The sequence below is a fragment of the Homo sapiens genome, chromosome 7 (assembly GCF_000001405.40).
Source record: "Homo sapiens chromosome 7, GRCh38.p14 Primary Assembly".
Classification (NCBI taxonomy): Eukaryota; Metazoa; Chordata; class Mammalia; order Primates; family Hominidae; genus Homo; species Homo sapiens.
This window is the reverse complement of record NC_000007.14, coordinates 109,190,926-109,263,014: the sequence shown is the minus strand read 5'-3', so window position 1 is coordinate 109,263,014 and position 72,089 is coordinate 109,190,926. Positions and strand designations below refer to the sequence as shown.

The 72,089-nt window shown below is 35.5% G+C and overlaps 3 annotated features.

Annotated features, from left to right (window-relative positions):
* Positions 30,966-31,524: an enhancer, noted in NCBI's record as "OCT4-NANOG hESC enhancer chr7:108871548-108872106 (GRCh37/hg19 assembly coordinates)". NCBI's record gives its function as "activates a minimal SCP1, AML or CMV promoter by ChIP-STARR-seq in naive H9 embryonic stem cells {active_cell/tissue: H9 hESC(naive)}" and the evidence as "EXISTENCE:reporter gene assay evidence [ECO:0000049][PMID:30033119]".
* Positions 49,124-49,623: an enhancer, noted in NCBI's record as "H3K4me1 hESC enhancer chr7:108853449-108853948 (GRCh37/hg19 assembly coordinates)". NCBI's record gives its function as "activates a minimal SCP1, AML or CMV promoter by ChIP-STARR-seq in primed H9 embryonic stem cells {active_cell/tissue: H9 hESC(primed)}" and the evidence as "EXISTENCE:reporter gene assay evidence [ECO:0000049][PMID:30033119]".
* Positions 49,624-50,125: an enhancer, noted in NCBI's record as "H3K4me1 hESC enhancer chr7:108852947-108853448 (GRCh37/hg19 assembly coordinates)". NCBI's record gives its function as "activates a minimal SCP1, AML or CMV promoter by ChIP-STARR-seq in naive and primed H9 embryonic stem cells {active_cell/tissue: H9 hESC(naive and primed)}" and the evidence as "EXISTENCE:reporter gene assay evidence [ECO:0000049][PMID:30033119]".

The window sequence follows — 72,089 nt, the reverse complement described above, 5'->3', positions numbered from 1 at the left end:
ATTGGTATAATGATAAAATAATCATGAGAATCTAGGTTTGCCATTAAACCATGGGAGAAAGGAGAAGTATTTCTTAAACCCAGGTGATCCCTGGGTTGCTTCCAATGTATCCATACCAAGTAATCATGATGAAAACAAGTAGAGAAAATATGGTTCCAAATCAAGGAGACTAAAATCTTAGGTACCTTGGGGAAGAAAATCTGAGTTATGCTATCAGGAGAATAACTCAAGCCAGCCAAATGGTGGTGAGGAAAATCTAGAATGGGTGGCTTAAGAGAGAGATTGTGAATATCAATTATAGTTTTCTACTACAGCACCACAAATGACCTCCAAAACTCTGTGACTTAAAAACACATGTTCTCACTTATAAGTGAGCTAAATGATGAGAACACATGGGCACAAAAAGCAGAACGACAGACACTGGTTTCTACTTGAGGGTGGGAAGAGGGAGAGAATCAGAAAAAAATAACTAATGGACACTAGGGGCAGGGCGCGGTGGCTCATGCCTGTAATCCCAGCACTTTGGGAGGCTGAGACAGGTAGATCATGAGGTCAGGAGATCGAGACCATCCTGGCTAACACAGTGAAACACCGTCTCTACTAAAAATACAGAAAAATTAGCCGGGCATGGTGGCGGGCGCCTGTAGTCCCAGCTACTCAGGAGGCTGAGGCAGGAGAACTGCGTGAACCCAGGAGGCAGAGCTTGCAGTGAGCCGAGATCACACCACTGCACTCCAGCCTGGGCAACAGAGCGAGACTCCGACTCAAAAAAAAAAAAAAAAAAAAAAACAATTAACTATTGGACACTAGGCTTAGTACCTGGGTGACAAAATAATCTGTTCAACAAATTCCCATGACACGAATCTACCCTAAATAACAAACCTGCACATGTACACTTGAACCTAAAATAGAAGTTTAAAAAAATAAATAAAAATAAAATTTATGTTATTATGTCTCATCATTTTGTGCGCCAGGAATTCAGGAAGGGCTTGCCTGGGCAGGTTGCATCTCTTCCTCACAGCATCATCATCTGGAGAAGCTCGATACAGGATAGCTCACTCACAGTGCTTGCAAGTTATTGCTAGTTGTTGGCTGGAAGAAAGTTGGTGCTGGCTGTCTGCTGGAAGCTCAGAACCTTTCACCCATGCACTTCAGTTCTTCTCTATTGGACATCTGGAGCTTCCTTGCCAAAACCAGTGTCTGTTGTTCTCCTTTTGGTGTCCATGTGTTCTTATCATTTTGGGAGGGAGTGTTCTAAGATTAGGATGGAAGCTGCAAGTCTTTATTGCTCCTAGAACCAAGTACCAGAAAGTCAGTTCTTTTTCATTATGCTAGTCAAGAAAATCACTAAGACCAGCCCATATTCAACAGGAGGGTAATTGGATTCCACCTCTTAATGGAAGGAGGAGCAGAGGAGCAAAGGATCTGTGACAATCTTTAATCTCAGAGCTCAAGATCTGATGCAGCGATGGAAACTGCAGTTTGATTTCTTAATTTTTTCTAAGCCTTTTTTAGGTGATTACAATAAACCATTTTGAAAGTAAAGGCATCTTATTCTCATATTAGAGGGTGCAACTGATCAGAATAAATTACAACGAAGCTATATTGGATCTGGTTTATGCATCTTCCCAGATATTTTTAGTTTTAACTATTTTTCTGGGCTTTGTCCAATAACTTTGTTTCCTAATCTGAGTGGAGGATCAAATCATTTCTTAAGTAACAGTGCTATAACCACAGTAATCTTCACTCCATCTTCTCACACTGATAACTGTCTCAGTTGTTCATAAAGGTGGGAACAGGACTTGAGCTTATCTGAGTTGCTATGTTTCATACAGAACCTACAGAAGCTGTAATTCCTAAGTCCAATTTAATTGGGCCCCAAAAACGTTCTAGCTTGTGATGGATTGATTTTTTTATAATTAATTAAGATATGAGCCACATGCTATAAAATTCACCATTTTGATGTGTACAATTCAGTGGTTTTTCATATATTCAGAGTTGTGCAAAAATCACCACTATCTAATTTTAGGACACTATCATCACTTATGGGTTGAATTTTGATCTATGGGAGATAGAAAATGGGAAGCAGACAGGAGAAAAATTGTTCACCTTCTACCCTGTGACAGACTGCATTGAGATGCAGTTGTTCCATATGGCCTCTTTGGAGATGTCCTGCTTGACCAAACATCCAGCTGTGATTTCTTGTAAAACAGGTGACAACTCAGTAATGCAATATCTTACATTTTATTTCCATCTTGCCTGCCTCACTTGCACTTTCCCATGCTCTAAATTTCCTAGGAGTGAAATATCCAATAACACTAGAGCATGTAAGCTTTGCCCCAGGTTCTGTTTTCTAGGGTATGGGTAAGACACATGGCATTCAAGAATTTCCACATTCCAACTTGCTCTACATCTTTCTCCATGCGTACAGCCACAACATCCAATTCATTATACCCCAATTCTTGGAGATTATTTTTTTCCTAAGCAGTATATTCATTTTCCTATGCTATTCCTTCAGTCTACAATAGACAATATATTTTGCTAATTATTCACCCATAAGAATTTGCTTTTCCTTTACGTCCCAGAGAAACACACCCATTAGATGTTTTAATTATTCTTTCCTTTGGATTCTCCCTGTCTTCCGTGTATACTTCTGGTGAAGCATTTACTATATTCTGCCTTGAATCATAGTGAAATTTTATCACCCATCCTACTACCTGCCAAATATTAAGCTTGCTTTCAGAGCATGTTCGTTGTTTATTCTCCTTTTACTTTGTGTCTCCCAAGTTTCTTGACGCAGTGTCTTCAACATAGCGGAAGATCAATAAATGCTGAAATGAATGTTAAATATAACAGAAAAAAATAGCATTTCAGATGCATATATTAGTATTAATTTCAAATGTCGTTACTAAAGCTACTAATCATCTTACTTGCCCTATGGGTTTCAAGCTATAAAGTATTTTGAATCTTCAAAGCATATTTTTCAGCAGATCCAAATTATTTTACTTTATTTTTCTTAGCAGGAGGAAATATTGCACTGAAATGGCTCAAACAAAAAGCCACCTATACATTCAATCCTGTCCCAGGTAGAGTTACTTTAAAATTCTGTTTTTTATAAAACAGTTTTGTACGTACCTCTACAAAAAACTAAGAACATGTAAATTTAATAAACCACACAGAAATTCATGCTGCCTGAATAATATCACAGTTTACCCAGAATATAGTATTTTTTTCAGAAAATTCAGAATTATTTTCCTAAGAAAAATCTATTACTTCATATTGTTATGAGGTATTAGGTAATACTGAATTCTAATCAACTCCTAAAAACATTTGGAGTAGTTTTTGCCTTGTATGTTTCCTGCTTTGTTATATTAGATAGTCACTTAATAGCAGTGGGCTACTATTATTACATACTGCATTATTTTAAAACTGCATTATTAAACAGTGTTGTGCTAATTGCATTTTGTCTGGAAAAAATACATAGTGCTTAGTGTGGAATTTAGTAATAGGCTTCATTTTTATTTCCAGGGCACTAAAGAAAGCTTGTCATTACAGTATACTAATAATTAAACAGTGGATAATTTAAATATAGCAAACAACTGTTGATGACTCATCAACACTGCTTCTTCCACACCACAAAATTCTAACAACCTGCCACTTAGAAAGTTCCTGTTGATATGTAAATGAGTGGTTTTGCTTCTTAGCAGTAAGAATCAAGCCACTCAAGCAGTTGATGTAGGAGCTCAAACAACGGAAAGATCAGAGCACAACTGCAGGTCTTTCAGCTATTTCAGATATTATTCAGGACTCTGCCTAAGAAGGTTTTACCTCTCACTCCTCATTTAAAATCACTAGAAGCTATCCATGACAGGACCAAATATGTTTCAATAAAAGGCAAATCAGAAAATCACATAAATTAACAACTGGCAAAGAAACATTCATCTATCTCAACATAGGTGGAAATATGAGGTCTTTTAATGTTATAAATGGTCAGTCCTTTGGTGAGCCTTGCAAACTGTAGATGAGTTTCTGAATCTGAGCCATTTTATCTGGACTCAGCTTTCAGAATTTCAGTCTAAATTCAGTTTTGATCATAAACAACAATGGTAAAACACTGTGATGTTGATGCAAAGGTCAGCAGCCTCACTGATAAAAACTGCTAATCACATAATATTTATGTCCACTATTCATTATGGGCACACTTCTGTTTCGAAGCCTACGTATTATTCCATTTTCATTCTGCTCTGATACCCATAACACATCTAGCTAGGGAAATTTTGTTCTGAGAATGATGTCAATGCAATTTCCAGGAGAGCAGGAACCCTTGTCAATGTTATTTAATTATAAATACCAAGTAAATAATGCAATACCTGGAAAATAATTGGTGCTCAAAAATCTTTGTTGAAAGATGTTTGGACAAATAGAAGGATGAAGGGAAGAAATGCCTAATGGAGAAAGAAAGAAAGAAAGAAAGAAAGAAAGAAAGAAAGAGAGAGAGAGAGAGAGAGAGAGAGGGAGGGAGGGAGGGAGGGAGGGAGGGAGGGAAGGAAGGAAGGAAGAAAGAAAGGGAAAAGAAAGAAAGGAAAGAAAGAAACAAGGGAGGGAGGAAAAAGAAAGAGAAAAGAAAAGAAGAAAAGAAAGGAAGAAAGAGAGAGGGGGATGGAGGGAGGGAAGAAGAGAGAGAGAGAGAACCAAGGTTTATTGATCTATTAATTATTCTTCTTCCTGAGCCTGTAGTCTCTTTAACAGCATTATATCTGTTAGTCCATTTCCATACTGCTATAAAGAACTGCCCAAGACTAGGTAATTTATAAAGGAAAGAGGTTTAATTGACTAGCAGTTTACCATGGCTGGGGAGGCCTCAGGAAACTTACAATCATGGTGGAAGGTGAAGAGGAATCATGGCACCTTCTTCACAAGGTGGCAGCAAGGAGAAGTGCAAGCGGGGGAAATGCCAGCCCTTTATAAAACCATCAGATCTCATGAGACTCACTCATTATCGCAAGAAAAGCATGGGGGAAACTGCCCCCATGATCCAATTACCTCCACCTGGTCCTGCCCTTGACACATGGGGATTATGAGGATTACACTACCAAATGAGATTTGGGTGGGAACACAGAGCCAAACTATATCAGAAAAAGTTCACATTATTGAACATTTAGATATTATAGGATAACTTTGACAACCTGATGGACGAACAGGGTTTGGGGTGTGTTTAATATTTCTCAGGGTCATTTTAGTGTCATTCTGTCTGCTATCTGTGAAGATATAAAATTAAAACTATGTCTGACCAATATTAGTAAGAATTCAAAGACTTTTAGCTTCAGTCTCCCTGTGGAAAGGTACATGGACTCAGGTTGGTACCCAGGTTAAATTTTAAAAATTACAATGTATCAGGCTTCTATGATAAACCATCACATGGTGAAGAATTACTTAGTGGATGACTCATATGTATGAGAGTTTTATTGCATTTTTTGCATTAATCCAACAGATGAATGAAATATCACTTTAAGATAAAAAAAAAAAACAAAGCCAGACTTAAGCTATATGCAAATTCATTTCTCTTCGGCTCTGTTTAGCAGAACATTTTTCAAAATAATGTCACACCTGCTGTGTGAACATGTTATTCTCCAGGTACACAAAATTAATTACTTATTAACATCATATTCACAAAACCTCAAGGCATGTCTTTGGGGGAGAAAGCAGAAATGAATGTATAGCTGAGCTCAGTCAAAGGAGAGAAAAGTAAAAACATGGTAAGCTTTAAATAAAGTTTTAAAATAAAATTGACAGGAAATTCATTTAAATTTTATCATTTAAGTATAAAACATGAAAATAATTTTGTTGACCAAAAAGATAGCAATGAACAAATATTGAAATAGATGGCTCTAAACCACTTGCTTTACGTAAGTGTGTGCTGTTTTCAGAGGTTAATAACCCACAGTTTGAGGGTCAAAGCAGTTCACAGTATAAAAGCAGTACAAGGCTATAGTATCTACCCTATAGTGGACAAGGGCATTGCACCTCCATTAAGAGTGTCTGGCTTAGAATCAACTCCCTCATTTTTTGGTTGTGTGACCTTCAGCAACCTTTCTATCTCAGTTTCTATATGCTGCACAAGACAGAGAGGAATATACTTATCTCTTGGGTTTATGAGGCCTAAATACATATAAAGCTCTTAGAACAGTGCCTGGCAAAGAATAGTAGTTCACAAACACCGGAGTATGGCTCATGGATCAGAAGGAAGTCAAATTAGAAGTAACAAGACCACTTAGAAGTCCAAGATGTATTGCTTCTTTCTCCTACGTTCTGTTAGCTCACTCCAATTCCTGGAGTTAAAACCCAGTTTAAAACAATCACTAGATCATTACTGGATTTTTTGTATGTCAATTTTTATGTAGAGTTAATGAATACCAGATAAAAATTAAATAACATAGAACATCAAAAATAATTTAGGCTAATTTTTATTATGTTCTTTAAAAGAATAAATTAAAATTCATCATCACTGTGATTCCAGTAACATGAGTACAATTGCAAATCTATCAATATACACAATTTAAATAATTCTTTTCATAGCTTCATTCATGAAGAACTACATAGATATATTTCCTATAAAATCCACAATGGGATTTATGCATGTTAGTTGAAGAGACAACAATATATCCGTGGTTAATTAGACTGATTTGTGCAATGTATGTATCATTTGTTTGCAGCCAAAGGATATAAAATCTTAAAGGTTTACCCAGGAGGATATTAGAAGCTGAATTGCATGAGCATAAAACTTACGTCAAAGTATTGCCACAAGTATCACTAGCAAGTCATTTCAATAATTCTTCATTAATTCATTTATCCATTTCTTAGACATATGTTAAGCAAATACATTCTGTCAGTTCCTGTATTTAAAGTTGGTAATATAAATACAAATAAGATTCATAAAGATAGTCACATGATAAAATAATCATTAAGTTTATATGTGAAGTAACTCAAGAAAGAACAGAAAAAAAAGAATATTTATCTTGATCCTAGGTGGTAGGAAAGACTGAGCAAAGTGTAAACATTCCTAAAGTTTTAAAGGATGACTAGGAATTTTCCATAAATAATGAATGCCAAGAGCTCATCTAGCTCTAAAATTCTGTGATATAAATGCTTTCTGAGTGAAATAATTTGTTCCTTAGATCACTAGTTCTTGTTCTCTAAGAAAAGCAAGGTGAGGCAACTTGCAAAATTGCATTAGATTCCTTGTAAGTTTTAGCTAATCTTCCTTCTACCAATGTTATTTTTAAAGTTAGTATGATACACAAAGTGTATGTTGACTATTGACTGATACTGTTTAAAACCATGTTCCACTGATTGCTGCTATTTCATTCAGGTAATTGATAATATCTGAAAAAAATTAATGTTTCCCTCTCCCAATGTATGACTATTACAATCTACTATAATTTATTTCAAATTTATCATAAAGCATTAAAAATATTGCAGGTGTGTTTTATAATATCCATTAATATGCTATTAGTGTAATAAAAAATTCATATGGGAAATAAAGACATAAAAGCCCCCAAACATAAAAAATAACAACTACACAAATATTTCATAATGCTCTATCACCATTAATAGGAAACTTTACTGTCTGCTTTTAAATTCTACTTTTAAAAAAAAAACTGAATTAATCAAAGAGTGGTGAGTCCACAGATGTGCATCTGTATCTACAGAAAAATGATGATTTTATTGTTGGTCTTTTTCAATAAGTTCAAAATAATCACGGTGATTGAGTGTCAATTCCATCTTTTTTAACAAAAACACAGAGTCATGAAATAGGATTAGAGCTGGAACAGTTCAAATGCAAAGAAGATATTTTCTGCTATTCAGATTTGATATTATTGAGAAACACTTCACTATGTGTATCACACTCACTTTAAAATCAAAATGAGTTATACAAATTAGGCTAACATATTTATCATTGTTGACACAGTTAAGATCTCAATCCATACGGTATAATAATTAAAATTTGACATATGGGAAATTATAGAAATATGACTTCTAAAATTAATTATTTCCCTAATCCAGTAAGTACAACATAAGTGGAAGAAGGGCAAATGAATATTCTGTGGAGTCAGCTGAGAGAGTGAGTGTCACAATGACTGAGAAGAGGCACGACACCTTAATCTGTTATTGCTTTATGCTTTTGTGATTTGGCTCTTAAGAAATTATCATTATGGCTGACTGATGACAGAAGGAAACAATAGGGCAGAAGAAGGTTGGAAGAATGCTTTATGATATGATAAGAGCCCAAGTTTTAGCTAAATTATTGGCAAGGGCTCTTCTAAAACAAAGACCAATTCCATACCTAATAAGACAATAATAAACTTTAAAATTTTGAACATTAGCAAACTGTGTAATTTATATGCATCCTCTTAACGATTTTGCCATTATCCCTCATATCTCCCTTAAATATGAAAACAACATAAATTGGCTACAAACAGATGATCCTGTTGTTCATATTTATTGTTAGATGATTTGGGAAAACAAAAGACATATAACAATATTTTCTCTTCTATTTGTTTTCTTGTGCAAAGGCTAAACCTATGGCGTGAGATCAGTATTCTTAGAGATAAATCTCTTTCAATCATGCAGGTTTTTTTCTCATGTAGGTTATATATAGATATATATAGATATATACATATTAGTTTAAAAGATTAAAAGATATAACTATATATCTCTTCTCATATATATGTATATATATAGGCCACATGTCATTATGGAAAATGAGGCTATGCTCACTGTCATACGTAAACAACTCCAAAAATCCTGACTTATACTTGGGATAATAACAATAATAATGGTAAGGAAAATTCATTCCTTGCTAATTCAATGTACTAGTAATTCTTAATGTATTAAGTATCCTATCCTCTAAGAGGCATTTTGGTATAAGTATCAGATAAAGTAAAATAGTTTCTTTTTAAACTTTTTAGGAATAAGATTGTCACACAGCTGTAATGGTTAATACTGACTGTCAACTTGATTGGATTGAGGGATACAAAGTATTAATCCTGGGTATGTCTGTGTGGGTGTTGCCAAAAGAGATTAACATTTGAGTCAGTGGGCTGGGGAAGGCAGACTCATCCTTAATCTGGTGGGCACAATCTAATCAGGTTCCAGTGAATATAAAGCAGGCAGAAACACGTGAAAAGGAGAGATAAGCCTAGTCTCCCAGCCTACAGCTTTCTCCAGTGCTGGATGCTTCCTGCCCTCGAACATTGGACTCCAAGTTCTTCAGTTTTGAGACTCAGACTGGCTCTTCTTGCTCCTCAGCTTACAGACAGCCTACTATGGGACCTTGTGATTGTTAATACTTAATAAAGCCCCATATATATATAAATATCCTATATCCTATAATCCTATCCTATTAGTTCTGGCCCTCTAAGAGAACCCTAATACAACAGCTAACCCTGTGTAAATACTGTGAAGACTTAAGATAATTTTTAAAGTATAATTAATGTGCTTAAAATTCTCTGGTAGTAAAAATGTACATTTTCATAATTGATATTTATTTTTATATTTGAATTAATGGCTTTATTATGCCAAATGGTAACATTACATTGAAATTACAAGAATTGCCAATATTCCATGCCTAATTGGCTCTTAGACAAAATTTAATTATTTTACACACTCAATTTATTTTATTTTATATTCTCTACCTCCTGAGTTTAATTATATCTTTGTTTTGGAAAGATATCCAATTCATAAATGGTATTTACTTTGGGCTGAGAAAGAACAAGAGATCACTGGCTTGATTATGAGATTCCAACCTGTATTACAAAACTTCATTGCAGTGCTTCTTTGAAATCAAACAGTATCCTAATCATTGTATCATCAAACAACTTATTACTTAAATCTGTCTATTTTAAAACTGGATTATGATTCTGATTTGATTGAGTTCTATTTGCTGTGGAGGTAATTTTTATCCTATACTGACAAAAGTCTACATTTCAATCCATTTTAGCCTCTATGAATTGCTTATATTGACTAGGTTTAAGTATCTTCATACCTACAATGAATTCAGTTACATTCTGGTTTTTGGAATCAACTGGATAATTTTTTTAACTTTTATTTTAGGTTAGGAGGTACATGTAAAGTTTTGTTGTACAGGTAAACACATGTCACAAGAGTTTGTTGTATATATTATTTCATCACCCAGGTAATAAGCCAATAGTTGTCTTTTCTGCTCCTCTCCTTCCTCCCACCCTCCCCACTGAAGTAGACCCCGGGAGGTCTGTTGTTTCCTTCTTTGTGTTTTACGTTCTTATTATTTAGCTCCCACTCCTCAGTGAGAACATGCAGTATTTGGTTTTCTGTTCCTGCATTAGCTTGCTAAGGATAATAGCCTCCAGCTCCACCCATGTTCCCGCAAAAGACATGATCTAGTGCTTTTTTATGGCTGCATAGTCAACTGGATAATTCTAAAACTGAATTAGGTCCATTCAGACCTATAGCTAAGAGATGATTGTTTATATAGTTTATATAGTCATTCTCGGTATATGTAAGAGATTGGATCCATGACTCCTGCTTATACCAAAATCCCCACATATTCAAGTCCCAGTCAGCCCTATGGAAACTGCATATGAGAAAAGGCTCCTTGTAAATGCTGGTTTCTCATTGTATGAATACCGTATTTAAAATATGTGTTTGGTTGAAAAAAGTCTGTGTATATGTACACCTGAGCAGTTCAAACCTGTGGCCTTCAAGGGCCAACTATATTTGTAAAATGTGGCTAGTATATCATAAGAGAAGGTAAACATTTTGAGACAAGAATTCTTAATCTAAAAAAATAGGGTTTATTGCAATACAATATTATTTTTAATGAAAGGGCTTTTTGTTTTGTCAATAGAAGACTCACATATTACACTTCTAGAATTTAACTAAAACCAAAGAGAGTGTACATTGTCCACTAGGATAAGATTTTAATAGCTCACAATAATTCTGTAAATAATTTTAAAATTCTCAAACATCAGAAGCTCAATCGAATCTCATAATTGTATCTTCCTTAAATTCAGTATGCAAATTAAAAGTTTAGTCAAAACTAGGGCAGAACAGATCCAAAAATCACATGTAATAATGGCCACTTACAGAGGTCAATTTGCCTAGATTCCTTTGGGAAATATGGAATATTGTGGGCTATTGCTAGAACTCAATTTGCATTCTGCTTTTGAGCTCTCTGGAAGAATATGTGAAGAGGAATTTGTTGTTGTTAAGTTCCAGAATATACTGAAGTAAGGATATTTCCAAGACAAAAGACAGACTTCACGTTACAACCCAGTATGGAAGATAAGGGTAGGATGAGAAGAGAGGAGTCTTGGAGTAGCAGGTGGGGTGAGGAGATAGTCTGGAAAAGGATATCAGTTAACCATGAGCTAATAGAGACTCATGTTGGTAACATACTAGGAACATCAAGATGTTAAGGAGAGTTTAATGAGAGCAACTCAGTGATGTGCCATGTCTTAGAAGGGCTTTGAATAAAAGAGTTCACAAGAGCTATCTTTGTAAAAAGCCACGTAGCCTTGGTACAACCACGTATCCTGATTTGTTCTACATCATTGCCATTTATACCACTTATGACAGTATAATTGATAATAGCATCCCATTTGCTCTCCAATATTGTACCTAGTTTGGATGATTAAATTATATGGTTAGTTTTAGGTAAAGAGCGAACCCTGAGAGAATGTTTTGTATGCTAAGTGATTTATTAATGAAATGCTCCCAGAGTAAACGGGTAAAGGAAGAAGAGTAGAGCAGGAAAGGAAAGGAGAAGTCAAGGAGAGTACAAGTCCATGCAGTTTTACTGAAGATGGCTTTTACTTAGTCGCTCAAGGGATGCCGGAATAGAAAATACACAACAGAGATTATCCCAAAGTGAGGCAGCGGAGCTGGATTTCACAGGGACTGCGTACCCTAGTCACCAGCTAAGTGTACCCCCAGGTACTTTAGGAGAAAGTAAAATGGCTCCAGCAGCTGAGGATAGTCCTCTAAGAAAGAACCGTATTGGATATGAAAAGCACCACAGGGCTGAAGGAGGAAAGCACAGAGTGTTAAATAGAAACAGGAGATCTGGATAAAGCATCAACAGTGTTCACTGCTGTCACTTTATGTGGCAGCCTCCGGAGGATTCACCAAGGAATCATATTCTGACCCATCCACTATAAGACTATTTAATTAAACCAGATTCCAAGGATAAGATTTGGGGGAGCCCATGAACCTGGGGAAATTGTATAATTGATTTTTAATGTCTGCTTATATATGCATATTTCTAGAGAGAGAATACAATCTTTCTTCCGATTATCACCATAGTCCATAATCTACATGAAACTCTGTGGACATTGCAGGAGAAACTGCAAGAAAAGTCAGTGTCTTGCAGAACCCACTTGAATAAATATGACTCTTTAGGGAAAGAAAGAATGGGTCCAATTCACCAATAACCTCATGTGGAAATAACAGATTTTTACATTGTTTGTATATACCCCTCAGAAGTAAAGAATCCATCAGCCAGGGAACCTAACGGTGTTGGAACCTCAGAATCACGTGGTGGCCTTACATCTGTTATCATGATGTTGCATTTTTATCTGACTCGTATATTTCTGAGGAAGGATTTATCTGGGCAAACGAGCATTATAAAGAAATTGTTACTTTTCTCTTGCCAACCTATCAGTAGACTCCAGATATAACCAACAATTGATAAACCAAATTGTCTAAAGAACCTTTGAGAGGCGTAGAAATATGAAATAAGATACTTTCAAAAATGAGCTGGCAAACTTTTTACATTTTTGCTACTAAAAGCCTATATACATTTTGGATATCTCCTTTAAATGAAGTAGTTCAACACAAATGCTAACTACTCCAATAATAAGTAATTCATTATTTTCTCTTCGCATACTTTCAGCCCAAGAATCACTGATACCTCTTGATTCTTACTTGTCTGGCCACACCTTAGTAGTGTGACCTTAATCTTTGTTTATTTACTTCTGAGACATTTAGCAACTTCTCAGTATAAGAGATGCAAAAATAAAGTTGTTCTTTCTGACTAGAATCTCTAGCTTTCCTCTCTCAAATGGTTTTCATTCCACCTTGAACGGTAAAATATATTATTCTTAATTAACATTTTATAGTGTAACTTAAAATCATTTTCTATCTAGTTTTCTGGCCTCTAAGAAGTTTTCATTGTATTGCTACATTCCATACCACTTAATGAGAAAAAAGGTCATATTCGAATACAAAAACTAATGATTAAATTAAAAAGAAACACTAAAAAATAATTATATGTCTACCAAAATAAATTTTAAGGATTGAATAATGAGTTGAAATAAATGATCAAGATGAAGAGAGTCTATGACATTTGCCTAACATTTTCTTTATGATACTTTATGTTTATAATCATATTTCTCCCTCATCAAATTCAAAGTTTGTGTTATTACCAATATCTGTCATAATTTATACTATATTTCTGCCATCATTTCCTGGCCTTTCCCACCCATAAAGCTTCTTCACATGGATTGATTTGATAAATAATCTATGTCTTATTTTCTTTCATATCATCTGTCAGTCCTATGCTCTAATTCTTTCATCCCATCCTTTCTCTTTAAAGCAATTTCTAGGAAACACTACTTATGCTTCAAAGATTCTGGTCTAAAATCAGCAGTATTCATAACACCCAAGAAGTTAGACCAGAAAGGGTGAATGCAACATGAGGATGTGCTCTACTTTTTAACTTTTATACTGAGAGTCTTGTGTATCCCAAACATCTCTTCCATTCACCAGCCCTTGCTCCTCCTCCAGTGCAAACCTGGTAAACATTAAAATCATGAAAATGTTGTCACTTACAGGGAATATTCCAGAGACAAGCCCAAAAATTGCTGTGGAAACCAAAGGTGGGAGCCTAAGAGATATCCTATGTTCTTGCAGAGTGTTTGAATTTTAAAAAATGATATGCACTTCTTCATGCTGGCTCTTAATGCGGAACTACTCTCTCCCTCTAAACTTTGTTTATTAAAATAAAACGTTAGAAAGTAAACAGAATCATTAAGAAATTATAAATCATCTAAACCTAGTTCAAAAAAAAAATATCCAGAATTTTTCTAACTCTCCTGGAATTGGCTCAGCAAGTTGTAAAGTATTTTCCATGCCGGCTGTGTGTCATGTTTGGCATGTGGCAGAATATGTCTGATGCACTTAAACTTTAGAAATATTAAGAGATTGCTATGTTCATTTCAGATATATTATATTTTAGTGGAATACTGAGAGTGGGTTCTATAGAAATATTAATTATTTCTTAAGTATCAACTTATGATCATGGTACCAAGGAGAAATTAAAGAATAGTCTTATAACACATAGATTAAATGTTCTGGATAGAGAATTTGGTTAGAAGATTAAGCATTTATCACCTGATGTTCCATTCACAATATTTTGTCTCAGTCACACCCAGTATATCTTCAGTCCCAAAGACTAAATAAAATATTCAGCCAAGGTGAATAGTTTTTAAAAACTCATTTACTTCTCATTTTATTTTAACATTGCAAGAGTTCTATCCTCTTGTCAATCTTTTTATCAATAGTCTTTTTGCCAATTTTTCTACTTCTGTGATGGAAGGCTTATTTTTGAACTTGGCCACATATGTTTGGGGATCTCTCTAACAAAAATCATAAAACCCATGCTGTCTGGTGGGCAAAGGAGTCATATAATGAGAAAAGAGTCAGTCCCAAAACCTAGAATCTCAGATTTTCAGGTAAAGGAAGTGATAGATCATAAAATGCTGGTTCAATTCAAAGACATTGTTCTAACACTCAACACAACAATTTGCAATCATCTACAATCATGATATTTGAACACAATACAAACGAAAATAAAGAAATGTGGGTGTTATTTACATTTTTTAGCTTTTTCAAGAAACAGAACTCTAAAAGGCATTTTATGACAATACCAAATACTAACAAGGATGTGGAGCAACAGGGGCTCTTATTTATTGCTAGCAGGAATGCAATTTGGAAGACAGTTTGGCGTTTCTTAGAAAATTAAACATACTTTTACCATACAATACACTAGTTGCGCTCCTTGGTATTTATCCAAATATGTTGAAAACTAATGTTTACACAAAAACTGGCACAAGGATGTTTATAGAAGCTTTGTTCATAATTGCCAAAACATAGAAGCAACCAAGATGTCCTTCAGTAGGTGAAAGGTTACAAAAACTGTGGTACACACAGACAATGGGATGTTACTCAGCCCTAAAATAAATGAGCTATTACTGCATAAAGAGACATGGAGGAACCTCAGATGCCATCACTAAATGGAAGAAACCAATCTGACAAGTCTACCTACTCTATGATTACAACTATATCACATTCTGGAAAAGGCTAATTACTATGGAGACAGTATTTATACTATGTATAATACATATGCTACTACTATGGAGTACTTATACTATGTATAATAGTACTGTGGAGTATTTATACTTTGTATAATTAATAGTACTGTGGAGTATTTATACTATGTATAATATGTACAGTAGTACTATGGAGATCAGTGTTTGCCAAGGGCTTAGGGGGAGAAAGATATTACTGGTGGGAGCACAAAGGATTTTGGGGGCAGTGGAACTATGCTGCATGATAATATAATGGTGTATACATGTCATTATATATTTGTCAAAACCTCTAGAATGTGCGACATCAAGAGTGAACCCTAATGTAAACTATGGACTTTGAGTGACAATCATGAGTCAATGTAGGTTCACCAATTGTGACAAGTGTATCACTCCAGTCGGGACTGTTGATAGAGGGAGAGGCTGTCTGTGTATGTGGGCTGGTCAAGGGTATATAGGAACTCCCTGTACTTTCACTCAATTTTGTTATGAACTACTCTAAAAAAACAAATTTGTTTTTAAAAAAGACATTTCATATGCTTTTAAAAATGTTCATTGAATAAAGGACATCTTAAATAAGATTTAAGCTGGCATACCAAGTGTAGCATACTGACAGTGTAGCACAAGTATTGGTGAGTGGAGATATGAAAGTAGAGAAACGGTGTTGCAGGCCGAAAGAGTGAGGGTCATGATCAATTCAGTATACCACTGGAGGCTATATGAGTAAAAAGCAAACTGTTCTCATAAATGCAGAATGTTGGCAAACTGACAAACTGCGACTGCCTCCCAGAAGGAATGCTGAGGGCAGTCACGCCCCAAGCGTAGTGTTTCTTGTGATTAGGCACATCTGAAGCCTGTTAGCAATAATGTGAACCTGTAATCAATTAAGCAGCTGACCAATAGTTACCTCCTGCTCCTTGCTCTTTCTACCCAATAAATACAAAGGGCTGTTGAGGTTCAGGTGGCTGCCCTTGCTCACTAGAAGCAGGGAGCCCTCTTCTTCCCTGGACCCCTTCTTTAAAACAGTTTCTTTTGTTTTCAGTTTTCATTTCTCATTCGTCCTCCTTCGCTCAGTCCCGTAGTAACTGTGGCAAAAGAGAGCTGGGTGTGGTGGCTCGTACCTGTAATCCTAGCACTTTGGGAGGCTGAGACTGGAGGACGGATCACTTAAGCCCAGAAATCCAAAAAAAAATTATGCAGGCATGGTGAAACATGCCTATAGTTCCAGCTAATTGGGAAGCTAAGGCAGGAGGATCACTTGAGTCCAGGAGGTCAAGGCTGCAGTGAGCCCAGTCCACATCACTGTGCTTCAACCTGAGTGACAAATTAAGACCTGGTCTCAAAAAAGTAAAATAAAATAAAAGAGAAAGAAGAAATGTGCTAAGATGACAGCAGGTATTGAATTTAAAACTTTTTTTCAAATAAGTTTTGGAAACTATTTTTTTGTGACAGCTACTTATAATGTCTTTCACTATGCTAATACATTTTGTGACTTTCAAACAAACTTTATATCATGTAAGAGCTCCAAACTTATTTGGTAATAAACTGTCTTTTGTGGAAGCATCTCTTGAAGTCAGAAACTGGCTGAACAAGCTTTTGAAAGCTCTTGTTTTCTGTGCTATTTCCATTTGGTCTTGGGAACTGTAATATTTGATAGATAAAATTCACCCTGCCAACATTCTGGAACATAAAAAAAAAATGAGAGCTCCTACATTAACAACTTTAGCTTCTGTGTGTGAATGGGGGAGAGGGCAAACATTTACAATACAGCTTAGTAAATGATATGATAGTGATATACACAGAGTAACAATTTATGAAATACATATAAAGTTATCATTGATCTATATCAGGAGTCATCTAATTATAGACCATGGGCAAAACTATCTTGAATCATCAAGGCTGGGCATGGTGGCTCAAGCCTGTAATTCCAGCACTTTGGGAGTTCAAGGCAAGAGGGTCACTTAAGGCCAGAAGTTTGAGACCAGCCTGAGCAACATAGTGAGATCCAGTCTTTAAAAAAGAAAAAAATTAGCCAGGCCTGGTGTCATATGCCTATAGTCCTAGCTACTTAGAAAGTTGAGGCAGGAGATTTCCTGAGCCCAGAAGTTCGAGGCTACAGTGAGCTATGATTGCACTATTGCACTCCAGCCTGGGTGACAGAGTGAGATTCTGACTCTTAAAAAGTATATATATCTTGCATCGCTTGTTTCTGCAAATAAAATGCTGCTGGAATAAAAGCATGCTCATTCATTTGTTTATTGTCTATGGCTGCTTTTGCAGAGTGAGTAGTGATGGCAAACCATCTGGACGACAAAACCTAAAATATTTATTATCTGGTCCTTTATTAAAAATTTTTTGCCAACTTGATAGGTGTAAAAATAACTCACTGTTAGTCATGAGTGCTGTAACTGATGGAAATAAATGAAGCCTTATGGAGAGTTTGTTAATTAATCGAGAATATTATCATTTCATCGACACTGTATGTGGTTCATAAAACATGGCCAAATACTGGTGCATCCTAATATGGTAGGATGAATCCCTGTTCAGAAGTCAGGAAACTCATCTTCTTGTTTTTCTCATGTAAAATAGGCTATTAGACTACAACAATGTGAAATTTTCTGCTAGTTCTAAAATGTGATATTTATGTTTACTTAATACCGATCTTGGTTAAACCTTGTATGTATGTATTATAGCCACTTTTATATTGAATTTTCCATTGAGGACAAATTATTAAATTGTGCTCCGCATAGAATTCATAAAAGGGAGAATACTAGACTAAAATCAAGAAAGGTGAACCCTGTAACTTGCCTAGTTTTTTTTCTCACTTCATAGGAACAAATAAATTTTTTTAAAAAAGTCTTTGGTGAAAGACCAGAGACTTTTATGGAAACTGTTGGGTGAGAGACTAGACAAAACTTTATGTTACAAAAAGTATGTCTATTACTTTTTAGTCAAATAGCAATGAGGGCTTTTTTTCTCTCTGAAAGTACCATATTCAGAAATACTAGTAGAACAAAACAATTGGTTTTATTTACTAAATTTACTATCAATTTCACTTAACTGCCCCTTTGTTTAAATAAATTATTTTGAATCATAATACCAAATCTGTGTTCCTTTCTCCTTTGGATGTTATGCTGTCACTTTTCATTTATTTCATCTAAATTCAAAGGCTCATTGTACATGCATGAAAAATGCAGCTGTTTCCATTAAGGCATTTGATTTTTTTAATTAAATATTTTTGCCTGAAGCAGATGATATGTTTTAAAATATCAGTAGTAACAGCATTTCATTTTAGAATGTCTGATGCTATAATTTTTCTTCTTTCGTTAAACACCTTATGAAGAAGCCAAAAGTTTTTCATATAATATGCTCAAACTAATTTCAAGTCATTACTGAAATAATTCTTAAATCTGCCTATCATGTCTTTTGATGAACACTTTGTTTTAAAAGCTAAAGCTTAAATATAGCATGTGATTGCTATTTTAATCTTAACCCCAATTTTTATAAAAATCAGATAATATCTATTAATTCTAACTATTGCAAAATAATATGGATGGAAAATCTTTCGATTTTTTATTTGGTGCCTAATAATTTTATAGATTTATGGGGTAGATATAATATTTTGTTACATCCATACAATGTGTAATGATCAAATCAGAGTATTTAAGATATCCATCATCTCAAATGCTTATCATTTCTTTGTGTTGGAAACATTCCAAATCTTCTTTTCTAGCTATTTTTAAATATACAATATATTGTTGTTAACTATAGTCACCGTACTATGCTAGTGTTTACCCTACTGAACACTAGAACTTATTTCTTCTATCTAACTGTATGTTTTACCCATTAACCTACCCTTCCTTGTCCTCCCCACCACTTTTCCCAGCCTCTGATAACTCTTATTCTACTTTCTACTTTCAACCTCCATAAAGTCAACTTTTTAAGTTTTCATATATGATGGGGACATGTAATATTTGTCTTTCTGTGCCTAGCTTATTTCACTTAACATAATGTCCTCCAGTTCTATCTATGCTGCTGCAAATCACAGAATTTCATTCTTTTTCATGACTGAATTTTATTCCATTGTGTATATATATCACATTTTCTTCATCCATTTGTCTATGAATGAACACTTAGTTTGATTCCACATCTTGGCTATTGTGAATAGTGCTGCAATAAATGTAGGGGTGCAGGTATCCCTTTGATATGTTGACTTTTCTTTCGTTTGGATAAATACCCACTAACGGGATTGCTGGATCATCTGCTATTTCTATTTTTAGTTTTTTGAGAAATCTCCATACTGTTTTCCATTATTGCCCTGCTATTTTACATTCAAATCAACAGTATGTAAAAATTCAGTTTTCTCCATATCCTTGTCTCATTTGTTTTTTTTTTTTTTTTTCTTTTTTTTTGGTAATAGCTTTCCTAACTGCGGGAAGATAGTATTTCATTGCAGTTTTGATTTGAATTTTCCCAATAATTAATGATATTGAGCATTTTCTTCAAATACCTGTTAGCCATTTGTATGTCTTTTGAGGAATGTCTATTTACATCTTTCACCCAGTTTTCAAGGGATTATTTGACCTTCTGAGTTGAGTTTGTTGAGTTCCTTATATACTCTGGATTAATCCCTTGTCAGATAAATAGTTTGCAAACATTTCCCCACATTTTGTGGATTGTCTCTTCACTCCATTGATTGTGAAAGTAGCAGAGCAGAAGCTTTGTGTTTAATATAGTTTCATCTATTTTTGTTTTTGTTGCCTGTGCTTTGGGGTTTTACTAATGTTTGTCTAGACCAATGTCCTCAAGCCCTTCCCCTGTTTTCTTTATAGTTTTGGGTCTCAAGTTTAAATCTTCAATCCATTTTGAGTTAATTTTTGCTTATGGTAAGATATATTTCTGCATAGAAATATCCAGTTTTCCTAGCACTATTTATTGAAGAGAGTGTTCTTTCCCCAATATGTATTCTGGCACCTTTGTTGAAAACTAATTCTTTGACTCCTATTTCATTATAGTGTCTTCTTTATGAACGCTGCTAGAGGCATAAGCTCCATTCTTTTAAAAACAGCAGTGGTGGTGTAATAGTAAGAAGATCCAAGACTAGAAATCTAGTCTGTCTTCTGCTTATGCTCTCCTGTGAAGAGTTGGTACTATCACATTGTCTCTCTAAGTCACTTATGTCATCTATTAATAAATCAGAACTGATGATATTATGCATTTTAAAATCCATAAGCTTTTCAATATTGAACTTCACAATTTATCACTAGAGGTTCTATATTGACTTGATTTTCATGATTGCTTATGCAAAGTTTTGTAGCCATATATCTTTCATATTTACATTCCTATATATGTACTTTGAGTTAATCAATTTTTTACTTACTATTTTATAACAAGTATCTATATGTTTATATAATTATCTAAGCCATGTTTTTCTCATGATAAATTTGAAATGCTTAAGGCGTGGTTTAATAAATCCCTACATATATTTATAATATATATAATATGTATGATATATATCTATATATATATATCCTATTGGTTCTGTTCTCTGGAGAACCCTAGCTAATACAAGAAGTATCAACAAGATCAGGATGTTTTTTTACAATAGAAGGAAAAAAAAACATGCTTGTATGCTGACGAGAATGATTCAGTATATAGTAATCAATGAAATACTGACAATGCATGGAAGAGAGAGTGGGTAGAGAACTCCTTGAGGAGGTGTGAGCACTGGGATCTAGAACACACGTGGAGAAGGTGTCTTTAAAGAAGGGTGGAGAATTCCTCCATGGGGCAGGAGAGAGGCATTACATAGGGGCACAGAAGTAGGCTGGTGAGAAGCCAAAGAAATTCTTCTCTGACGGCCTATTTTTTTCCCGCAATATAAAAATGAATGGCCATATTCTCCAAAAGGAAAAGGAGGAAAAGTTGTCAAGGTGAGGGGTGAGGATAAAATGTTAAAATGTCATCTAGGAGGACAAAGAGACTAAAGACACTATAAGATTACTGAGCAGCATTAAGAGCCCACATGATACTAAAAATACTAAAAATTAGCTGGGCGTGGTGGCGGGCGCCTGTAGGCCCAGCTGCTAGGGAGGCTGAGGCAGGAGAATGGCGTGAACCCGGGAGGTGGAGCTTGCAGTGAGCGGAGATCGCACCACTGCACTCTAGCCTGGGCGACAGAGCAAGACTCTGTGTAAAAAAAAAAAAAAAAGAAAAAAAAAAAAGAGCTGGCCGGGCGCAGTGGCTCAGGCCTGTAATCCCAGCACTTTGGGAGGCCGAGGCGGGCGGATCACGAGGTCAGGAGATAGAGACCATCCTGGCTAACATGGTGAAACCTCATCTCTACTAAAAAAAAAAAATACAAAAATTAGCCGGGCGTGGTGGCGGGCGCCTGTAGTCTCAGCTTCTCGGGAGGCTGAGGCAGGAGAATGGAGTGAACCCAGGAGGCGGAGCTTGCAGTGAGCCAAGATCGCGCCACTGCACTCCAGCCTGGGGCGACAGAGCGAGACTCTTTCTCAAAAAAAAAAAAAAAAAAAAAAGCCCACATGAGAACAAAGGTCACGAATTCAAAGTAAGCCCACTCAGTATGGTCCTTTTGTTTTTCTCTATGGGTACAGAAACAGAAACAGAATAGAAGGTGAGCAGAATTAAGAAGGGGAATCTGTAATTTCCAAAAAACTTCATGAGAGGAAATAGCAGCTTTGAATAACTGGTTAAATCTGGAAGATATTAAGGTCATATCGTGTAAGACTGTTCCTTTTCCCTTTTTTAATCCCTTAGCCTGATGCTGGAGGTGTCAGAAACAGCAGCTATCAAGTTGGGAGGGGATTTTATGGGCTGCAAAATAAACTGGACTCTCCTGGCCACTCCTAACTTTGTGTTTAGAGTGGCATTATCCAGAAAAAAGACTTAATTTTGGAATAAGTTGGAAATTACGTATTACATTATGCTGGGCTGAGTATTTAATTATTATATATTTATATATTATATATTATATAATTGGGAGCTTTCATAATGATGGACAGGGCCTGGCAAGAACTTTGGGACCTTTCCAGAGCAGATTTGAGGGAACATTTGATGAAAACATGTAATATAAATTCCACATGCTTTAAAAATTTTTAGCACATATGTCAACTATTCAGTTACTATAAAGAGATTGTAGTAGGGAGAATTCTAACATTTGTCTGCCTCCAAGATTTCCTTACTCTCATTATTCACTCAAATGCTGTTGCAGAAGGGATTTCGTGGATGTAACTACTGTCTTAATTCAGCTAGCCTCACAATAACAGAGATTAGGACTGACCCAATCATGGGAGACATTTAAAAGTAGAGTGTTTCCCTGCTTTTAATGATCACAGCTAATTGCAGCCTCGAACTCCTGGGCTCAAGGAATCCTCCCACTTCATCCTCCAAAGTAGCTAGGATTATAGGTTTGAACCATCATGCCTGGATTACTAAATACCATTTTAAAGCCACTGTTTCAACTCAAGCAGAAGCTCTGGTGTTCTACAGTTGTTTAAACACTTTCACATCTTATTAACAGCATTGAATGGCCTTTCCTCTTTTAATACCATCACTGCATCAATTATTCTACATCTCCAGTTCAGTTTTTCAGTCTCATGTGAGGTCTTTGTTAGTCTTCATTAGTGTACTGACATGCATAACCTATTTAGATTTTAAATATGTAAAAGCCTTCAACAGAGAACACTGATATCTCTTTACCTATCATTGGTTTAATTATAGCTAAAATCTCATAAGAATATCAGTTTTGGAATATTTTCTTAAAGCACTTTTCACTTAGTAATATAAATAGCCAACTGAGGGGGATTGTTGTTTTTTTAACCCCCTCCAGCTTTACTGATGTATGATTGACAAAAATTGTATACATTTAAGTTGTAAACGCTTATGTTTAGAAATACATATACCTTTTGAAATGAATACCAAACACAAGATAATTAACGTATCAGCCACCTCACACAGTTACAATTGTGTGGTGTGTATGTGGTGAGAACATTTAATATCTAATCTCTTAGCAAATTTCAAGAAGAAAATACATTATTATTAACCATAGCACCAGGCTCTACATTCAGTCTCCAAAAGTAATTCATCCTATATCTGAAACTTTATTCACTTTGACCTATGTCTCTCCTTTCCCCCCACCCTCAACCACTTGTACCCAGGATTCTACTTACTGTCCTATCAGTTTGACTTTTTTAGATTACACATATAAGTAATATTACACAATATTTTTCTTTCAGTGTTGTATTAGTTCATTCTCATGCTGCTGTGAAGAAGTACCCGAAAATGGGTAATTTAGAAAGGAAAGAGGTTTGATTGACTCACAGTTCCATGGGGCTGGGGAGGCCTCGGGAAACTTACAATCATGGTGGAAGAGGAATCAAATGTGTCCTTCTTCACATGGCAGCATGAAGGAGAAGTACCAAGTTAAGGTGGAAAAGCCCCTTATAAAATGATAAGATGTCATGATAACTCACTATCACAAGAATAGCTGGAAGTAACCCCCCCATCCTGATTCATTTACCTCCCACTGGGTCCTTCCCATGACATATGGGGATTATGGGAACTAAAATTCAAAATGAGATTTGGGTGGGGACATAGCCAAACCATATCATTCTACTCATGGCCCCTCCCAAATCTCATGTCCTCATATTTCAAAACACAATCATGCATTTCCAGTAGTTCTCCAAAGTCTTAGCTCATTCCAGCCTTAACCAAAAAGTCCAAGTCCAAAGTCTCAGCTGAGTAATGGCAAATCCCTTCTGCCTTTGAGCCTGTGAGTCTATAAAATTGAAAGCAAGTTAGTTGTTTCCTAGATACAATAAGGGTATAGGCATTGGGTAAATACACCCATCCCAAATGGGAGAAATTGGCCAAAGGGGCTACAGGCCCCATGCAAATCCAAAATCCAATAGGGATTTTAAACTTTAATAGGGATCATTAAACTTTAAAGTTCCAAAATGATCTCCTTTGACTCCATGTCTCTCATCCAGGTCACTCTGATACAAGAAGTAGGCTCCCATGACCTTGGGCAGCTCTGTCCCTGTGGCTTTGCAGGGTATGGCCCCACTCCTGGCTGCTTTCACAAACTAGCATTGTCTATGGCTTTTCCAGGTGCATGGTGCAAGCTGTCTGCATATACCATTCTGGGGTGTGAAGGACAGAATGGCCCTCTTCTGATAGCTCCACTAGGTCATGCCCCAGTGAGGACTCCGTGTGGGGGCTCCAACCCCACATTTCCCTTCCACACTGCTCTAGCAGAAGTTTGCCATGAGGGCTCCAACCCTGCAAGAGACTTTTGTCTAAACATCCAGGCATTTCCATACATCCTCTGAAATCTAGATGGAGGTCCCCAAACCTCAATTCTTATCTTCTGCACACTACCAGGCCCAACATCACATGGAAGCTGCCAAGATTTGGGGCTTGCACCCACTGAAGTGATGTCCTGAACTGTACCTTAGGCCCTTTTAGCCATGGCTGGAGCAGATGGAACACAGGGCACCAAGTCCCAAGGCTGCACACAACAGGGGAGACCTGGACCTAGCCCAGGAAACCAATTTTCCCTCCTAGGCCTCCAGGCCTATGATGGGAGGGGCTGCTGTGAAGGTATCTGACATGACCTGGAGGCATTTTTCATATTACCTTAATGATGAGCATTTGGCTTCTCATTACTTATGCAAATGTATACAGCCAGCTTGAATTTCTCCTCAGAAAATGGCTTTTTCTTTTCTACTGCATCATTAGGCTGCACATTTTCTAAACTTTTATGCTCTGTCACCTCTTGAATGCTTAGCTGCTTAGAAGTTTCTTCCACCAGATACCCTAAATCATCTCTCTCTAGTTCAAAGTTCCATGATCTCCAGGTCAGGGGCAAAAAGCCACCAGTGACTTTGCTAAAGCATAGCAAAAATGAACTTTACTCCATTTCCCAACAAGTTCCTCATCTCCATGTGAGACCACTTCAGCCTGGACTTCATTGTCAATATCACTGTCAGCATTTTGGTCAAAGCCATCCCACAGGTCTCTAGGAAGTTCCAAAATTCCCCACATCTTCCTGTCTTTTGAGCTCTCCAAGTCCCTAGGAAGTTTCCACTTTCCCACATTTTCTTGTCTTCTTCTGAGCCCTTCAAACTGTTCCAGCCTGGGCCTGTTACCCAGTTCCAAAGTGGCTTCCACATTTTTGGGTATCCTTATAGCAGTGCCCCACTCCCTCAGTATAAACTTATCGTATTAGTCTGTTCTCACATTGCTATGAAGAAATACCTGAGACTGGGTAATTTATAAAGGAAAGAGGTTTAATTGACTCACAGTTCCACAGGTCTGGGGAGAACTCAGGAAACTTACAATCATGGCAGAAGGGGAAGCAAACAAATCCTTCTTTATGTGGTGGCAGGAAGAAGTGCCGAGTAAGGGGGGAAAAGACACTTATAAAACCATCAGTTCTCATGGGAATTCACTCACTATTATTATAACAGCATGAGAGTAACCACCCCCATGATTTAATTATCTTTCACTTAGTCCCTCCCATGATGCATGGGGATTAAAAGAACTACATTTCAAGATGAGATTTGGGTGGGGACACAGCCAAACCATATCATGTGTCTAACCTACTTCCCTTGTCAAAATGTCCTCTAGGTTCATCTGTTTTGTGACAAATGGCAGGATTTCCTTCTTTTTTTAAGGCTGAATAATTTTCTGTTTTATACACGCACGCACACACACACACACACACATACACAAATATACATATATATATACATATATATATATGTACTTTCTGTTTTTTATATACAGCATTTTCTATATCCATTCTTCTATTGATGGACACAGGCTCTTTCCTTACTTTGGCTATTGTGAATAATTCTACAATAAATACGGGAATGCAAATATCCCTTCAAAATAGTAATTTTATTTCCTCTGTATATATACCCTGAAGTGAAATTGCTGGATAATATGGTCATTTTAATTTTTATGAAGCTCCATATTATTTTCTGTAATAACTGTACCAAGTTACATTCCCACTAACAATGTACAAGGGTTTCTTTTTGCCACATTCTTTCCAATACTTGTTAGCTTTTGAATTTTTGATAACGACGATCCCAACAAGGCTGAGGTGTTATTTCACTGTAGCTTTGATTTACATTTCCTTGATTATTAGTGAAGTCAAGCATCTTTTCATAGACTTGTAGGCAATTTATATGTCTAATTTGCAAAAATACTATTCAGATCCTAGTGTAGTCTTTTTACACAATAATTCAATCAACACATTCACATGATTTGCATACCTAAGATTCAACTGTTATTCAGGGTTGACCTTACCACAAAGCATATGGATTGAGTATCAAAATGCAATCCTATATTAAGCCCAGTAATGTAATATATCAACTGTGGAATGCAGATATTTTTTGAACTACTGAAAGAAGAGTTAACATATTAAGCTGTGGTCTTGGGTCTTAGGTACCTTCAATGTAGTTTCTCAGTCGAATTTAATGGAATAATGACTTATCAAGTCAGATCAATAGATCCAGAGAGAAAAATGATAGTGAAAAGATTATTTTCTTAACGTCTTCACAGTATAAATTTAACCATCCAGCCAATCAGTTAAATGCAAGATATTTGTCAATTTAGATAAGTGCCTACTATTTACTCTTAATTCATTCTCATATTCTCTCTCTCTCTCTCTCTCCCTCTCTCTTCTCTTTCTCTTCACTCTCAGGTTTATTTTCAGCCTGTGTAAAAATAAAAGCTCTGGCAAACCTGTCTGTGTTCCCATATTCTTTCCCTGTCTGTCACCAACCACAACCTGAAGACATGAATTTGAATAATTTAATGGATCTGTCTATGTTTAGCTCTTTGACTAACATAGTAGTAAGGAATCCTGGAAATACATCACAGTATATTGTTTTACCCCCTCCCCCCTGCCAAACACACACCTAGGCTCTGAATTACAAGAAGGAAGATGCCATTCTTATCCACTTGAATACATTAGTATCATAAAATGCTCAATATTTCCAACTAACACTTCAGTTACTGTGGGACTACTTCTTTCATGAGTTATGTTATTACTAATAGTTTCAGAAGAATTCATGCCTGACCTGATTAGTTACTGCTTAGAAAGCAGCTCCCGGTCACAAATGAAAGCATTTTTTTTTTCTCTAGTATATGTTAAGAACTGTGAAGGACATGATATTTTACAATACTTGCAAGCTTACAAGTTAGTTTACTATCGTATCATGAATTCTGGCAGAAGACTTGAGACTCCTGGATTGGAGACAAAGGACAGTATATTACTCATAGCAATAGCTGCAGTCAGACTATCAGCATTTGGCTGAGTTTCTGAGCCTGAATTCCTATATGGCAATGCAGAGGGCAGGTGATAACTGCACACATAATGGATTATATTACAGGGGATGAACCATGATCTTAAAGATCCTGAGTCTTTTCTAATGAGCATAATTCCATTTGTACTTTGCTCTGGAGGGAAACATTATGTCTTTCAAAGTTGTTCACTATAGAAGTGTCCTTGAAAATATAGTTCAGAACAATGAAAGTCAGTGTCTCTGCTCACAAGATGTGCAGAAACATGAGAGACCTAAGGAGAATTGTCTCTTAAAGTTTATTAAGGTCAAACCTAGGGGAAGAAAATAAACATTCATTATTTAAAGCTATCTTTTGCATTTCAAATAATATGTCTAAGAGTTGTTTTCTTTGGATAAAAAAATTAGATGCATATTCCATTATTAGCTTATTCTAATCAAAATTTATATTCTTTTTTGAACTACAACTCTTGTATTATAACTTAGAGTGGCTTTAGAGAAGTTTTCTAAATATTGATCTCTGGATGCCAAACAATGATTTAAAAAGTAAATTAGATATCTCAGATGTTTGACCTCTTTAATATAGACATTTAGAGCTTCGGAAAATATCCAATTTACTGACAATTCTTCAGCATATTTTGGCATTATGCTGAGTTAGCCTTGACTCATAAAAAATGATAATAACAAGATGATCAATATTGCATACACCATGGTCATAAAAAGCCTGGTGTATGTGATGCCCTAAGAGATGGGTAGTCAGTCAATGAGGTAATAAAACATGGAGGGATATATTCACTAGAGAATGTATTTTTTAAAAAGTAATGGCTAAGCTAGAGCTGTGAAATGAATGAATATTAACGGGTAAATAAGAGTCATTAATTAGTTGTATGAGTCTACTGATAAACCTACGAAAGCCTTCTTTATAGTTTGTTTTTAATTATTATTTCTAGCACATTCTTTTGATTCTTTCTTAGATTATACATTTGTATGATTAAATTACTCATGCATGCTTACATGTCTACTTTTTAACTATAGCCCTAAATATATTTATAGTTATTTTACATTTTCTACATGATAATTGCAACATCTTTGTCACATATGAATCTGGTTCTGATGATTGCTGTGTTTTTTCAGACAGAATTTTTCTTGACTTTCGTCATGGCTTCGAATTTTTTTAAGCCAGACATGATATATTGGGTAACAGAAACCAAGCTTAACAGTGTGAGGATTTATGTTAATTTCTGTGAGGGTTGGGCTGTGTTTAATATTTGCTGTAGCTCTAGGTACCATAGACTTTGAGTTTCTCTAATGTCCTTGTTTTTGTTCCCTGTTTCTCTGTGTGTTTCCCTAAGAACTCCTCCTCATATAGAGATCTGGCCTTCCAGCTCTTTCAGCTATAATCCAGTTATTACACAAGAGTCTTGTTGCTATGTTGATAAGCAATAGGCAAGGGGAGAATTCTATAATTTTCAGAAGTTTTCCAAAATTATTATTTATATGTTTCTCCCAGTTTATAGCTCCAGTATCTTCTGGTCAAAGTAAGAAGTCTCATCTGTATCTCTCTGGATAACACCTGTCTTTCTAAATTTGGCTGATTATTTAACCTTCAAAGTCAATTATCTAATGGCTCCAACGAAAGTCTTTTATTCCAAGCTTTTTCTTCCTATTATTTGCTAAAAGAGTGGGAATGACAACTTCCAAGTTCTTTACACGTCAGAACTGAAACTGTAGCTTTACATTCATAATTTTTAAAGTACTACAGTATTTTGACAATTTATTATAAAGAATTCCAACTATATGTAAAAGTCAAAAGACTGCATAACATAATTACATGTCTATGACAGCATGTAAATTTAACAATTGTTTATACATTGCCATAATTTCTTCAACTATTTTTTCACAGAAGTTTTTAAAAGTAAATTGCAGCTATTATCACATTTCGCTCCTAAGTAAGTATATTTTATTACATACTGACAATATTATTATCTAACCTAACAAAGCTGGCAATAATCCCAAAATAGCATTTAATGACAAGTTTATATTCAGATTTTCCCAGGGGCCTCAACAAATATAGCTCATTAGTTTAATCAATCAGTCAGTAACCAGTCATGAGCTATGCCATGTGTGGTCACTGTAGCTTTTAAATGAATTTTAACCTACCACAAATCCTTTTCTTCACGGCATCCATTATTAAAGATAGAAGGCCAGTTGTCCTATAGAATGTCTTACCTTTTAAATTTGCCTGCTTGTGTTCTTTTGACGATGTTTAACTTATAGCTTTGTTGTCTATATTTTCTGTTAACTAGAAGTTAGACCTAAAAGTAAGTGCTGATTACAATCATTTTGCCAAGACTACTTCATAGATTATACTGGTTCATATGTATCATACCAGAAAGCATAGAAAGCCAGCTGCCCTTCTATTGCTGTTACAGTAATGGCTAATTGGTTAAAATGGGACAGCCTGCTCTATACATTGAAGTTTTCCACTTTTCTCTTGCCAACCAACAAGCACTCCCATCCTCAACCATCAAGAGAGAACAGCCCAAGTTCCCACTTTCCCTGGATTATCCCAAGGATAGTTATTTAGGTCGTAGTCTACTGACTTAAATTCTATTTGACTTGAAGGAAAAGACCCTTTTTCTAATTCACAAAGCTACCATGTAGGGCAGTGGTGGCCCTGACAATTACATATTATGATTTCCAAGTAGGAGAGATTATCCTTTTGCATTGTGGAAAAAAGGATTTGAGTAGTATTAGGTAGAAACTGCAAATTCAAGTAAAACATGTCTGGTCTAGACAAAAGAGATGCAGATTTTAAATATATAAGTAGTTATAGAAATTGAACAGAGAGACAGAACTCAAGAAATATCTAGGTCGCAAATAGATAGGAATTTCAGAATTCTGTGTAGAAAAACTTTGTATATTTGAAATCATCATCAAATATCTTCCTGGCTTTATCATGAAATAGAAATAATCAAAATATTGCATGGAATATAGCAAAAGCAGAATATATAAATAGATCACAGAAATTATGTTTATGATACCAAGTAATTTCAGGCCTTTCATAGCCTTAACATTAAAATGAAATGTAATATTGTAGTCAATTTGATTATAGAATAAGGTAAAATTATGTAGCTTCTCTTATTCATATATATTTACTCGCAATATAGGCCCAGACAAAACTATTAAAAAGAAAGATTGCACTGGAAACTTGTTAAAAATGGCAAGGAAGATTTTATTCAAGACCATTGCAATTAGGGACAAAGACTATTGGAATAAAAGTTGAGCTTGAACTCAACTTCCCTGAAACAAAAAGCAGGAGGATTTTTTAAATGCTCAGGTGAGCTAATGGAAAAGTACTGAAGAATGGAGGGTGTGGATGAAGGGGTGGGGATGTTGATCAATGTGATTCAAACACCTATGTTTGCAAATTGTTATTTACGGAAACCAGGCTTTTACCTTCCAGAGGGGTTGGAAGACAAGGGCCCTACCTTTCTTGATTATGTTTCAAAGGAATGGCTCCCAGGTCCTAGAGAAAGACACTCCTGGGTTATAGAAGATTTACATCTCAAAAGAGCAGAGAAAGAATTTACAACTCCTGCCAGGAGCGGTGGCTCATGCCTGTAATCCCAGCACTTTGGGAGGCTGAGGTGAGTGGATCACAAGGTCAGGAGTTTGAGACCATCCTGGCTAACACAGGTGAAACCCCAACTCTAATAAAAATACAAAAAAAATTAGCCAGGCATGGTGGCAGGCACCTGTAGTCCCAGCTACTCGGGAGGCTGAGGCAGTAGAATGGTGCGAACCCGGGAGGTGGAGTTTGCAGTGAGCCGAGGTCATGCCACTGCACTCCAGGCTCAAAGGAAATGGAGGTAAGAGGCCTATAGTCAAAAAGAAGCCTGTCTAAAATTTAGTCAAGTTGAGGAGAACATTAAGGATGTCTTGATCAAAACTTACTCAAGAAAGAGGATAAAAGCAAAATAAGTCTGCTGGGTTGAGAATTTGGGGATGTAAATAATATAATTGCCATTTTTTCTGTTTAGCTGCATTACTAAGATAGTATAACATAAATAAAAACACATTCTTTTTTATAGTAGTGAGAAAGATTAATGCAAATAGAAGGAAAAATTATCCCTTGATTTTCAGTTTATGAATTCTGTAGTTACTAATTCATCTTGAAAGACTTCAAATATAAGTAAGCTTTGTAAATATACTGGTAGTGAGTGTGTTCAACCAGACAGACAATTTTTTCCCTGTGTCCATGAGGCAGAAACAGTTGATATAATCTTCTCTAATTATTGGAGTGGATTCTCTCAGTTTAATCACATGTGTTCCAACTCTGCTCTAAGTGAGAATAGGTGATTTGGATAGTGAGATTCTGACAGAGAAACAAACAAACTAGACAAACAAAAACACTAGGCAAAAGTATGTAGCCTTAGATGAGGAAACACTTTGTGAGTATGACAATTTGTGTAATATGCTGCTTCAAGTTAATAGCTAACTTTATAATTTGTGTGCTAAGTGAAATTGTGCAATATTAATTTTGTTCTATTTTGATTTTCTAAGATATTACAGGATGAATTGTTTCTCCCAAAGGAAAAAAAAAAAGATATGTTGGAGATCTAACTCCCAGTGTCTGACCTTATTTGGAGATAGGGTCATTACAAAGGAGATCAAGTTAAAACGAGCTCATTATTGTGGACTCTTAAGACAATATAACTGGTATCCATATAAAAAGGAAAAATTTGTACACAAAGTCAAGATACACATTACGGAAAGACAATGTGAAAAGACACAGAGAGAAGATGATCATCTTTAAGCCAAGGGTAGAGGCCTAGATTCTTCCCTCACAGCCTGTTAGAGTAGGTAACTAGGCAGACATGAGCAGGGCAGGAGAGCCCCAGGAATGTCAGGTGACCATCAGGTGATGGCCAGGCCGTTGTTCAACTGTATCTCTAAAATAATAATTGGTTGCAGCTGGTGCTAGGGAAAGGCAGTCTCCCTATGGATAGAAAACACCTGAAGCTGGTGATCACCAACTTCCTGGTGAGATCTCAGAACACATTCACTATCAGTATATTTATGAAGCTTGCTTAAATTTGAAGTCTTTCAAGATGAATTAGTAGCTGCAGAATTCATAAACTGCAAATCAAGAGATTATTTTTTTCCCTCTTGAGTGGGCTCAAGCATGTGCACTAAGAGGAAAATTGCAGAGTTTAACTGGTATATGATCTTCCCATAGGAACATTCATCTGGTAAGGGAAAAACACCTCAGATGAGCACATGTACAACTTCAGTAAACACACTGCACATGCAGCCCCTCCTAAATGCTGGCAGGCCACTATACATGCAGTCAGCCCACCCCAAGGAAAACCGGAGAGAGGAGAGGTACAAAAGCCCTGGAACCATGACAATGTATAAAAGCCCAAGTCAAAGGCCAAACAGGGCACTTGGATCACTCCAGTTGCCTGCTTGGCCCTCTTCCAACTGAAATTTACTTCCCTTCATTCCTTCTCTAAAACTTTTTAACAAACTTGCACTCTTGCTCTAAAACTTGCCTCACTCTCTCACTCTGCCTTATGCCCCTCAGATAAATTCTTTCCTTCGAGGAGTCACTGCAGACTCGCCCGTATGGATTCACCACTGCTAACAAGCCCTCAGAAGGAATCAAACCTCTTGACTCCTTGATTTTGTACTTCTGACCTCCAGAACTGTAAGATAATAAATTTCTGTTGTTTAAGCCATCCAATATGTGGTACTTTGTTATGGCAGCCCTAGAAAGCTAATAAATGGGTCTTAGAACTAAAAAGCATTTAAAAATGTTTTAGGTTGCTATCTTCTCATTAATCTGTATTTTTAAAAAAATGTTATACTCTCACTTCTATTGACCTTTGTGCCATTTTTTATGTTCACTTGGTTTGATTTATTCACATGTTTGCCCAAAGCAATTTTATTTAAATTTGTTTTCTAAAAATGAAACACTTAGGGTTCTTGGAACTTTGTATAAATAAATTTTTACTAAATCCAACTGGATTTCTTAGCCAGAATGTTACAACTTTTCTGATTGGCTCGATAAAAACTTGAGTGAGACACAAACATACCTCTAAATCTTTAGTGAACAATAAATATGCCCAGGTTCATACAATAATTAACGTATCTATTATTTTATATAAAAGGTCTAATATTAATACAATTCTCCTTTCAAATGTGAAAATTCTTGCCCTGGAAAATCATGTATGTACATTTTAAATGCTTATTATTATTCAGAACCAAAGTAAGACTAGGTCTGAAGTGTATTCAATGACTTTGCCATGAATATATACATGTATTTAATGCATATGTGTTCATATGTATGCATACACATTTGTATTTAAAACATTTCACATTTGTATTTAAAACATTTCAAAGGAAATTTTACATAATGTTTAAAATTACATGTATTACATAATATGTACATTTCGATACCACAAAAAGGTTTGGAAATTTATTGAAAAATACAGGTTTAACTTTAAAATAGCTGTCAAACCAACTACTGTAATTTTTATGATGTAATGTAATTTTTATTTCATGTTTTGCATTTGAAAGACTTGAAAGATCGACAAATTATTCCAGTTGTTACAAAAGAAAAGAAACAATTCAACCCATCAGTACTAGATTATGATAATAATCAGGTACTAAGATATTAATCAGATACTAAGAAGAAAATATAGAGGAATACATTTTTAATAAAGAAAATGCCAGGTATATAAATTGTTGAATATTCAAGGCCTCGATGTTATATTTTTTTTATAAATGATACTGCCTTCAGGTTTATCTTACTTCCCAATGTTCTTGATGGATCCCAAGATAGACGGATCCCAAGGATACTACAGGAACTTAAAATCTGATATCTTTGAATAGATGAAAACCAATCATAAATAATGCATTTTTTGCATTTAGATAAGCTGTTCTGCTTGGCTATTTTAAAGTTAAAAAAAAAAAAAGGAGCAATTCTGTGCAGGCGTTTTCAGCAACAAATCAAACACTAATTATCATTTTGCTTGTGTTATGCTATTTGTCATCAGGACTGTCCTACCTTAAAATGATATACAATAGTCTCTGTCAGTGACATATTAATTGGTTTCCTATGTGTCTCATTCTGGAATATTAAAGTGACAAGCTGGGCTAGTATTCATTATTGGACAGTGCCTCCAATGCATACTTCGTAGGAGAGGAACTCTGAAAAGCTGAGTCAAGTTCTGAATACAACTGTGACTCCCTCTTCTTCTCACCTCCCACTGGGAAGGAAACAAGGCTATGAATGATGGCAGAGCCTAAATCCTCAGAGGATGAGTAGAGGATGGACCTCTTCCTTGATGCCAGAATGCAGAGAGGGGCATGTGCCTTGCCTTGAAGCCTTAGCCATAGCTATTCCCGCTCCCTGGAATGCTCTTCCCTAGAAAGTCACTTGATTCCATTGCTCATGCCCTTCAAGTCTTCTCTAATATCTTCTCAATGAGAAGAATCTCCTAAGTATCCCATTTAATACAGCAAACTTTCTCTCCCTAAAATTTGAGGTCTTTTTTACTGTCATACTTTTCTTCTTTTGACAGCATTTACCACTTTTTGGCATACCATATTATTTAATAATTTATTATATTTATGGTTCATCACCTTTAAACCCCAATAAACTCCAAGAGCACAGAGATCTTTTTCAGTTTGCTTCCTGGTGTGTTCTATGTGCTAGGAATACTTTCTAACACAGTAGGTTTTCATAAATATTTGTTGAATGATTGAATAAATGACTAGCTACAGAGAAGAGTGCCTGCTACCCCTTGTTGGATAAACAAACAAGCAAACAGCTCCTGGTGTGGATTTTTTGAGGAGTCAGGACTCTACACCCACCTGTTGGCTATGGATTTGCAGGAAAGTTGCTCTGGTGAGCCAAGTAGCTCCCAGATTCTGCAGTGGAGCAAACTTTCTTGCTACACACGTTGGGAGACCTGTTGCTAGAGAGGGACTGGATTTTTCTGCTCATTGGATGTCAGCTCAAAAGAGGAGATGCTACTCTGCTTGTCAACAATTTGATCTTCACGATTCCTTAGAACAATTTTGTGTTCTAAGGAATCACAAAATTATGAACCAACAAATAAAAAAACACAACTTACTTAAGAGCATTCAGTGACCTAATGGAGGAAAGCCAAGTTGAAGATCTATCATGGGCCTACTGACATGAGATTAAAAAAAGGCAGAAAAGAATGTAACAAAGCAAACAAAACAAAAAGTGTTTTAAAGAATGTTACAAAACAAAACCAAGCTATTAGATTTTACACAAGCTCTTTCAGAATATAACAAAGGAAGAAAGATTTTCCCTCCAATTCTGTGGAGTCAGCATTACCTTTATATCAAAACTAGGAAAAGACATTACATGAAAACTACAGACAGATATGTCTCATGAACATGGGATAAAATTTTACAAACGAATGTTGGCATATTAAATCAAACAATATATTTAAAATATTATGCACCATTCCAAGTCAGCCTTATCTCAGGAATACAGGTTAATTTAATATTCTAAGAGCAATCAATATAATTCACTATATTTTCAGACTGGAAAAGAATCAACATAACTACCTTAATAAATGTGGAAAAGCACTTCAAAAAATCCAACATCTATTCCTGATTTTAAAATCTATCACCTATGTAGCAATAGAAGGTGATTTTTTTCAACCTAGTCAATAAGATTTATGGAAAACCAATGCTAAAATTATATTGCAAGTTGGAAGTTTGAATGCTTGCCTATGACTTCAGGAATAAGGCAAAGATTTTCTCTCACCACCTCTATTCATCTTAATAATGGAAGGTCTAGCCAGTATAAGGTGAAAACACAGAAAATAAAAGAAGAAAGAAAACATAAATATTGGAAAGGAAAAAATAAAACTGTCTTAATTCAGATAACCTGAACATACACAAAGTAAATTATAAGGAATCTATTAAAAAGCTATTAGAAATAGCAAGTGTAGGGAGGGGAAATATTCAAGGCAATTTTTATGTAAAAATTAATTTATGTCTAAATGCTAACAACAAAAATGGAAATTGAAAATTAAAAATACCATTTACTGGTTAACATAAAATATTATGTACCACTTAAAGATAATCTTATCAAAATATGTGAAAGGACTGAAAACTGTAAAATATTTTTAGGGGAGATTTAAAAAGACCAAAACAAATAGAGAGGTACAGTATGTCACTTGATTGGAAGAATAACTTAAAATGGAAATTCTCTACAAATTAATACACAGTTATTAGAATACTTTTCAAAATCATAGCAGGCTTTTCTGCAGAAATTGGCAAGCTGATTCTAAAATGTATATGGAAATGTAAACAGCCCAGAATATCCAAAATAATGTTGAGAAAAGACTGTAAGACTTAATGCTTTCCAATTTTAAAATTATTAAAAAGCTATTATAATCAAGGTATAATTTTAGCACACAAAAAAAAAACCTTACATAATACAATGGAACAGAGTTGAGAATCTAGATATAAACTCTTACATCCATGGTGAATTGAATTTGAGTAAGATGCCAAGAAAATTCAATGGGTAAAGTGTAATCTTTTCAACAAATGGTGCTGGGACAATTGGATAACCATAGACAAAAAGATGAATTCGCTTAACTCAAAATATGCAAAAATTAAATCAAAATGGATCATGGATTTAAATGTAAGAGCTAAAACTATAAAATTCTTTGAAGAAAGAAGGACAAAATCTTCATGACCTTTGTTAGGCAATGAGTTTTCATATATGACACCAAAAGTACAATCCATAAAAAAGAAAAAAACCTGATAAATTGAACTTCATTAAAACTTAAAACTTTTGCATTTCAAAAATACCATTAAGAAAATGAAAATCTAAGCCACACACTAGAAGAAAATATTTACAAATCATATATTTTCTTAATGGCTTGTATATAAAATATATAATAAACCCTTATAACTCAATATTAGGCCAAAAAATTTAACTGGACAAAAGATGTAAATGAATACATAAGCACCTAAAATATGCTCAACATCATTAGTCATTAGAGAACTAAAAAAAACCACAATAAGATATTTCTAAAAAAATTAGAACGGTTCAAATTTAGAAGAATGAAAACACCATGTTTTGACAAAAAAATGTGAGGCAACTGAAACTCTTCTTACGTTGCTGGCAGGTATGCAAACCTGTACAGCCATGGTGGATAGCAGTTTGTCAATGTCATAAAGCTCAATGTACACTTATCATATGACCCAGCTATTTCATTTCCAGGAAAACACACTTGTCCACAAAAAAGTTATGTTTGAATGATCATAGTTTTATTAATAACAGGATAAACAATCCCAACACCTTTGAACTGGTGAGTGGGTAAATGAATTGTAATATATTCATGCAATAGAATCAGTTCAAAAAGAAACTAAGCAATCAATGTAACAAACCGCTGGGAAACACAAATACATGGGTGAATCTTAAAAGCATTACGCTAAATGAAAAAGACATGGAGAAAGTACATACCGTATGATTTTGTTTATTTGAAATTCTACATAAGGCAACATTGTAATAACAAAAAGCAAGTCATTGGTTGAAAGGTTCTATGGGTAGTGGAGGAAATGAACTATAAAGAGTTACCATGTAACTATACAGAGTAATGCAAATGTCCTTATGCTTTGCAGGGTTTTCTTTTTTTCAATGTTAATGTGTGCAAATTATACCATATAAAGCTGACTTTTGCAATGTGAAAAATGCAGTGCAAATATCCCTGTATATCCAAACTCACACTACTTAAACTCATGATCTGAACTCAAGTACCAAATGGATGAGGAAGGAACACTTGTATTGACTATAAATCTTGCAGCTCACGGTTTGACACCTGACTCAGTGATGTTCCTCTCCTCCTTGTGACAGTATTCTTGGTCTTGTGGTCTCTCAAAAGACAGATCTGTCTGGAATGCATGTGCCCTGCTAAAGTTTCCTCCACAGCAGAGCAGGTGTGGCCTTTACCCAAACAGCTTCAAAGATCACTGGCAGTCTTTGCCCGCTACTCCCTTCCCTACTCCTCCAAAAATATCTCATCAGATTTTTGAAAGGAAGTTTGCAGGATCTTTTACAAGTAAAGCAATATTTTCCTTCTGGTAGCTCCTGTGAAATGTTATATGTCTCTAACTGAAACCTTTCACATTCGATATTGTGTTATTACATTTTGTTCACATTTTTCACTCTTATTAGACTGCTCCTTTTTATAAAGACCTATTTCTGCTGATTTTTTTGTGTGGCTTCACAGTGTCTTGGTCCAAGGGCATTGACCCAGTAGCATTAAGCATGCATTTTGAAGTGAAGGGGGTTTCAGCATTTTACTTTGTAAATGTATCTTCAGAAACTTCTTCCTATGATCCAATATATTAGATATGAGCACCTTTATTTAATAGCTGATATTTCTTACTGGCTAAACTTTGAGAATTTAGTGGCATTTAGAGAGTTGTTTCTGTTTGGCTTATATTAAATTTGAATTCTATTTTAAATTAGAGAGGAAAAAAGCATATGTTCAAATGTGCGCATGTGTGTCCCTTTTTTACAAATTATATTATATACCTTGCATATCTACAAGATTATCAGTTATTTGAGATTATCCATTATAAGTATCTTGTTACTATGAAAAAAGATCATTATGAGTGCATTTTGTTGATTTTTTTCCATCTTTCCCCTTCTCTCTATAGCTTCCTGTTTAGCTAAAGAATAAAGATAATTAAAAAACACACAAACTCATCTTTTCAAAACAGTATATTAAGGAATATCCTTAACTATAAAATTCATAAGCACTTATACAATATACACATAAACTTTAAAACTATTTATTTAAAGCTCTATGTGTGATGGAATCTTTTCTTTCACATAACTGCATTCTTCACTATTCCTATTTACTATTTGAAGTAATAGCTACTCAAAAATATTAATCAGGGAGAATTCAGTATATTCATTTATGTAGATAATTATATATAAAAATCAAAAAGCAATTACAATAGAAAATATAAAATGTTCTATTTAATGTTCTATTTAATCCAATTAATACTTTTAGAAAGAAAACAATAGTATATTTCTGAGTGCAAGTGTAAGTCATGTTTGAAAATAAATCATGAAAGACACCCAGAAATCATAAATAAATAGATGCCTCTTTGTGGCTCCATGAAGAGCTTATTCTAGTGTGTGTGTGTGTGTGTGTGTGTGTGTGTGTGTGTGTGTTTATTTCAAACATATATATATTTCAAGCATCTCTCAGCTTTTTAACTTTTCAGTTTATTGTAGATAAGTTTTTATTTAAGTTTTATTTAAATAAGAAGATTTTAAGGAAAAATAAACTTTAAAGACAGGAGCTTCATTTGGGCTCCCACTGAATGAAAGGAAAAATTTTATTCAAGTGCAAATGCCAAAATCTGGACTAACAACATTGATGCTTGTTCAAGTTAGCAATTTGTCACTTCAGTTATCAGAAAATGCAATGAGTTGTTTACAGTCTTGAATTTACAATTGTGACCCAGTGAGTGTGTTTGATTCCACAGATCAGAAATTAAAGTTTATATTTGACATCTTGCATTTTTTGTATCTGTTTTGCTACCATTTTTGTGCTGACCTTTCAGGTGTTCAGAATTTTCAAGGAGAAGAAACCGATGGTGCATTTAACCCTTTTACTATCTATAAATACAGTAGGAAGTTATAGTTTATAAAAATATAAAGCTTGAGTTAATTTTTTTAGACCTTAAAATATTGCCCAGAATTTCATGGACAATCATAGACACTAGCAAGCACTGTACCAAAACATAAAGTAAGCCCTTGATAATCATCTGTTAATCTCATATAAATCATCATAGAATTGGTATGCTGAACTTGCGCCCTCTAATTCGTGGAGAAATATATATATATAATTGATATTCCACAATAAAATTTCTCAGAAAAAAAGTGAGCAGAAATTACACGCTTAAAAGCATATATGTTGGCTAATTTGCTTATGATTAGCATTTACAAGTTTAATTAATAATGACCAAATAATGCTAAATTTATTCTCTAAGAAAACAGTTGTTTTCTAATCTACCTCATAATACTTACTTTGAAACTGACCCTTCACAATTTGTCCTCATCTCCAGGGAATCTCAGCTCCTATACTACAGGGTAATTAATATATATCCCAGGAGCTTAGTCTCTGTTTCACTGTGATTATTTTAAGAAGTGTCAGGGGACAGACACCTTTCTCTTAGAAAATAGAGCATGAACTACAATGAAGGTCTTTTTAAAATCATGTGCATTGTCACAGTTCAGCTGGTTTAAACTGAGAGGCAGTTGTCCAAATATCTTTGCCATAATTAATGCCTAGCAATGATTTAATTATTTATTCTGTTCTCTATTATTTGGCCTAGAGATTTTACCAAAATGCCTGAGAAAATGCTTCAAAATGGACAGAAGAAACTGGAGTAAATTCTTAACTTTATGAATTAGAGTGTTTAGGTCAGAAATAATGTAATTGAAACATCTCTATTTTTACAGCTATACTAACAGGATTCTGATACTAAGTTGCTTATCTATCTTGCTAGCTAGCTGACTACCTACCTATCTGTCCATCTAATTATCTGTTGCGGTGTAAAAATACCCCAAAAGGTAGTCGTTTAATAACGATTTGTATCAAACTGTTTTGTGGGTCATGAAATCAGGCATTTTCTAAGACAGCTATACTCATATGCCTGGTAACTTGACAGGAATGTTGGAAGGTTGAAAACAGGTGTACGTTTCTTCCCTACATAGTCTCAAAGTCTCTCGTTGGTTCTCTCCAGCAGGGTAGCTGGACCTATTGCATGGAAACCCAGAACTTCCAGAGATCAAGACAGTTCTTTTAAAGAATAGGCCCAGAATATGCAATATTATTAGTCATACTCATTATTCAACGTAGTCATTTACTAGTCTGATTCAAATGGTGGGGAAACCAACATAACCACTCATTGGAATGAGTGTCAAATAATTTTTGCCATTTTTAATATGCCATAGTTCTCACTCTGTTCATAAATTATTCAATTTTCTCATGCAACTCCTTAACTCCTCACAGGATCCCCCAAAGTCTTATCTTATTTTAAAATTGACTTGATATCCAGTGTCTCGTTATCTAAATTAGGTCAGATGTGGATGAGACTCCCTGAATAAGATTCCTGTTAATGCAAAATTTTTGAATTAAAGACATAAGTTATATTCCCCATCCCCAACACACACACATAAAATACAATAAAAAGGGGGGCATAAGAAAACTGTGATAAACATGCATTTTCAAAAAGAAGGGAAGAGGAAGCATATAACAATCAATAGGCTATAGAAATTCTGAAATCCATTCATACAATATTCCTAATTCATTAGTTAGAACCCAGTCCTGCTCCCTGTGACAGATTCTCTGCAATCTTGGCTTCATTATCTGGGCTCTATATTCTGCCTTCTGAATCATCTTCCCTCTTACATTGAAAAAAAAAGATGGCCAATGTCAATACCTGAATAGCCCTATCAGTCAGCTTCCTGCTCACTGAAAGTTGGAAACTCCAACTTCTTCTGAACTACTGCTCTCCCTTTTGATCTAAGCTAGTGGTGCTTCTGCCAATGCAATTGTTTAAAAAACAAACAAACGAACAGAAACTCTGTGGCTTTACTCTGAGCTTTATTGGTGTTCATTTCATTAGGAAAAAAAGTCTTACAACTATATTTTTCTGAGATAGGCTTTGGTTGGGTTGTCTGCAATGTAGCTGTAGAAAACTCCCGAGATTCTGAAAGCACCAATCTATTATGCAGCGAAGAGGGTCTGAAGTCTTAGCAAAGTTTGTTACAGCCTTACATCTATTCCCTGATATCATGTTTCATGGCTCTGGATTTCATCTTTCACCTGAGACTATTTCTTCTTTTGATAACTCTTTGCTGGCTAGAAAGACTGTTCTGAATACATTGTATTTCTCCAAATTTAACTTGAAAACTTAACAGTTCCTTCTTTAGTACATATATCAGAGGCCACCAGAACTAAGTTGGCTCTTTACAAATTCTGCATAGAAATCATCTTAGATCATTAAGCCACTAGGTGTTATTTCCCATCGTTCATATTACTATAGGTAACAGCATTGCTAAACCTTCCACCACTGTATAACAAGGATAACCTTTAATCTGGCCATCAAATACCCTTTCCTCACTGTCCCTCAGGGCCCCATCTACTTCTAAGCTTTCACTGTCAGTCTACTTGAGGTCCTCCAAGCATCTACCTACTGCCTGGTCCACACGCTTTAGGTTTTTGTTACAGCAGCATCCCACTTCCAGGTAATAAATTCAGTTCCAGCTATCTATTGCTGCATTTACAAACTACTAAACACATACTGGCTTCAAACAAAAACTATACTTTTATATCTCATGATTTTACGGGCAAGAAAAAGCCAGTCTGAACAGAAGTAGCTCCATAAACACCATTTCTGTTGAATAAATTTCTGTTGTGACTAGGAATTACAACCCATTTAAGTGGTCATGTTCAAACAATGTGAAATATATTCTTTAAGAAAAAAGCCATTAGTAAACAGCAGTCCAAGCTGCCAAGTTGGCTAGGCAATTTGGCTTTATATGCCATCCTTAGGGATTACTCAGAGGTATTTAGCTGATGTTCGAGCTGGGGTAGAGGGGTCCAACACAGCTTCAATTACATGCCTGCACCTTTACAGAGATAGTTAGAAAGCTGGGCTCAAATTGGCCCTTCTCCCTCTCCCTGTAGTCTCAGGGGATCTCTATGTCTTCTCTCTGGCTAGGTAGCTGAACTTCTTATATAGTAGCTAGCTTAGGACTTCCGGAGACCAAGGTGAAGCTTGTCAGTCCTCTTAAAGACTAGGGTAGTAACTGGGAGGGCGTCATTTCTGCCATATTTCACTGGACAAATCAGTCAAAGGCCAGCCCAGAACCAGGGGTGGAGAAGGAACTCCACTTCTGAGTAAAAGGGATGTCAAAGAATTTGTGATAAATGTTAATCCACCAGAAACAACATGCCCAAAATTACTCTGTGAGTTAGTGTATGGTCATATGGTCAGATTTGGAATGAGGTCTCCTGAACCCCAATCCTTCTCTGTAAATGTTTATATTATCCTTGGATATATATTACTTTCACCTATCACCTCTTTATTTTCTTCTTAAGATAAATTTCTTTTATAGTAATTTAATTAAATTTTTTATCATAATTTAAATGACTGTTACTCTTTCACAATCTCATATGAACAAATTATCTGAGAAATATTTCATGTCAGGATCTGGAGATACAAAGTTGAACAAAACAGAGTGTGACCTGCAAGTCATTCAGCATTTTTAAACACACAGTATCCTTTGTCTACATTAAAAAATTTATAAAATATTTCAGTGAAATAATATATACGGTATATAAATATCATGAGGTCCATGTTCTCAGCAGTCACTTAAGGAATAATTCAGTTAGATAGGAAGAATAAGTTTTAGTTATCTATTTCACAGAATATTGGCTATAATAAATAATGATGCATTGTTTATTTCAAAGCTGCTTAAAGAGTATATTTTGGGTGTTTTCATCACCAAAAAAAAGGTAAGTATGTGAGGTGATAGAATTGTTAATTAGCCTGATTTAGTCATTCCACATTGTAAACATATATCAAAACATCACATTGTACCCCAGAACTATATAAAAATTATTGTCAATTAAAATAAAATTCAAAAAAGAAATAAGATATTACCTATACATTTAGTCTTCTGTGTGCCTCCTTTTGATGTTAATAACCTTCTTTATATGTGTATATATATACATACACATATATATAAAAGTAGATAGAATATTTTCTGTTTTCTATTCAGCACTATTCTATATGTTATATTTAAATCTTGGCCAAGGTTTTTTTAATTTAGATATTCTAATACTACTGCTAGGCATTTGTGTATTCTGCAATTAACTTCCCCTGGACTGTGGACCTTGGGTATTACCATTTTACTTATTTTAAGTATTGTCTTTTGGAAATCAGACATTCCCCATTGTAACATTTTGCTCTAATTATGTTTTCTTTTTTGTAAATTTTTAATTGACAAATTAAGTTTTTTAATTGACAAATTAAGTTTTTAATTGACAATAAAATTATATAGATATATGGTATACAACATGATGTTTTGAAATATGTATACATTGTGGCTGATTAGATTTTCATCCCCTCTAGAATTGGTTTTGTGGCATGGTAAGAGGTAAATATATTTTTTATTTGTTTCATGTGGGTAACTAATTTCATCATCATTATCTGTGTATAAATCAATTATTTCCCTCATTGATCTATAGTGCTGTATCTAACATAAAGCACGGCTTAATATGTGTACAATTTTTTTTATTTTGCCTGTTCTCTTCCATTAGTACACTTATCTATCTTTCTAAACAAATAGCATAAGTTATTTTTGACATCTGAGTGGAAAATACCCACCAACATATTCTTTTTCTTAAATTTTTTCAATAATTCTTGGCCCTTTCAATTACCTTACAATTGGTATAAACAACTTGCAAATTCCATAAAAATTAAGACAGAATTTTGATTTCTACTCATTAAATTAATATATAAATTAGGATGGTATTATTCTATATGTATCATTAAGACTTTCCAGCCATGGACATGAAATATTTCTGTACTTAACTCTTTAATGCTTTTCAGTAAAATTTTATAACTTATCCTAAACATCATACACACTTTCTTTATATTTATTACTGAATGCTTTATAGTTTTCATTGTTTTTATATCATCTTGTTTTGTTGTGTATAGGAATAGACTTATGATCTTATATATAGCTATCTTGCTGAATGCACTTATCAATTTCAAATATTTTTCTCTTGAATTTTCAAAGTATACAAACACATTGAGTGAGCATATTGACAATTTTGTTTCTTACTTTCCAAATCTTAATAGCTTTTATTATTTTTATTATATTATATCACTGGTTAGGAATTTGAGCATAATGTTGAATAAAAATGGCTACAGCAGGCATCCTTGTCATTTCTCTGATTTAAAAGAAAACACTTATTTCATCAAGTTTGCTGAGATTTTAGGAGACATTTTTTCCCAGTATTTGCTGAGATTTTTTGTAATTATGAATAAATGCTGAATTATGTAAAAGTATTTTCCACATATGAAAAGATGAACATATTGCTTTCTCATTTAATGATACTTTGTGTATTACATTAATAATTTTCAAATATTAAATAATTCTTGAAATACTAGAATATGACTATCTCAATCATAAAGTGTTTCCTTTTGAGACATTATTAGATTTGGTTACATAGTATAATTTAAAGTTATTTGTACATGTACTAGTAAGTGAAATTGCCCTGTAGTTAATTTCTATTTGAAAGCAGCACAGTTTAATGCTTTAAAGCATGGATTCTAGAGTCAGGTTGTTTGCATTCAAGTTCATTCACTACCAATTACTGTCATTGTTATCTCAGAAAAATTACTAAAATTTTCCGTTCCTTCAACTTCTTATACGCAAAATGGGAACAGGAGGAGTACCTACTTCAATTGGTTGTTAGAAGGATTAAATGAGTCAGTAAGTGTTTAGAATAATGCCTAGCACATAACGAATACTACACAGGTTTTGTAAACACAAATAACAAGGTGCACTTTCATGTTTTCAGTATCTAATGTATATCAAACTCCTAAAAGAAGATGGATATAATTAATGTGTTTTTTTCCTTAAGGGATTTTTAATAAAATGTCAATAATCTATTCCTGGAATATTTGACATTGAGTCTAGTTTTGCTTTTAAGTTTTTTGTTTGTTCATTTGGAGAAGCATGTATGAATTAGTTTTAAGTTATTTCTTGAAGGTCTATTCAAGTTTTCTATTTTTTTCATGCACAATTGTTAATAATAACAGATAATGCAGGCAAAGTTTCCCACTTGGGAGCTTCCATTTTTGTGATAAGGAGACAGAAACAGATGCCAAGAATAAATAATTCAAAAAACAAGAGAGAGAGTAATAGAGTCATAGTTTTAATTAATATCAAGTGCTGAGGGAAGTCCTCTTTCATTAGAGGATGTATTCATTTCCTAGGGATGTTGTAACAGAGTTCTACAAACTAGGTAGCTCAAACAAGAGAAAAGTATTGTCTCACAGTTCTGGACCTTGGAAATCCAAGATGAAGGTGTCAGCAGGGTTGTTACCTTCTAAGGACTGTGAAAGAAGGATCTGTTTCAGGAATCTATCCTTAACTTGCAGATGGCTGTCTTTCTATTCATTTGGCATTTCCCCTGAATGTTTGTCTTCCAAGCCTCCCCTTTCTATGTAAGGACACCAGTTACATTGGATTAGGGCCCACCCTAATGATTTCATTGGAACATAACTACATCTGCAACAACCCAATTTCCAAATAAGATCAAATGCTTAGATACGGGGGGTTAAGACTTCAACATATGAATGGGGGTGTGCATAGTTCAACCTAAAACAGATGCTAATTGAGCAGAGATCTGAAGAAGAGAAAGATAATCATAAGAATTACTGAGGAAGAGTGTTCCAGGCAAAAGGACTAGTCAAAAGTTATGAGGTAGGAACTTGCCTGGCGTTTCCCAAGAACAGCATATGTCAGTGTGCATGGTACAGAAGTGAAGGAGGGGAAGCCTGGAAAGAAATGGGATCAGAAAAGCAGCAGGGGATCAGATCTGGAGGAGCCTGGGCAAGGTGCCTAGAAGACCATGGTTAAGGTCTGGGAGTTTATTCTGTATGAGATAGGAAAACACTGAGTTTCGAGCAGATGAGTGGCACCATCTGTCTTTGTTGAGAATAAATAAACGAATCAAGTTCAAAGAAACTTGTATGCAGCAACAACAGTGATCTAGAGGAGAGATTATGGTGCTAAGAGTAGAATGGTATTGGGAGAGATTGTGAGAACTGGCTTTATATCAAATGTATTCTGAAGGTAGATTCCACATATTTTGCTAACAAGAATTAGATTGAAGTACTACTAATCAGTGACTGTTTAATTTACCAGGCTGTAATTTGCCAGAACACAAGGGTAATGTAAATTTGAACTTTAAACTTGCAGTGTGTCAGGGATGTGGTTAGATTTTCTGAGAGGAGTCACACACACCAAAAAAAAACAAAAACAAACAAACAAACAACAAACAAACAAAACCTCCTGGCGCCCAAGCTGAATTAGATCACTTCCAGTTTTGTTTTGTTTTGTTTTTCTTTTGATAGGTTGGCAGATTTTTTTTTTCTAGTCCTATTTTACTAAAGATGTGAAGACTGGAGCTTTAAGGATACAATTCTCTATGCTGGGAAAGCCCAAGGAGTCCTAATTGCACCCACACCTAATCCATTCCACTTCCATGTTTACCTAGAGGCTGCTATAAGATCTCAGTCTCTAAGTCAAAGAGATAACAAATATTGAGGGAATCATGCTCCCAAGTTAGCGTATCACTGCAGCTCACTCTTGGTATTTGTTGCCAACAGATTTTTCATTCACTTACTGAAATTAAGCCTACAATTTAAAAGAATGTTCAATTGTATCCAGCATCCCTGAAAGTTTGGAAGTGGGCAGTTTCTCTGGATATATATTCTAGTAAAGAAACAGAAACATGTACATAATGTTTATGATATAAGGTAAAATGGCATGCATCATCTGAATTCACAATACAACTCAATCAGCTAGAAATTATTGAGGCTAAGTGAAACTCTTGATTATTTTCCGTACAAAACTGCATATTCATCTTGGTAGCATGTACATATTACCATTTCTCAGCAGCTATACTTACAATTCTTTTTTTTTTTTTTTTGAGACAGAGTCTCACTCTGTCACGCAGGCTGGAGTGCAGTGGCGCAATCTCAGCTCACTGCAAGCTTCGCCTCCTGGTTTCACACCATTCTCCTGCTTGACTCAGCCTCCCTAGGAGCTAGGACTACAGGTGCCCGCCACCACGCCTGGCTAATTTTTTTTCTATTTTTTAGTAGAGACAGGGTTTCACCGTGTAGGATGGTCTCAATCTCCTGAGCTCATGATCTGCCTGCCTCGGCCTCCCAAAGTGCTGGGATTACAGGCATGAGCCACTGTGCCCGACCTATACTTACAATTCTTTTATTCATGAGACCATGTTTCCTTTTGTTTTGAAATTTTCTTGTGTTTTGACATGCCAGGCTTTCATATTATTTGAGTTATTAGAGTTCAGTGTTAACAATAATGAAATTAAAGGAAAATTTGTTGCATAAATGTCATTTTAATACTAAATTTTTTTGTTTTGGGGTACCAGTACAAGAAATTTAAAACAAATAAAATTGCTAAATATAAAATCAAGAATAAAAGAGATTAAGTAGGACAGGCCAAGATGGCCAATTAGAAGCAAATACAGCCTGCAGCTCTCACAGAGAAAAAGGAAAATAGCAATTGAATTCTACACCTTCAACTGAGGTATCCATATTCTCACATTGGAACTGATTAGGTGGTTGGCATGACCCACAGAAAGCAAGGAAAAGCAGGGTGGGACAACAGCCCACCCAGGAGCCGCATGGAGCAATGGGAGCTCCCACCCCAAGCCAAGGGAGGCAGTGAGTGATCATGCGAGGAAACCATGCTTTTCCGATGGATCTTTGTAACCTGCAGATCAGGAGATCCCCTTGTGAGCCCACGTCACCAGGGCCTTGGGTCCGAAACACAGAGCTATTCAAACTCTTGGTGGCAGCTCAGGCATGCACAAAGACACACGGAACGTGGCTGAAGCCAGGGAGCCAAGGGAATTCAATGAGGCAGGAGATCCATCCATTCCCCTACGAAGGGGGCTGAAGCCAGGGAGCCAAGTGGCATCATTCTGCAGGCCCCACTCCTACAACACCTCGTAAGTTAAGGCCCACAGGCTTGGAATTCCAGACAGCCATCAGCAGCAGGCTGGAGATGCCTGAGATGACCAAATTCCTGGGCGGAAGGGAGGCCACTATCTCTGTGGCTCCAGTTGGCTGTCCTGGTCTGCTGGCTCTGGGGATTCTGGCTGGTTTGGACTGGAAGAAATTCCCCACTGCACAGCACAGCTGCTGTGGCAGATTGTGGCCAGATTGCCTATTTAAATGGGACAGCAAACTATCTATCCTCACTGGGCAGGGCCTCCCTGCAGGAATTTCAGCAACTCCAGCCAGAGTTTTACAAATAGAACTCTAATCTCCCTGAGACGGAGACCCTCAGGGGAGGGACAGCCATGGTCTCTGTGGTTCAGTCAACTCAGCCTTACCTGCCTGCTGGCTCTGGAGAGTCTGGGGGTCTGGACAGGGAGGGTTCCCCACAGCACAGTGCACCCACTTTGCCAGGGGGTACCCAGACTCTTTCTTTAAACAGGCCCCTAATCCTATTCTTCCGGACTGGGTGAGACCACCCAACAGAGTCTCCAGACACCTCCTACAGGTCTCCAGACACCTCCTCCAGACACCCCCTCCAGACACCTCCTACACCTCGTTCAGGCCGGCATCAAGTCAATGCCCCTCTGGGACAGAGCTTCCAGAAGAAGGAGCAGACTGCCATCTTTGCTGTTTTTCAGCCTCCACTGGTGATACCTCCAGGTGCAGGAGGGACCCAGGCAATTAGGGTCTGGAGCAGACCCCCAGCAAACTGCAGCAGCCCTACAGAAGAGGGGCCTGACTGTTAAAACAAAATAAACAGAAAACACAACAACAACAAAGATTCCACAAAAACCCCATCCAAAGGTTAGCAACCTCAAAGATCAAAGGTAGAAAGATCTCAAATCGACAACCTAACATGACAACTTAAATAACTAGAGAACTAAGATCAGAGTGGAACTGAAGGAGATAGAGACACAACAAACCCTTCAAAAACTCAGTGAATCCAGGAGAGGAGTTTTTGAAAAAATTAATAAAATAGACTATTAGCTAGACAAATAAAGGAGAAAAGAGAGAAGAAACAAATACAATCAGAAATAATAAGGGGACTATCACCAATGAACCCACAGATATAACAACCGTTAGAGAATACTATAAACACCTCTATGCAAATAAACTAAAAAAAAATCTAGAAAAAATGGATAAATTCCTGTATACATACACCCTCCCAAGACTGAATCAGGAAGAAGCTAAATCCCTTAATAGACCAAGAATGAGTTATAAAATTGAGGCAGTAATAAGTAGCCTACCAACCAAAAAAAGCTGAAGACTGGACTGATTTACAGCTTAATTCTATCAGAGGAACAAGGAGGAGCTGGTACCATTTCTTCTGAAACTATTCTTAACACTTAAAATTAAGGGACTTCTCCCTAACTGGTTTTATGAGGACAGCATCATCCTGATACAAAAACCTGGCAGAGATACAACAACAAAAAAGAAAACTTCTGGCCAATAATCTTGATGAACATCGATGCAAAAATCCTCATTTAAATACTGGCAAACTGAATCCAGCAGCACATCAAAAAGAATATCTGCCAAGATCAAGTTGCTTTCATGCCCGAGATGCAAGGTTGGTTCAACACACACAAATCAAAACATGTAATTCATAACATAATCTGAACTAAAGACAAAAACCACACGATTCTCTCAAAAGATGCAGAAAGGCCTTTGAATATAATTCAACATCCCTTTATGTTAAAAAAAAAACTCTCAGTAAACTAGGTTTTGAAGGAACATGCTTCAAAATAATAAGAGCCATATATGACAAACCCACAGCCAATATCATACTGTATCAGCAAAAGCTGGAAGCATTCCCCTTGAAAACCGGCACAAGACGAGGATGCCCTCTCTCACCACTGCTGTTCAACATAGTGTTGGAAGTTCTGACCAGGGCAATCAGGCAAGAGAAAAAAGAAAAGGCTTCCAAATAAGAAGAAAGGAAGTAAAATTATCTTTATTAGCAGATAATATAATTCTATATCTAGAAAAACCTATTGTGTCAGCCCCAAATCTTCTTAAGCTGATAAGCAACTTTGGTGAAGTCTCAGGATACAAAATCAACTTGCACAATAGGCAAACAGAGAGACAAATAATGAATGAACTCCCATTCACAACTGCTACAAAGAGAATAAAATACCTAGGAATACAGCTAACAAGGGAAATGAAGGACCTCTTCAAGGAGAACTACAAACCACTGCTCAGGAAAATCAGAGTAGACACAAATGGGAAAACATTTCATGCTCATGGATAGAAAGAATCAATATTGTGAAAATGGCCATACTGTCCATAGTAATTCATAGATTCAATGGTATTCCCATTAAACTACCATTAACATTCTTCACAGAATAAGAAAAAAATATTTTAAAATTCACATGGAACCAAACAGGAGCCCAAATAGCCAAGACAACCCTAAGCAAAAAGAATAAAGCTGGAGCTATTATGCTACCTGACTTCAAACTATACTGCAGGTCTACAATGACCAAAATACATGGTTCTGGTAAGACACATAGACCAATGGAACAGAATAGAGAACTCAGAAATAAGACCATACACCTACAACCATCTGATCTTTAACAAGCCTGACAAAAACAAGCAATGGGGAAAGGATTACCTACTTAACAAATGGGTCTGGGAGAACTGGCTAGCCATATGCAGAAAATTGAAACTGGACCCTTTCCTTAACCCTTATACAAAAATTAACTCAAGTTGGATTAAAGACTTGAATGTAAAACCCAGAACTTTAAAAACTCTAGAAGAAAATCCAGGCAATACCATTCAGGACATAGGCATGGGCAAAGACTTCATGATGAAAATGCCAAAAGCAATTGCAAAAAAAAAGCAAAAATTGACAAATGGCATCTAATTAAACTCAAGATCCTCTGCACAGCAAAAGAAACCGTGCAGAGTGAAGAGACAACCTACAGAATGGGAGAAAATTTTTGCTCCATCTGACAAAGTCAAATATCCAGAGTCTACAAGGAACTTAAACAAATTAACAGGAAAAAAAAAACCCTATTAAAAAGTGGGCAAAAGACATTAACAGACACTTCTCAAAAGAAGGCATTCATGTGGCCAACAAACATATGAAAGAAAGCTCAACAACACTGATCATTAGTGAAATGCAAATCAGAACCACAATGAGATACCCTCTCATGCCAGTCAGAATGGCAATTAGTTGAGAAACAACAGATGCTGGTGGGGATGCGGAGAAAAGGGAATGCTTTTACACTGTTGGTGGAAATGTAAATTAGTTAAACCACTGTAGAAGATCCTCAAAGATTTAGAAGCAGAAATACCATTTGACCCAGCAATCCATTACTGGGTATATACCAAAGAAATATAAATCATTCTATTATAAAGATACATGCACGTGTGTGTTAATTGCAGCACTATTCACAATAGCAAAGATAAGAAATCAACACAGAAGCCCATCAATGATAGACTGGATAAAGAAAATATGATACATAAACACCATGGAATACTATGAAGCCATAAAAAGGAACACGATCATGTTCTTTGCATTGACATGATGGAGCTGGAAGCCACTATCCTCAGCAAACTAATGCGGGAACAGAAAACCAAACAGCACATGTTCTCAGTTATAACTGGGAGCTGAACAATGAGAACACATAGACACATGGAGGGGAACAACACACTCTGGGGCCTGTTGGCAGGGGCAGGAGGAGGGAAAGCATCAGGAAGAATAGCTAATGGATGTTGGGCTTAGTATCTAGGTGATGGGTTGATCTGTGCGGCTGACCACCATGACACATGTTTACCTGTGTAACAAACCTGCATATCCTGCCCATGTACCCTGGAACTTAAAATAAAAGTTGAAGATGAAAAAAAAACGGTAAAAGAAACTTTTGATTATTTTGCTCTTCACAGGACCTACAATCAAAAGCATTAACCATAATGGCAATATTGACATTTAGACTACTAAAATGTTTAGTGTAAAATTAAATATATATTTTATAATTATTTACAATTTAACACCAAAGAAAAATAGACAGTTTATAAGTTTGGGTCTGTATGAATTCACAAAGTAAACATGCCATTTTAACCAAAACTTAACAAGAAACAAATCATGGGAAACCATTGTTGAGGTTTAAAACAGCAAGGATAAGCTTTGACTATTTTTGAGCTTCAAATAAGTACAATGATACAATATGTATTTTAAACTGTGCTTGTGAAAATTATTCATTATTTTGTGTGTAGTTTTATTTTATTTATTATCAATGAAGTTTAGTATTATCTGTTATGCTACTGATAAACATTTAGGTTTTTTCCAGTTTGGGACTATTATACGTTTTCTACATAAATTTTACTATGGATGTCTTTTGATTATCATATATGTATATATGCAGTTCTTTGGGGGATATATTTAGAAATAGAATATCTGGTCATAGGGTTTCCATATATACTGTTACAGCAGTTACTGCCAATGTGTTTTCCAAAGAGATTGTACAATTTGCAGTCTCACTGGTGATATGTAATGTTCCAATTTTTCCACAACCTTACCAACAATTCACTTCATTATAGCCAATGTAGTGGCTGTGAAGTTGTATTGCATTGCATTTTAATTTGTGTATCTCTGATAACTAACAAAGTTGAGCCCCCTTCAAATGTTTATTGATGGTCTGGGCATCTTGTTTTGTGAAAATGTCTCAAGTCTTTTGTCCAATGCTCTTTTTATTTGGTAATCTACTCTTATATGTTTCTAAGAAGTTTTTATATATTCTAGATATATATCTAGAATGATTTGAGTCCTTTGAAAGTTATTGTTTTGCAGTTTTTTTCTCAATTCTGTGACCTGCCTTTTCATACTTTTAATGATCTCTTTTGATTAACAGAAATTATTGATTTTAATGTAGTCGAATGTATTAATAATTTCCTTTATGTTTAGTAAATTTTGTTTTGTTTGGAAAAAACCTTTGCTTATCCACACAGTCATTGTATCTTTCTAAGCTTTCTTCCAAATTTTTCATTGTACATATTATATTATTTGTAAAAAATTAGAGATTGGCATTTTTCTTTAGTTTTTATTGCTTTATTGTACTATTTACTACCTGAGTAAATGTGAACTAAAAGTCAATATAGCAGATAACCTTGTTTTATTCCTAATATGTAAGTGTTCAATAAGTTATAATTGAATATTTGCTATGGGTTTTCTATAATCAATATTTGTCAGATTAAGATAAAATTAAGATAATTATCAAATTATCACAAACATAGTATCTTAAAACAACACAAATTTGTTATCTTATGTTAATAGTTCTAGAGATCAGAAGTCCAAAACGAGTTTTATGGGCTCAAATCAAGATGTCAGCAGAGCTATATCCCTTCTGGAGGCTCTAGGAAAGAATCATTTAACTTTCCCGTTCCAGTTTCTAGAGGCTGGCTGCATTCTTTAGCTGATGGCTCTCTTTTTATCTTCCAAGCCAGAAATTGCATTCATCTTCACATCTCTGTCTCTAACTTTTTACTTTTCTGCTTTCTTCTTTTCCTTACAAGAGACCCTGTGATTACATCAGGTTCACCCACAAAATCCAGGATATTCTCTCTATCCCCAAATCTTTAATTAAGTCACATCTTCAGTATTTTTTGCCATGTAAGATAACACATTCACAGGTTTTAGAGAATAGGATATGGACATCCTGGGGAAGCCTCATTGTTCTGCTTATTTCCATAACTTTTCACTGTATTTTATATCACTTTTGCTGTATTCTTTATCTCTCATCTTTTTTATCACTTCTAAACTACAAGTCAGATATTCTCTATCAGCCTGCATTCTAGTCCCCTAATTTAAATTCTGCTAAATTCCTAATAACAGATATTGCATTTTCATCTATATAATTTTTATTTGATTCTCTAATACATTCATTTTTATTGAAATTCTTTATCTATTAAGCTATCTCTTCCCTTTTTTTGAAAATATAAATTATACTCCTTCTAAAGTCCTGGTTGGCTAATTCCAAAATGAGGGTCATTTATGTGTCTGGTTCTATTGTCTGATTTTTCTCTTGTTCAGTTATATAGTCATGTTTCTTATATACCTAGTATTTATTTTTACTAAATACTGGAACTGTTATATTTAAAAACTGAAGAGCATCCAGATAAATAATATTTCTTTTCAGGTAGAATACATCCATTTCTCCTCTAGGCAGATGTATTAAAGTGGTATGTCATCTAACATTCTCAGTGACACTATGGTAGGTAATATTATTACTAGCCATTCATAGATGAAGGCATTGAGGTTTCGATTTGCAGTGATTGACGCACTCCTGCCCCAGCCTGTAGAGATATTCTCTTTGATTAAGTTTACTTCCATCTTATTCAATTTACAAAGCATTTATGTTCCATTTCTCTTGCAATGTATAGGGAGATTTATAAGTACTCAGGAATGCTAAAAAAAAAAAACAGTTGTACATGAGTTATGATAAGGAATATTCATGTTTGAGTCCAGCTCATCATCTGAGTCCCTTCTAACTTTTCAGCCTGATTCTCTGCAATAAAACAACAGTATTAAAACCAATACTACTATTAATTAACAAAAATATTTCTCTTTTTTCTCTAAACTATCTTTTCCTGCCAATTTAAAAATCTGTTCCTACTTAGCATTATGCTTCATCTTACCTCAGGCCACTACTCTGTAGTATCCAAAAACCAGCTCTGAAAGAAGGCATCTAAGAAAATAATTATTATGTCATACTTAACTTGGCAATTTTCCTTCATCTTTGCTTCCATTTCAGTGTGTGTTGTGCTAGGTGAGAGTGGGAAAAGAAAATGATAAGAGAGATAAAAAGTTGAGAAAAATACTCAGATTAATCTGTCAATCTACCTTGCCACAAGAAAACAACTTGTCTAGAACAGTATTATGCAGAGAAACTAAAGCTGTACCCATCCAGTCTCTTTATTAAGCTTGTAAGGCTTTTCTTGACCACTAGGGCTTCCCTTTCAAAAAAATTAAGTGTCTCTCTTCTGTATTCTCAAAGAACCTAAGGCTGCCTTTACCCTAGCATTCACTACACTCTGAAGTCATCTCTTGGAATTCACAAGGAATTGGTTTTAAGACTCCTCACGCGCACCAAAATCTGCAGATGCTCAAGTTCTTCATATAAAATGGTATATTATTTGCATGTATCTGCACATATCCTCTGGTATACTTTAAAACAACTCTAAATTACTTATAATACCTAATGCAATGTAAATGCTATGCAAATAGTTGTTATACTGTATTTTCTGTTTGTATTAATTTTATTGCTTTGTTCCCCCAATATTTTCAATCCATGGTTGATTGAATTCTTAGATGCAGAACCCACAGATACGGGGGGCCAACCATATTTAATAACTGAATATGTTTTTGTTTCCCTCTTGTATACTGTAAGTCCTAGAGGCCAAAGGCTACAGCTTAATTATCTATATACTATCACGGCTCTATTCTTCCCTTCACAGCAAATTTATTAAATGAGAAATTGGCACTCACTCTGCACTTTCTCATGGCTCATTCACTCCTTAGCTCAATGCAAACTACCCATGCTGTCTCATAACAACACTAGTCCTCTCAATAACAACACTAGTTATTATTTTATACTGTGTCAAAAATAGCCCATATTACCAGATCCCACAGGAAAACTTTAGGCCCTATTATACAATGTCTCTGGAATAAATAACTGCTAATCACTCTTCTTGAAATTCTTTTTTTCTCTGTTTCTGTAACACTTACCTCTTTTGATTCAATTCCTATGCTTCTGGTCATTACTTTTCAGTATGCTCTATATACTGTAATTTCTCTACTGTGCCATTATGTGCCTCTGTTCATTTATATTCCTCACTTCATTTTGCCCACTTCACTTTAAGATAGCATCTGTTAGAGCCATCTGCTCCTAAGGAGAATTAACAGGTTACAATGGTCTACTGCATGCCCAATTGATCCACTGACTTCACTGATGGCATCTTTCTTTATCTCCTCTCTAAATAACAGGTGTGGTCATCTTGCTCAGAAAAACAAGAAACAAAAATTGAAACAAAACCTATGGCTGGTGAGGAAAATTGACTTCCTGGCAAAGTGATATCAGGAAACCCATTTGTCTGCAAAAGGAAACAACTCTATCTGCATGGCAAAGATGTCTGCTGTAACCACAGGAAAAGAGTCAAGGGAATGTCCATGTATGGGTTCTGCAATGCTACAGAAGAATATTTCCTTTTGCTCTTTTATTTTTACCTATATCTAGCTTATACATTATAAAATTGGTTCCATGACTAAAATGAGTCACATCTAAATTCTACTACAAAATGAGTCCATTCTTGCACATCTTCTGATACCAATTATAACATTTGGTGGAAGTCCAAATTGGCAAACGTGTTTTTTCTTCCCAGTAACCTTTTGTGCCACGTTGAATTTAAAGAGCATTTATCTTCTGAAATCTCCTAAAGTTCCTCAAGGCAGGAAAAAAAAAAGATTGTACTCTTATTCCAGAAAGGAAACCCCAAAAGTGAAAAGAACCAACAGAAGAATCAGGATGAATTCCTTAATTCCTGCCAGTGTGCCATTTAGCAAATTGGTTGAAATCTGGGAATAATTATTTGCATTATGTTTGATGTGGCTAAAATTTTTACTTCTTAATAAATATTCTTGAAAAGCAAAAAGGATTTCAATATCATTATGATTCAATCCATATATATCCTCCTGTAGTTCCCATAATTCCCATGTGTTATGCGAGGGACCTGGTGGGAGATGATTGAATCATAGGGGCAGGTCTTTACCATCCTGTTCTCATGATAGTGAATGGGTCTTATAAGATCTGATGGTTTTAAAAATAGGAATTTCCCTGCACAAGATCTCTCTTTGCCTGCTGCCACCACGTAAGATGTGGCTTGCTTCTCCTTGCCTTCCACCATGATTGTGAGGGCCCCCCAGCTGTGTGGAACTGTAAGTCCAATCAATAAACCTTTTTCTTTTGTAAATTGCCCAGTCTTGGGTATGTCTTTATCAGCAGTGTGAAAACAGACTAACACACATCCTCTCATTCTAAAATAATATGAGTATTCCATTCTCTGTGAATATTCTGACCATTCAGAATTCAGTTTATAGCTTATTTTCTTTTGTAAAAGATAGAACTATTTTAAGAGCATAGAATAGAGTCTATGTTTAATGTGACATCTCTCCAGGACACATGGAAATAGTGATGTGAACTCTCAGGAAGGTATTAGAAGGAAAGCAACCTTCTCAGTTGCTTCATATGGACAATTACAAAGAATATGAAGGAGGCAGTCGGGTGACATAGTAGGCAACTGGGAAGGGCTAAGACAGTAGAGCAGGAGGAATAATGAGAATTGACCTTCCCCAAGCCATTCTCACTGAGAACACATCCCTTCATAGTCAGCGTGGCTGTCTGCTCGAAAGGACAGATCACAACTTCCTGCAAACAGTCCTAACACAACGTAGTGATGGACTAGATAGTTTGGGACTACAACTTGAAGCTGAAATAAGTTGATTTGATTTTCCTTTTAAAAAATGGCCCAATGCCCAATTTTTATAGAAACGGTTATATTTTATCAACTTGAAATTCTGAACCTCTAAATATTAAACATATTAATTGCATGTAAATTACCAAAAACTGGCTGACTTAATACAACACATATTTATTCTGTCACATTTCTGGAGGCAGGAATTGTGAATCAAGGTGTCAGCAGGGCCATGCTCCCTCTGTGGGCGCTAGGGAAGTACCGTCCCTTGCCTCTTCCTAGCTTCTGGTGCTTGCTGGTGGTTTTTGGCATTTCTTGGCTTGCACTTGCATCTCTCTGATCTGCCTGCCTTCTTACCTCCTTCCTCCCTGTGTTTCTTGGTGTCCATTCCTCTTTGCATAAGGACACCAGTCACTGAATTTAGAGCTCACACTAATCTAGTATGGCTTCTTATTAACTAACTACAGTTGCAAAGACCCTATTTTCAAATATGACCACATTCTGAGATTCCCAGTGAATATGAATTTAGGGTTGGGGGGACAGAATTTTACACATGTATCAACAGGTTTTTCTTTTCAGAAGAATTCATATTTGACTAAGTTTGTATTTTATTCTGCATTGTGATACATTGGGGAGCAGAAGGTCTTATCACAAAGTTATCTGAAAGAGATGCAAGGTTTCATTTGTGATAATAACATACTTCTTAATTGTCTTCTCATCCAGTCTCAGTCATACATCAATATGGATTCAATCAGTAAAAGTGAAAGCTATAGCTCCATTGACATCCATTGTGCCTATCAGTTCACTCTGTGGGTTGGATTGCTGTGAATATGAAGTTCTACCTTGTACTCAGTTATCAATTTTCCAGATTGCAGCCATCTTCATGGGTTATCATCTATGCCTAGACCACAGCAATCAACCTTGGATTTCCTTTTCACCATCATTATAGAGAGTCTTTCTCATTTTCCTGTGTTTGAACATCTGTTTCCTGTTCCCATCCCATCTTTCTATTCACCTTTACTGGTTAAGTTGCTCATTTTTGTAGAACACATCCTCCAGTACCTTCCAAAGAAAGGTGAATAAGAAATTAAATTTTCTCTTTCTTGTAAGTCTGAAATATAATTCATTGGTATCTGTGCCAAACATAGAATTGTTAGGTGGAAACAATTTTCTTTCAGATATTTGAAGTCATCACACATTGTTTCTTGCTTCCAGCGTGGTTGTTGACAAATCCCAAGATTTCAAGTAGTTGTCTAATTTTGTAACACTTTCTACTCAGTCTTTTTGTCTTTTTGCTTTAATCTCTGAGAGAGTTCCCAGACTTCATATCATAACATCTTCACAGGGCTCTTTTTCCCACTGTGCATATGTTTTTAGTTTTTATTATGTTTTCTGATAATTTCCTTTGTGTCATTTTTGTTTTAGTTTTATAAATGCAATAGCCTCTATTACCACTCTTAGGATATTAATATCAAGTTCATTTTTTTTCTTCATATTTGTTTCCTCGAAGATGCTGTTATTTTTTCCTATTGGTTTATTTTGGTTTCTATCTTTCTCATTAAAGATTTCCCCCAAGCGGATCATGAGGTCAGGAGATTGAGACCACGATGAAACCCCGTCTCTACTAAAAAAAATACAAAAAATTAGTCTGGCGTGGTGGCGGGCGCCTGTGGTCCCAGCTACTTGGGAGGCTGAGGCAGGAGAATGGCGTGAACCTGGGAGGCGGAGCTTGCAGTGAGCCGAGATCGCACCACTGCACTCCAGCCTGGGTGACAGAGCGAGACTCCATCTCAAAAAAATAAAAAATAAAAAAAAGATTTCCCCCAAGATATTTGGTAATCTATTTACTTGCTTATAATTAAGATTGGGTGGAGAGCTCAAAAGCAGATAAAAGCTCTGAGCATCCAAGTGGGGACTAAGCAAACTTGAACTCCACTGCAGAGAGATACGGCCAGTTTTCAGGAAAACCAGGATGTCAGTATCCTTGTTTCTTTCTCTTATGGGAAGGCGAATTTTCCAGAGACAGATCTTCTAGTCTCCTGCTATAGAACAGACGTCTAGTTTCCCATGTTCTAGCAGTCAAGTGGAAGCAAAAGACAAAAATATCAGTATTTACATGTAAGGGATCTGTTCATTCTCCTTATGATACTGTTTGTTTCCTCTCAACAGTCCAGTCCAGGCACAGTTTAACCTTCAGCTACACCCAAATCTCCAGAGCACTGACAGAGTAATTGAAGGGTGGTTAAATGATATGCAAGAGATTATCCAGGAATCTTTTTTAACATTCTCAAATCTTCTTTAACAGCAAGTTACTTCACTCCTAGTTCCATAACTGCTAGTTCCTGAGGTTTTTGAAAATTTTACAGTTCAATTTTGGTTCTTTCACAGTTTTTTTCTATTTCTAGGTTAGTGTTTGCTAAGTGGGTAGTCCTTGCCCATCTGCTTTCTAACACCCAAAATGCTGTTGCAGTGGTTTTTCTCGCCTATCTTTGTGGGACTATGTCTCTGAAAAAAAATTACTTTATGATAGTTTTAGTGAAGTTTGGATGGATCAATAGTTGTTTATATTGTCATCTTTATCCTGTATAAAGGATTTTAAAATTATTATATATAAATGAATAAAAATAAAGTAATTGACTACCCAGAAAGATAGGATCTCTGTCTCTTGAACAAATTAATACAAAATGTAAGCTAAAATCTACAAACAATGTGAGATCATTAGCTGCTTTTTTTATTCTCCCAGAGGAAAACAGGGATCTGAAATACTAGAGGCAAAGATACAAGTCTATTGATAATCAGCACCACTTCCAATAAATCTACCATGATTCGACAGGTAAGAATGGTGGCCAGGGGTGGGGGCTCATGCCTGTAATCCCAGCACAGTGGGAGACTGAGGCGGACGCATCACCTGAGGTCAGGAGTTCGAGACCAGCCTGACCAATATGATGAAACCCCGTCTCTACTAAAAATATAAAAATTAGCCAGACATGGTGGTGGGTGCCTGTAATCCCAGCTACTTGGGAGGCTGAGACAGGAGAATTGCTTGAATACAGGAGGCAGAGATTGCGGTGGGCCGTAATTACGCCATTGCACTCCAGCCTGGGCAACAAGAGCAAAACTCCGTCTCAAAAAACAACAACAACAACAACAACAACAACAATCGTATAGGAACAAAGAAGAAAGTATGACAATTACAGAGAAAATCAAAATATATCATTTTTATTAAAACCAGACAACAATCATCAGTGACTACTGACATCACAAAAAAGAAACAACCAGATACCATGTACCTCCTGATGTAGGTGGATTATGTCATAGTTTGGGCAAAATATTGAATATAAATCTAATCAAGATCTAAATATGACTATCAATTTACAGGAAGTAGAGGGATTATATCAGATTAACTGACATATAGGGGTAGAATCGGAAAATAAAACTTACATTGGGAAATGACAGCAGTGCACTCTAAGAAATTTGTGCAGTAATGGAATTGGTCTTTTTCTGCATTCTTTAATACAGTAGCCAGTAGCCACATGGGGCTATGAAACACTTGAAATATGCAAGTGTGCCTGCTCTAACATTGTACATTGTATGTAATTCAATCTTGTATTCTTTTTACTATTAACTGATTGAAATTTAATAGCTAACTGTGGCTAGGAGCAACTATATTGGACCATATCAAACATTTCTTCAACACCTAAATAGCAAACAAATAAAGAGATATAGAAGGGGATTCTATAGAAATGACAAATTGTATCTGTCAATTGCAAAGTATAAATATTATTTGAATTCAAATTAAAAGAAATTATACAAAATTGTTACAAGATATTCAGGGGAATATGAGTACTCATATTTGATGATACTAAGGAATTATTGTTACTTTACATATGATAAAAATGTTATGGTTTTGTTTCAAATAGTTTCTATATGAAATATCTGTGTAAACTATTCCCACAAGAAATTATTTGATGACTTAGATATGGTTCAGCATAATCCATAATTGGGTGGACAGATGAAACAAGGAACAGATGAAACAAGATTGGCCATAAATTTGTTGTTGAAGTTGGTTATGTGGAAATACATCACACAATTTTCTTTACTTTTATTTATAATACTATGTCCCAACTCCAGGCATTCTGACTCTAATGTACAACTAGGGTTGAGATATCTGGGGAAGAGAAAACAATGTAGAGTCAATATTTTAAAACTAGTTTTAAATTGGGAATAGAAATAGTTAAAAGAAATTGCATAAAGTGGTAGATGACTCTTCTTTACCCTTCAGGAAATTTTACTACAAAATTATTTCAAAATTATTTGAGGTTTTAGGATGACGATAATTTTAAATAATCAGTTTTTCAACTTCAGAATTTTGGTACATGCATAAAGGGAGCAAATGTAAGTTGCAGAAGCAATCAATAAAAATAGATACATCTTTTTAAGGTATCCTTACCATGCCCCATGTGAAGCTAACAGGGCTCTACCGCCAGAGAGATGAAAACCTTGGCACGTACCCACTGTAAGTGTCTTCAGAAATGAAACCAAATATGAGCAAAGAGCATAAATAAAGATATTTATTAATCATTAAAGTCATTTGGGAATCCAGGAGGTTTTCAGTATGTTTTAATTAAATAATCAGGATCAGATAATGCAGACAGAATTAATAAAATTAATTTTTCTCTTTCCCATTGATTCAATAATTTATTTTCCTCTGAATGTGCAGCATTTTTTCTACTTGGAAGTTTAACAAGAAGCCATTCTCAAAAATAGTCCTTCAATAAAGTCCCGGGGGCCATAAGTATTTGCATCTATATCACTGCAGGCTTTGCAATGACTGCAAAAGATCCACTTTTCTGATCAATCTCTCTTAATTGTCATATCAATTAAAACTGCTTTATTTATTCAAAAGTTGTAATGATTTTCATAACATAATGTTCCTACTGGCATAAAGGAAAGAGGAGGAATTATGCATTGTGCCTGCCAATTTAAATATAATATATTTTCTTACCTTAAATCTCTTCTCAACTTCATTATTATTATTTCTATGGGGTGGATCACGAGGTCAAGAGATCGAGATTATCTTGGCCAACATGGTGAAACCCCATATCTACTAAAAATACAAAAATTAGCTGAGCACGGTGGTGTGCGACTGTAGTCCCAGCTACTCAGGAGGCTGAGGCAGGAGAATCACTTGAACCCGGGAGGCAGAGGTTGCAGTGAGCCAAGATCGCGCCACTGCACTCCAGCCTGGCAACAGAGTGAGACTCTGTCTCAAAAGAAGAAAAACAAAAAACAACAACAACAAAAAAAGTAGGTTCAGAGGGGTTAACTCAGTTGCTCAAGTTTACACAGTAAGTGAGGGAGTAGACTTTAAAACTAGTTTGACTTTAATTCAAAAATTATTTTCATGATACCATATTATCTTCTACTCTGCTTTTTATCTAGCTTTTACATGTACACAAGAAAGGGAGAGGGACGGAAGGAGAGGGAGAGAAGTTGAGAGAGAGAGAAAGAAATTGCCAGTCACACATTCTGTTGGGAAGATGGTTTAAAGTGTTATCTAAAATAGAATGCCAATTAGAATGAAAATTTCAGGAAATATGAATGCATTTGTTTCCTGAGGCTGCCATAACAAATTACTACAAACTTGGTAATGTAAAATAACAAAAAATGTATTATCTCACAGAAGTTCTGGCAGCAGCAGGCTCCATACCCCTCTGTACCCACCCCTCCGGCCTCTGTGTCTGCATCCTTGGCTTTGCCCTTGGAGTCATTTTGTTTCTAGAAAGGTAGCATATATTTTCAAATCAATGATCCCTATAAGCTCACTTCCTATAGAATCTCAAAAGCCCAACACCCATTCTTCATTTTATTCTGTCTCTGTCCTCTTTTGTCCAAGCTGGCAGTGTTTCTGCTAAAACAGCAGTCTCAAACATCTTGTCTGTCTCCCATGTAAGCCATGGGTGTACATACTATTAGACAAGAGCGTTCTCCACACATTCTTCCTAGAAAATTCCAGCCCTATTACTGGCTTTTGTTGAGAGGGTTGATTGGATCCAGGAGTCATACACCCAATTCCTTCAGCAAAAGTTGTCCTGACACATACTTGAACCTTTCTCCAGAGAATGCTTTCCTAACAGTAAACAGCCTAGTTTAGCATACTTTAAAATCTGCACAAGTTAGAAACCCATCCAAAGAATTCAGTGCCAATTCTACTTTGATTAACAGTTCTTTCCTGAGTTTATCTCTTTCTTCTCACATTTTGCTATATGCAATAAGGAGAAACCAAGGCACATAATTAACACTAAAAAAGTTGTCAGAATCAAAATGGAGTCACTTACGCAAATCCCTAACAAAAATAGAGCTGGGAGGCCATACAGGAAAGGCTCTCATGCACATATGCCTGTGATAAAATAGTACAAGGATTCTCTGAAAAACACAGTCTTTCCCAATGGTCACCACAGCCTTACACGAAGAATACTTCTGCGAGGACATCTGCCCAGCAACTGCCTGTCCAGCCTTCAAACTGATGCCTGTTCAGCCTTTGATCCCGGTAGCCAAGAACAAATATTTCAAAATAACTCTTCTTATTCTGTCTTTAAAAACCCTTGCCTTGCTTTGCCTCTGTGGGTACACCTATGGCCCTTTATGGTTCTTCATGGCAAGTATCTTCCCAGATTTAATCTCTTATCCATTCCTGAGTAAATTCATTTTATAAGAGCCCCTCATTCTGTTGTTATTTTAGGTTGACAACACCTTCTTTGCAAATTTGTTCAATTAAATACCCACTCCACTGCTTACAAGTTCTGTTTACCACCCAGCAGAAAACAATTCAACCAAGTTGTCTTCTTACTTATAACAGGAGACATTTTTCTCCAGTGTTCAATATTATGCTCTTCATGTCCTTATGAGATCTCACCAGAAACACCTTTAATGTCTATGTTTCTACCAAGAATATCTTCAAGAAAAATCTAGGCTTTTTTAATGTGCCACAAAATTCTCCAAGCCCCTAACCATTATCTAATTCCAGAGCCACTTCCCAGTATGAAAATTTTTATTAGTTTCCTAAGAATGCTGTAAGAAAGCTATTAATAACATAAACTTAGTGGACTTGAACAACAGAAATTTACATAGATAGGGAAAATTATATATATAAAACATTTTATGTATATATAAAACATTATTACAGAATCTATATTCTGACATATATACATGTATACACACACACATACATATGGCTCTGGCTCTTCTGGCTTCTGTTGGCTGTCAGCAATCTTTGGCACGCCTTAGCTAATAAGGGCATTATTACAATCTTTACCTCTGCCTTTACATCATCTTCTTCTTTTTTTTTTTTTGTCTGTAAGATTGTCCCCAACTTATGATAGCTCAACTCATTATTTTACTTTATGATCATGTGAAAGTGATACATGTTCAGTAGAAACCATACTTTGAATATTAAATTTTGATTCAAATTTTTTATAACTTTTTTATAAGATAGGTTTGTGTTAGACGATTTTGTCCAAGTGTAGTCTAAGGTAAGTGTTATCAGCACATTTAAGGTTGGCTAGACCAAGCCATGATGTCTCATACATTAGGTGTATTAAATGCAATTTTTGACTTATGATTTTTCAACTTACAATGAGGTTTGATGGGGATGTAACCCCATCATAAGTTGAGGAGTATCTGTATGATACACCTATGATTCACTTTTGTAAAGACACCAGTGATTGGGTTTTGGGTTCACCCAGGTAATCCAAGATGATCTTATCTTAAGACCATTAAGTTAATTGCATCTGCAAAGACCTTTTTTTCAAAAAAGGTTACATTCAGAGTTACCAAGAGTTACAATTTGAACATATACTTTTGGGAGCTATCATTCAATCTACTAGAGTACACTATATGTACATGTAAGTGTATGTGTACATGTGTATACATATGTACATATGAATACATACGTATTATTGCAGAAAAGTATGTAGCTACATAGATCTGATTAAAATTTTGGAAGATTAAAAACTGTGGAACCAAATTTGTTTCATTAATGATGCTAAAATTCAGCTTATATGTAATATTACATGTTCAAATCATACTTTCACAGCTGATGAAAACATTGCATTCAAACAAATAAATTTCATAGAAATAAACAAATATTCACCCAGAATTGTTGGGGGAATACAGATACAGACATGAAATACAGATATACAGAATACAGAATGACAGAATACAGAATGACAGAATACAGATATGAAACCAACCAAAAACAGCTGATCCTTAAGGAAGTAATAAGTTTATATTTACATTATCTGCTCTGCCCCTGTCTGTGAATGATATCAGATATTTATTCTTTAGGTACTGCTATCAAACCAGTTCAGAAAAGCAGACAATGCTAAAGTAAAGACATGTCAAAAAGCATGTTCTTTATATAGCACAAGAATAAAGATGGACTTAAACATATTTTGAAACTAGAGGAAATGATAGTAAAAAAAGACTCCATGTTTCCATCTAGAATTATAAAGTCTACATTTTTGTTTTATTTATTTATGGTTGAGGATGAATACACAAGCTAGTATAAATTTTTAAGCCCATCTTGTTTTCAATTGTCTGGGTATCTAATATTTCACACTTGATCTAATTCTACCATGTAGTTGAAGACTTCTAGACAACTACTCTGTAATACGGCTGTTCTTCTGCAGATAGGATTTACCCATAGTGTTGAATCTGCAAGAATTATATTTCATGTGTCTATATCAGGGTTTTTAATGCTCCCAGGACAAGTTATCAATTGTTTAAAACCCAAATCACCATTGAATCCACTTCTTTGCTAGGAATAACTATATTATAATAGCAGTATCATTTTGTATAATGTTTTGAAAGAAAAGAATTCTTGCTCTGTATAGGAAACTTCCATTACTGAAAAAAATATGTAATATACTTTATTTTCTTAGCTGCTGGTATAAAATTTCTCTTTGTGCAGACCTATCTTTTTTGAGATAATAGAATATCCCTAATGAAGCCTAAGCTCCACAGTGCCTGACTGTATTTGGACTGTTGTTTTGGTTATAAAGAGTGTGGAGGAACTTCTCATTCACATCCGAGGAAGGAACATATTTGTTCCTGAGAGGTAGTAGAGAAAGAAGACATTGGAGGTAAAACATCAAAGACAGGAATAAAGAACATTATCAAGAAAGCAAAAAGACAGTCCACAGAATGGGGGAAAGTATTTGCAAACCATGTATCTCATAAGGGTCTAGTATCTAGAATATATAAAGAAAACTTACAGCTCAACAACAAAAAGACAACTCAATTTAAAAATGGGCCAAGGACTTGAATAAATGTTTCTCTTAGTAAAATACAGAAATGGCCAACAAACTTAACATTATTCACCATTTGGGAAATGCAAATCAAAAGTAAATTGAAATCTCACATCATAGATGATATCTACTAGGATGACTTTAATTAAAAACAAACAAACAAAAAGTGGAAAATAATAGTGTGTTATCAAGAATGTGGAGAAATTGGAGCCCTTGTACATTGCTGATGTGAATATAAAACTGTGCAATTGTCCTTGATAAGTTAAATATAGAATTACCATATGATCTAGAAATTCAGCTCCTGAGTATATATCCAAAAGATTTGAAATCAGGAGTGCAAACGAAACTTGTTCACAAATATTCATAGCAGCACTATTCATAATTGCCAAAAGATGAAAAAAAAAATTTATCTATTGCCGAATGCATAAATAAAATGTGATACATATATACAATGGAATATGGTTCAGCAATAAACAAAGTCCTGATACATGCTACAGCATAGATGGACTTTGAAAATAATAAGCAAAGTGAAAGAAGCATGATATAAAAGGTTACATATTGTATGATGCCATTATGAAATCATGAGTAGGCAATTTCATAGAGACATAAAACAGATTGTAGTTGGTATTGGGTTTCTTTTTGCCGCGATGAAAATATTCCAGAATTAGATAGTGGTAATGATTGCACAGCACTGTGAATGTACTAAATGCCACTCGTGGCAAATTTTATGTTGTGTATTTTATCACTATAAAAATGAAAAAAATATAAACATAAAAATACTTGGGAAGAAGGAAGAACAGAAAGAAACCTAGGAAATTGCTAGGTGAGCCATGCAATACCTTCTTCTTTCCACCATGACTGTATACTTTGGTCTTTTCTAAAAACTAATTAAAGAAATGAATGGATTCCTTTGGGAAATTGGTGTCAAAACTGAATTAACATTATGCCCCCATGATCAGCCTGTGTAGGTGGGGGCAGCAAATGTGTGATATACAGATTTAATTTAAAAATTATTGAACATCTCTTTATCACTATTCTAAAACTTGGGAGCTGTACAGCAATATAGCAAGATTACTGTCAGAACCTATCCCCATAGTCATGCTTTCCTCAAAATAATGCTTAGTGTTCTCCCTCATCCTTCCCCCTGTGACACTGTGGAGGAAACATTAAATATTAAATTTGAACTCAATTGAACATGGACACAAACAATGATCACCACGTCCCGGAGCAGGTTATGTGGGCCCCTTGAGGCGTTCATCCAGTGCTATTTTGGAGAAATCTCTATTTCAATCTATTCCGATACATTAGTTATTGAAAAGCAATAGACAATCGAAAAAACAAGTTAACGTTTTTGTGTTCATTAAGCCAAGTCACAAAGGGCCCTCGCGACTGGGCCTCATGCCAAGCAACTTATTACAAAAAAAGTTAGGGTCCCAGACTGCGCCGAATCTTCATGAGACCTCTCCTCATCTGTGCATGGACAGGTGGCTGACTCTGGAGCCCAGGCTGTTGCTTCCCAGTCTGGTGGTGAATCCTCCATAGTCTGGTGAGAGTACGTGTGTGTGTGTGTGTGTGTGTGTGTAAATATATACATATACCTTTTCCTTTCCCCCTTCCCATTGCAATTTGCTTATCATTTGCTTATTATATTACTTTGCTTATTATATCATTTGCTTAATATATCCCATTGCCATTTACTTGGGATAAATCTTGTTTACCCTTAAAGGTATTGTATGTGTGCCTTTTCTTCTTGCCTTGTGTGTTTCCCGCACAGAACAGACACATACAGGCATATCCGTATCTAAAACTCAGGGACTTTCCCTGACCAGTTTCAGGTATCTCAGGACATCAAAAAACTCACCATCATGTCAACCCTACCAAACTTTAGAAACTAGGTGTTGGTTTGGTAGGGTTGCTACATTAGTGCTTTTCTCCTGTTTTTGGTTACCAGATTTGTTCCCTGTGTCTAAATTACTGTCTTCCAATTTTTCTAGGAAGCATCTCTCATCATCTTTTATTAAATCTACTTACCCTTTCCTGTGAAACAAAGCACAGACAGCCCTGAATCTGAAACCCAGGTCTTTGGCCAAAAACTTGCTTACTACTGCCAAATATTCCTAATGCCTCCTGCCTCACTGAATTGCTAAATATTGTCTGCTTTTAATTTCTCTGCTACTTGGCTCTCTCCTTCTGTCTGCCAGGACACTGCTATTTCATGCTGGTCCACCCTCAAAACCTGTGATTGTCTGGGCCATGATTTATTACCATATTATGATTATTTTAATAGTAACAGACATATTGATGACTAACATTTATTTTGTAGTATGTACAAGGAAGCATAGTAAACACTTTAAATATCTGATTTCCTTTTCCCATCAGACAGGCAACTGAGGCTTATTATATAGATTATAACAATTTCCCAGGGTCACCCAGCTTGTAAATTCATGAGCTAGAACTTGAACTTGGGTTGCTCTGGCCCCAAAGATGGTGATTTTCAATTACTATAACATATTGTTAGGTCTACGGCTCATCACTGCACTATGGCCACTATTACATTAAAGCAGTGTTCCTACAAAAGCCCAGCTGGTGGGAAGGCTGGGCATGAGTCTTATTTGGATCATGGGCTCCAGAACATGGCTGACTGGAGATAGATGTTTGAATTTTGACTTAACTAAACTGTCACAAAGATCCCAAAGGGGTTTCAAGGAATGTGCATTATGAAACATGGTGTGGACTATTGGAACACGATATGGAAGAATTGTTGACACTCATAAAAAGTTCCTTTGAGTACATTGTTTTTGATACAGGTGAAAATGGAAGACAGCTATTTACTTGGCATCCCTCTTAAGACGTTTGCCCTAAGTCTTCAAACAAGTTCTCAAAATACATAGAATTGGGATACCTCCAGAGTGCCTTTGTTATAAAGGCATTTGAGATATAAGATCCATAGATATTGACAATTCTTATTGGTAAGTATATTTTGAAACAATGAAGAGCTTTGCCAAATGGTATACACAAACAATTGTGCTATTTTATATTTTCTAATGCATGTTATTTATTTCAACTTGTAAATGTTCCTAACATTTGGGAATTTTTTTTTTAACTTCATCTTTCATTCCATCCTATTACACTCAGGTAATCTGCCAAGTTCCTAGAATACTGAAAATTCAAATAAAGCTACTCGTAACCTCACAATAAAATATATTTCTCTCAAGAATTACTTGATTATTGAAGGATTTTCCTATAGGTGTCTCTGTAGAAGAATTCATTATTTGGTAATACTGCAAAGGCTGCACAGATCTGGAAGAAAGTATTAGATGAATTGTGGTCACATTTGATTAGATTTGGACCTGGGGGAATAATTCCATACATCAAGGTAACAGGAGAATGAGCTCATCTGCGGTGCTTTGTCCCTGGTGAATTTCCTCTCTACTAAACATGAATAGTTAATTTTTAAGGAGGATACAAGAAGCACATGCATACCACATTTAGAGGTGAAACTATTTAATCTCATACTTTGCTATAAAATGTATTTTAGGTCTAATCACTAGAAACCAGAAAATAGCTTTTGCTGTTAAAGTGAGTCAGTAATTTATGTGACTCTGACAAGTTAAAATTGCCTAGCTTGCACATCTAAAGGGAAATTT